Source organism: Oncorhynchus kisutch, linkage group LG19 (assembly GCF_002021735.2).
Source record: "Oncorhynchus kisutch isolate 150728-3 linkage group LG19, Okis_V2, whole genome shotgun sequence".
Taxonomy (NCBI): Eukaryota; Metazoa; Chordata; class Actinopteri; order Salmoniformes; family Salmonidae; genus Oncorhynchus; species Oncorhynchus kisutch.
This window is the reverse complement of record NC_034192.2, coordinates 21,661,998-21,734,086: the sequence shown is the minus strand read 5'-3', so window position 1 is coordinate 21,734,086 and position 72,089 is coordinate 21,661,998. Positions and strand designations below refer to the sequence as shown.

The window sequence follows — 72,089 nt, the reverse complement described above, 5'->3', positions numbered from 1 at the left end:
ATCTACGAGACCCTGCTAGGTAAAGTCCCCCCTTATCTCAGCACGCTGGTCACCATAGCATCTTCCACCTGTAGCACATGCTCCAGCAGGTATATCTCTCTAGTCACCCCCAAAACCAATTCTTTCTTTGGCCACCTCTCCTTCCAGTTCTCTGCTGCCAATGACTGGAACGAACTACAAAAATCTCTGAAACTGGAAACACATCTCCCTCACTAGCTTTAAGCACCAACTGTCAGAGCAGCTCACAGATTACTGCACCTGTACATAGCCCACCTATAATTTAGCCCAAACAACTACCTCTTTCCCAACTGTATTTCATTTATTTATTTATTTTGCTCCTTTGCACCCCATTATTTTTATTTCTACTTTGCACATTCTTCCATTGCAAATCTACCATTCCAGTGTTTTACTTGCTATATTGTATTTACTTTGCCACCATGGCCTTTTTTTGCCTTTTAACTCCCTTATCTCACCTCATTTGCTCACATCGTATTTAGACTTGTTTATACTGTATTATTGACTGTATGTTTTACTCCATGTGTAACTCTGTGTCGTTGTATGTGTCGGAACTGCTTTGCTTTATCTTGGCCAGGTCGCAATTGTAAATGAGAACTTGTTCTCAACTTGCCTACCTGGTTAAATAAAGGTGAAATAAAAAATAAAAACATGTCTTGCAATTTGATACGTTTTGCCACCTCATATGTAATCATGTGATATTTGAGTGACAACCATTACAATCAAATCTATGGGCTAAAAAACATCTGACATGGGCTAGTTGATCTGGACATTTCTGACAAGTTATAAATAGAGCTCTAAGGTATGCAATAACTGACATGACGAGGAAAACTGATGCACTTCCCAATTTGTGCATTCCACTATTACAACCTTCAAGAGTTTGTTGAAAGCTGGACTGAGTTCCTTGAATTAGTTTCTTGTTTTTCTTGGTTTAGAACAATCATGGTACATCCAGATCCTCAGCACCACCATAGCTGACTGGAACTGATATTCTGCCACACTGTTGTACATTGTACTGCTTTTGTTTCTTTCACTCACTTTTTCCTAACATTTTCTCTCTTTCCTTTCACTTTTTCTTTGTTTGCACCTTCCTGTATCTATGTTTATCGTCCTCTGCTTGAACATGTCATTCTGCCCCCCCACCTTCTATCTTTAACTTTTATCTCTCTCTCTCTCTACTTTTCTCATCTGTTTTCCCTGATTTTCAATTTGGTTTTTGTCCCTTTTGACACTCTTCCTGCTATCAGGAAAAAAGACATACTGGTTAGTCGAGAACCCTCAAATTCAAATCTGGACCGGGAAGCCAGTTCCACTGTTCGTTTTTAATTCTTCCCCTCTAATCAGGACTGATTTAGACCTGGGACACCAGGTGTGTTAAGTAAATGATCAGCTAGAACAGAAAACCAGCAATACGCCAGATCAAATCGGGCAAGATTTGAATACCCCTGGTCTAGAAGGTTGAGGGGATATGGTTAGGTTAGACGTTGAAGGTATAATGTTGGTATTAGGTGAAGTATATAGGTGGGTATGTTGTTGCTAATATCTTTGTCACCTTCTGCAGGAAGAGACGGTATCACACGCGCAGAATCGTGAGCAAGAGCAAGAAACCCCTGATAGGGGACAGCATGGGGGACACATCACCCTACACACATAGACACTCTGGTAAGAACACACACACCATCCCTGGTAAGAACGCACGTCCTGCCCTACACACACCATCCCTGGTAAGAACGCACGCCCTGCCCTACACACACCGTCCCTGGTAAGAACACACACCATCCCTGGTAAGAACGCACACCCTGCCCTGCACACACCATCCCTGGTAAGAACGCACACCCTGCCCTGCACACACCATCCCTGGTAAGAACACACGCCCTGCCCTACACACACTATCCCTGGTAAGAACGCACGTCCTGCCCTACACACACCATCCCTGGTAAGAACGCACGCCCTGCCCTACACACACCGTCCCTGGTAAGAACACACACCATCCCTGGTAAGAACGCACACCCTGCCCTGCACACACCATCCCTGGTAAGAACGCACACCCTGCCCTGCACACACCATCCCTGGTAAGAACACATGCCCTGCCCTACACACACTATCCCTGGTAAGAACACACGCCCTGCCCCCCACACACTATCCCTGGTAAGAACACACGCCCTGCCCTACGCACTCCGGTACGAACACACACTCATACTATCCTACAGACACTTAGGTGGGAAGACTCACACAAACGTTTACAGACCAGGCCTAATTGTTATGCTCTAACATTTATATATTTATCTACAGTGGTAATCTGTGACTTCCTCTTGCTCTCCTCTCTCCCCCTCCTTCTCATCCCTCCATCCTCTCCTCTCTCCCCCTCCTTCTCATCCCTCCATCCTCTCCTCTCTCCCCCTCCTTTCCTTCTCATCCCTCCGTTTCTCTCCTCTCCCTTCCTTTCCGTCTCATCCCTCCGTCTCTCCTTCCCGTCTCTCCTCTCTCCCCCTCCTTTCTGTCTCATCCCTCCGTCTTTCTCCCCCTCCTTTCCGTCTCATCCCTCCGTCTCTCCTCTCTCCCTTCCTTTCCGTCTCATCCCTCCGTCTCTCCTCTCTCCCTTCCTTTCCATCTCATCTCTCCTTTCTCCCCCTCCTTTCCGTATCTCTTTCTTCCTTTCCTTCTCATCCCTCTATCCCTCTCTCTCATTCCTTTCTGTCTCTCCTCTTTCCCGTCTCTCCTCTCTCGGGCCTCCTTTCCGTCTCTCCTCTTTCCCGTCTCCTCTCTTGCCCTCCTTTCCGTCTCTTCTCTTGCCCTCCTTTCCATCTCTTCTCTCGCCCTCCTTTCCGTCTCTCCTCTCTCGCCCTCCTTTCCGTCTCTCCAGCTGACCTGGTCAACCTACCAGAAGAACCAATAGAGGAAGAGGAGGAGGATGAGGAAGAGGAGGACATGGACTCAGACGACAGGGTGGTGGAGTACAAGGAGAAGGAGAAGAGGGAGAGGGGGGGAGGTCCAGGGGTGGCCCTGCGGAGTCGTTTGGGCAGGCCCTCCTCTTCCCCCTCTGTCTCGTCAGACTCAGACGAAATGGACTATGACTTGGAGCTCAAGATGATCTCAACCCCCTCTCCCAAGAAGAGCATGAAGATGACCATGTATGCAGACGAGGTGGAGACCAACCTCAAGACTATACGGTCAGTGTGTGTGGTGGACAAAAGTTTGTGTGGAGGTGGGTGACATGACCATGTATGCTTATGTGTGCAGAATGCGGACTTTTAACGTAGGTAACATAGTAAATTAATAGTTGATGTTCTCCCTGTCTGTTCTTCAGACACTCTTCTGTTCGCAGTGACAGCGGCTTGGGGGGTAGTGGCGTCCGGAACAGGATTGGTGGAGGAGGAGGAAGTGGAGGATCAGTAGGCGGGACCAAAAGCAGTGCAGTGGAGAAAGTGATGGATGTGAGGCAGCTATTGGAGGAAAAAAGACACAGCCTCACCCAGCATAGACAGCGCACCCCTGTGGCCAGTAGTGGAAAGACAGGTCAGTTATCTGCTACTCTACACAGTCAATAACAATGTAATCTAGTTCCAAGACATTTCAAACTCTATTTGACCAACACATCAAACTTGGTCTTTGTTAGCCAATACAGAAAGATTGGGAAAAGTCCATGCATTGGCTTAATCTACCAACCAATCATCTCCCACAACTAATGTCTTGTTTCAAGGTGTTTTGACTCTTGTCACATCTATGCTAATATGGCAAAATTTCACTAGCTAGCTCACCATCAACAATAAGGATTTGGTATGTAACGATTCACCTGTACATATCAATCCCCGATTCAAATGTTTAAGATATTTGGGTACTTGTCTGCGGGACCCCAAATGTAGCATGCATCGGTCAGAAAATCCATTCAAACCTTGCTAATTGCCAGTTCACTAAACATTTTCTCAAATTACTTTCTAAATACCTCATCTTTTGACAACTTTGTCCTCTCCTTCAGTGTCGAACTGTATGTAATTATGTTGACAGTTGACATTAATCTACAAGTCATTTTGAATGCCGAACAAACCTTACTGAGAGGTAGGCCTAGTCCTGATCTAGCACATCTGCGTATCACTTTAAGCATTTTGTAAAATGGCTTGCGCAAGATTATGCTTTATTAGTTGAATGACAACCAATGTAATTTGCTAGATTATTTTTAATAAAATGCGCTGAAAATTGTGTAGCAGAAGCTCACTGTCTGTCAAAACAGTCCAAACCATGTGATTTATGAGACGGGTGAACTCCAAAGTTGTGCTATATATTAATTTACTATGTCATAGCAAAAATATAAATATTGATACATTACCAGCTATTAACACTTTTAATCTGCAAAATTACAAATGAGTTAGTGTCCCCCCCCCTAACTGATAGTGGGGTGGTAGATGTCCAGTTTCCCTTATGGCGTAGCTCAGGTGCCTACATACAACATATACTGTACTTACATTACACACACACAAAAGTTGGCTCAGACTGATCCAGCTCAGAGAGAGACAGCTCTTGAGCTCCATCAGCAACAGATTTTAATTTGGAATGGAAATTTAATGTGTTTATGCAACAAATGTTAGTGCACCGAATCGCATCGATTCATTCCTCAAATCAAACCAAAACGTATCATATCGGAGCCCATGTGTCTAAATAGATATGCATCGAATCGTCTTGAAAGGGAAAGATGCACATACCTAGTAACAATGTATTTGTTTTCAATAATGATTTGGAGAAGAAATATAGTTTCCATGTTGCCAACAATCCTTTGATTCTAAGCCAACTCACCTGTTTTGCTCCACGTTTGCTAAACAACCCACCCGTCTAAAGATATCTATGGTCACTCCCATTTAGGCCAACTTTGAATCGTTGATGTCCCAGACTTATGTGTGCAATATCCTGGGGACCAGGTTAATATCAGTGATGTGGTATAAGTTTTTTTTCTTTCTGGTTTGTGTGTGTATAGTGTATTTAACCTTGTGTTGTGTGTAGATGTGAGGCAGAGGTTAGGGAAGAGACCCTACTCTCCTGAGAGACGACACTCCGCCTCCCCTGTCGCCTCCCGAGACTCACCCCCTCCCCGAGAGCCAATCACAGATGTGCACAGCCGACTGGGCATGGCCAAACTAGACTCCCGCGGCCTCTACTCTGATTCGTCCAAAGACAGAAAATCAAGTAAGGAAGAAAAACACATTTACTGCTATTAGTCAATAATGCAGTACATTAGTTGAAAAGACACCGAAAGTGTTTTAAAATTTAACCCTTGCTCCCTCCCCCAGGTCGTCTGTGGAGCAGGCTCGGCCCCTCCTCCCATAAGGGTGGTGTTCCCGAGCGGAAGCCTTCCAGTCGCCGTGCGGGGTCGGGATCAGCCAGCTCCAGGTTGGGGGGGCGGGAAGGAGAAGAGGAAAATGAGGAGGAGGACGACTCTGCACTGCAGAAGGTGTGGGGGGCCTTGATCAAACAGAAGGAACAGCAGACCCACAAGATGAAGAAGAGTCGGCTTGACAACCTGCCCTCGCTACAGATTGAGATCAGCCGGGAGAGCAGTAACGGATCTGACTCAGACTCCTGAGACCAAGGGGGAGAAAGAAAGAGCGGGAGATGTGTGGATTTGGTCATGCCTTCATCTAGAGCTGAAAGGTGATCATCCACCCTCGCCCTCCTCTTGAGTTACCTTTCTTTCTCAGTGTCTGGAGGACTCTTGATCCTTGGGCCCCTGTCGCTGTGGCCTGATCCATCGTACAAACATAAAAGAAAAGACTCTTTATAAAGAGAAATGAGAAAATAAACTGGACAGAATTTTTTGAAAGACTGTGAGACGTTCTGTTTCAGGACAGGAGGCCATTTTGTTTTTGTATTACATTATCTCTGCAGCACATGGGACTGTTGTTCTGATCAAACCTGTTCCCATGACATTTCACCCTCTGATAGCCTACCTACATGTCAAGTCATATCCAATCATTAATGAGCAATATAAATGTCTCTATAACCTCCTGTGAAGTCGACTACAGAAGAACTGTGACAGAGTAAGAGGCAGATACTGAACTTGCTCCCTCTGTTTCTCTGTGTGTGGAACCAGACACTGTATCATATGTGGTATCTGTGTGAGTGACTATGAACAACAAATATATGGTTTGTGGCATTTTTTTTCCTTCCAAAGGCTGACGCCATAGAGAAGACCACCAGATGAATTGATTCTCAACTGAAAGGTTTTGTACTTTCTGACTGTTGGTATTATGTGCAAATGACCAATGTTGACCATATTATGTTATTCAAGGCGGAAGAGTGTGCGTGCCAAATGGAACCATATTCCATATGTAGTACACAACTTTTGACCAGGGCCTTAAAAGTAGTGCCATAGGGAATAGGGTGCCATTTGATATGTACACCTACATTCCCAGATGGAAAACAAATTGATTTAAGGTGTCAGCAGAAATAAAGAGATTTGTCTTGTTACTGCTTGTCTTGTTACCATTACTATCACTACTGGCTGTAAGCGAACGAGTGATGCGTGTTTGGAGCCATTCTGGCTGTATCCAAGGCTCAGCCCAACAGAATGAAGCACCTGAAGACACTAGTTACAGCATCAGTGCGTCCTCTGGAAAGGCAGCTTGACAGTTACAGCAGCGCGTACCCTGAACGATAACGAACAGGTAACGTTAGGTGAGAAGCCTGACCATGGAGACAGGGGTGAGAAGGTTACAGCAGCGCATACCCTGAACGATAAACGAAGAGGTAACGCTAGGTGAGAAGCTTGACCATGGGGATGAAAAGGTGATGAAGCGTACTTCATGTGCTGTAACCGAAAAACTACTGGCATTCGGAACGTTTGAGGTGAGGGAGAAAGTGTGGTGGAACAACTATTAGATTAAGTAACTTGCTAACGTAAACTCGTACATCGCCTTGGTCCGTACAATTGCCCTTATTTTAGTGCCCCAAAAACGTAATACTTCCAGACAAGCTGTAATGTCAATACATTGTAAAGCACAATTTCTCCCCTTTCCAACAAAATCAAATACATGACCTAAACGCTGCCCATTTCTGCATAATTCAAGCAGGCAAAGAGCCCCGTCGGGTCTGGGTGGGGAAGGGAAACTAATGCGTGATCGTGAGAAGGAGAGATGTCGTGTGGGAAAATAGTTTTTTTTCACTCGATCTGTCCAACTTATCGCCTCTAAAATGTAAATAAAACACTATAAAGAGTTTATATAATGTGTCATTACATACCTATTTGAAGGTTTGTGTCGAATTTGAATCGGTTTTTAGGGCGGTGCTAATGTAACATAACTTTAGACCGTTCCCTCGCCCATACCCGGGCGCGAACCAGGGACCCTCTGCACACATCAACAACAGTCACCCACGAAGCATCGTTACCCATCGTTGAAACGCTATTTAGCGCGCACCACCGCTAACTAAGCTAGCTGTTTCACATCCGTTACACTAAAGTGATCTTAAAAGTAAACGGCGGCTTTGAGAATGATGATCGCATGCAATGATGACGAAAAAAATGACTAGGTATCCCCCTTACCTCGTCACTGTCCATTTCTTGTTTTTAAAGGATGATAGAAGTGCTACACCTGGTGGAGAGATTGTAAGACAGAAGTAGTGGCTTTATGTTTTTTCAACTTTTCTCCAATACTATAGAGCCATTACCATGTCGATCAACGCCTCAATAGAAACCTAGTACACACCCCCGATTTTGACGTCAACACAGTCGCTACATTAGTTTTCTTTGTAGCCTCGTTTGAATGTTGCGGTTGCGCACATTTGTACAGAATGGGGTGAGTTTACATTACAGGGTAGACAGTGTAGCCAACTTCGCCAAACGGGGGATGATTTAACAAAAGCACATTTGCGAATAATGCACAATACTTGCACGAATGTACCTAACGATAAACATCAATGCCTTTCTTAAAATCAATGCACAGGAGTATATATTTTTTAAAGAAATTCATGTTAGCAGGCAATATTAACTAGGCAAATTGTGTCACTTGTGTCACTGCAAATGTTGTCACTGCGTTCATTGCACACAGAGTCAGGGTATATGCAAAAGTTTGGGCCACCTGGTTCGTTACGAACTAATTTGCCAGAATTTTACATAAGTATGACATAACATTGAAGGTTGTGCAATGTAACATCAATATTTAGATTTATGGATGCCATCCGTATTTCAATTAAATAATAAACGTTTTGTTTTCGAAATGATAGTTTCCAGATTTAACCATATTAATGACCTAAGGTTCGTATTTCTGTGTGTTATTATATTATAATTAAGTCTATGATTTGATAGCGCAGTCTGACTGAGCGGTGGTAGGCAGCAGCAGGCTCATAAGCATTCATTCAAACAGCACTTTCCTGCGTTAGCCAGCAGCTCTTCTCAATGCTTCAAGCATTGCGCTGTTTATGACTTCAAGCCTATCAACTACCAAGATTAGGCTGGCAATACTAAAGTACCTATTAGAACATCCAATAGTCAAAGGTATATGAAATACAAATGGTATAGAGAGAAATAGTCCTATAATAACTACAACCGAAAACTTCTTACCTGGGAATATTGAAGACTCATGTTAAAAGTAACCACCAGCTTTCATATGTTCTCATGTTCTGAGCAAGGAACTTAAACGTTAGCTTTTTTACATGGCACATATTGCACTTTTACTTTCTTCTCCAACACTTTGTTTTTGCATTATTTAAACCAAATTGAACATGTTTCATTATTTAGTTGAGACTAAATTGATTTTATTGATGTATTATATTAACTTAAAATAAAAGTGTTCATTGTTCATTCAGTATTGTTGTAATTGTCATTATTACATATATATATATATACAAATCGGCCGATTAATCGCTATCGGCTTTTTTTGGTCCTCCAATAATCGGTGTCGGTCATAATCGGTCGACCTCTAGTTCTGACTGAATATGTGGACAACTACAAATACTTAGGTGTCTGGTTAAACTGTAAATTCTCCTTCCAGACTCACATTAAGCATCTCCAATCCAAAATTAAATCTAGAATCGGCTTCCTATTTCGCAACAAAGCATCCTTCACTCATGCTGCCAAACATACCCTCGTAAAACTAACTATCCTACCGATCCTTGACTTCGGCGATGTCATTTACAAAATAGCCTCTAACACTCTACTCAGCAAATTGGATGTAGTCTATCACAGTGCCATCCGTTTTGTCACCAAAGCCCCATATACTACCCACCACTGTGACCTGTATGCTCTCGTTGGCTGGTCCTCGCTACATATTCATCGCCAAACCCACTGGCTCCAGGTCATCTACAAGTCTGTGCTAGGTAAAGCCCCGCCTTATCTCAGCTCACTGGTCACCATAGCAACACCCACCCGCAGCACGTGCTCCAGCAGGTATATTTGACTGGTCATCCCCAAAGCCAACAACTCTTTTGGCCACCTTTCCCTCCAGTTCTCTGCTGCCAATGACTGGAACGAATTGCAAAAATCACTGAAACTGGAGTCTTATATCTCCCTCACTAACTTTAAGCATCAGCTGTCAGAGCAGCTTACTGATCACTGCACCTGTACACAGTCCATCTGTAAATAGCCCACCCATCTACCTCATCCCTATATTGTAATTTTTTTGCTCTTTTGCACCCCAGTATCTCTACTTGGACATCATCATCTGCACATCTATCACTCCAGTGTTAATGCTAAATTATAATTATTTCACCACTATGGCCTATTTATTGCCTTTACCTCCCTATTTCTTACTACATTTGCACACACTGTATATAGATTATTCTATTGTGTTATTGACTGTACGTTTGTTTATGTGTAACTCTGTTGTTGTTTTTGTCACACTGCTTTGCTTTATCTTGGCCAGGTCGCAGTTGTAAATGAGAACTTGTTCTCAACTGGCCTATCTGGTTAAATGAAGGTGAAATAAATATAAATAAAAAAATAGACAAGAAAAATACAATCATTTGTGTGTTATTAGTTTATTAAGCAAACTATGTTTGTCTATTGTTGGCGCCCCCCCTGGGTTGGCGCCCCCCCTTGGGTTGTGCTGTGGGCTATACTCGGCCTTGTCTCAGGATGGTAAGTTGGTGGTTGAAGATATCCCTCTAGTGGTGTGGGGGCTGTACTTTGGCAAAGTGGGTGAGGTTATATCCTTCCTGTTTGGCCCTGTCCGGGGGTGTCATCGGATGGGGCCACAGTGTCTCCTGACCCCTCCTGTCTCAGCCGCCAGTATTTATGCTGCAGTAGTTTATGTGTCGGGGGGCTAGGGTCAGTTTGTTATATCTGGAGTACATCTCCTGTCCTATCCGGTGTCCTGTGTGAATTTAAGTATGCTCTCTCTAATTCTCTCTTTCTTTCTCTCTCTCTCTCTCTGAGGACCTGATCCCTAGGACCATGCCTCAGGACTACCTGACATGATGACTCCTTGCTGTCCCCAGTCCACCTGGCCGTGCTGCTGCTCCAGTTTCAAATGTTCTGCCTGTGATTATTATTATTTGACCATGCTGGTCATTTATGAACATTTGAACATCTTGGCCATGTTCTGTTATAATCTCTACCCGGCACAGCCAGAAGAGGACTGGCTACCCCTCATAGCCTGGTTCCTCTCTAGGTTTCTTCCTAGGTTTTGGCCTTTCTAGGGAGTTTTTCCTAGCCACCGTGCTTCTACACCTGCATTGCTTGCTGTTTGGGGTTTTAGGCTGGGTTTCTGTATAGCACTTTGAGATATCAGCTGATGTACGAAGGGCTATATAAAATAAATTTGATTTGATTTGATATTGTGACTTAGATGATCAGATTAAATTTGATGACCAATTTATGCAGAAATCCAGGTAATTCCGAAGGGTGCATATATTTTTCTTGCCACTGTATATGGTGGGGTCAATTAAGGGTGTATATGAGCCATGGGCTTGGAGAGTTACTAAGTAAGAGAAAAGGCAATTGCATGGTTGCGGTCACTGATAAGGGTGGATAGCCATGGATTAGTGAGGAATGTGGGCCGAGGTCAGGTCAGATCACATGAAGGGAGAAGGAACAGTTTATGACCCACATCATTTGACTCCTTGCCTAGCAACAAAGATGTAGTGTATTTTCAGCTGTTTGACCCATTGGGGGAATAAACTTGGTTTGAGCTTTTCCGTAAATTTTACTCTGTTTATTTAAGAACCTAACAGTTGTCAATGTCGACAGGATCCACCACGATTTTTTGTTGAACCGGAGAGTCCGAATCAGTGGAGCAGGAGCCGGCACAAAAAACAACATCTTGGGGAGATGAGAATCGTAGGCTGAACAGTAATAGAATATGGACCTAGAAAGGCTGATCTTATTCAGAAGTCCCATTGTGTTACAACCGGTCGTAAATAGATGGTGTACTGTAGGTTCCATAAGGATATGTCCCAGTTGGGGGTGTTCTTCTACTAGATCTGTAAGAGGGACAAAAGTCTCAGCCACAGTGGCCGTGAAGCCAAAGGGTGTGTATGTGTGTATGAATGTTTGAACAAGATTTGTCTTGTAACAATAAGAACTTGGGGTAATGCCCTATTGGGGTGAGGAAACCTGACAGATTAGGTAAATTGACAGACCGGCACAACAGTATCGTCCAGCACCAAAAGGTATATGGAGTCGTGACCAAATTATCGATAGCCTAAACTGTTACTACTTAACGCCGTTGGGGGTGACGCAGAGTCAGTGATAACTGAGATGACTTCTAGAGGCCAGGATATCCCCGGAGAGGAAGGTGTAGAAAGGGAAAATGTTATTAAAGCCTTAAAGGCACTAAAAAAGGCATATGACCAGCACCAAGAACCAAATAAATGGTGGGGTAAATTAGCCAAATTGGACAAAACTGGTACACATTATACCGCGGATGGAAAGTTTAAAACCAGCCAAGAGTGTTTGGATGCAATCGTAGTTTGGAATACTGAAATCAGAGAACGGTGCAGACCACAATACGCAGGCATCCTAACCAAGGCATTTTATCGGCAGTGGATAAATATGGAAAAATAGAGACCTGCGTGGTAAAATGGAGCAGGCAGTAGACAAGAATGAGGCGATGAATAAAAAACTAGGCATATCCAAAGGGCATGCGCATAGATTAGATAAACAGAAGCAGGAATTGGCTATTGCGCTAAAAAATAGTAAAAACCTAAACCAGGAATTAGAGAGAGCCCTTGAGGATAGACAAAAACATATGAAACAACTCAGGATTGCACTTCAACAGTATCAAAACATGTGGAAGAGTATGCAATTGCCACTCCTCCGCAATTTGCCCCATGCTATAAGGTGAAACAGGTAACATCTGGTGGGCCACTATTATACCCCTTTTTAAAGAGGAAAATGGTTTGTGAGAGGCAGAGGACTGGCACATTATGAGTCTGGATAGTGGATCAGCATGATCCAGGTAATCATAGAAATGTGCACCCAGTACGAACACACGCGACCCCAGTTACATATTATCCTGGTAATGACGAGCATCCCCAAGTACGGATCCAAACTCAGCATCACCATCATCAGCCACTGAGCATGAGTGAAATGCGCAATATTATGAAAGAGGTGCCAGATCCAGTAAGAGGGACGGGAATTTATCTTATTTCCTGAGGAAACAGGGTAGATATTTTGGGTTCCGTGCTGGTGATTCCGATCATATTGTACGGTTGCTTTTGCCAAGGGCCATGTTGCCAACACTCGCACAGGGATATCAAACATCTGCTTGGTCATCGGGAGGCAAAGAGTCTGGTCAAGCGACAGAAAATTACCAAAATTGAGGGATTCTTAACTACAGTTGGGAATGTATTAGTTCAATCAGATGTGAGGAAATTTGTAACTGTACTCAGGGTCCGAAAGAAGGAATGTGCGATTATGTGGATCGGATGGATGATGCGTTATGTACTAATCTGACAATGGGGGATAGGTACGATCAAAATGTAGGAATTTGTACGTCTGCTTTGATGGTAGGATTGAAACCTGTTATCAAAACGGCTATTGCAGGGGTAGTGGACCAACATTCTCACTGGGTTGAAATAGTACAGGCGGCATTGAGAGTGGAATCTAATTCCGCTCACTCCGCAGCCGTACGAGTGGTTAATGCGAGTGGTTAATGCCGCTACAGTGAGTCACTAACAGTGGTTTCAATGGCCCGAGTAAGACAAAGAAACAGTGAGGAAAGGGCAACTGCGTCCTGGACTTTCTGACGGGCCGACCCCAGGTGGTGAAGGTAGGAAACAACATCTCCACCCCGCTGATCCTCAACACAGAGGCCCCACAAGGGTGCGTTCTCAGCCCTCTCCTGTACTCTCTGTTCACCCATGACTGTGTGGCCATGCAAGCACCGAAGGGAAAGACTGGGTTACGAATTTACCCGTGGTACTGATGTCAATGAAGGCGTCAACTAACACCCCTACTGGACTCACGCCGCATTAAGTGGTAACAGGGAAACCGATGAGAGTACCAGGAGCTGTTATTCACGTCACAAATTAGTGATCTGTCAATAATGGGAGAGTCTATGTTGTCCTATTATCAGAAAATTACCCATGCATTGCAGTGTGTATATTCCCAGGTGAAAGCAGCACATGAGGAGCAGTTGCCAGGAGATAACCGAGAGCACGGGCTGAATCCTGGAGACCAAGTGTACATCAAGATCACCAGGCCGGGGTGTTGGGACGGCGTTGGTCTGGACAACACACAATACTCCTTACAGCACCTGCAGCAGTAAAGACCACAGCCTCTCCTCGGTGGGTTCACACTTCTCATGTGAAACGAGATCCAGCTGCAAATGGGTGAGCTGGAAGCCGCCATGACAGAGGAAGAGGAGCTAAAGAGAGCGAGGAAGACTAGATTCCACTGTAAACAAGCAGTTGGGTGGGTTCTGGGAGCTACTTTAACAGCCATAGTCTTTGTGTGAGTTGCTTTAATGTTTACTGAACCATGAAAAAGGATAGATTGACTATTAGCATAGAATGGGTTGCCAAATATGAAGACAGAAGAATGCATTAGGGTAGAGCCAGTACTAATGCTACAGATACCAGACAGATCACTAATCATAAAGGTATGGTGATCTGGGTGGAGCTACTTGATAACAAGACTAGCACATTGGACGTAGGTTGTTCAGAAAAAGGTGTAGTTTTATTACAGACAGGAGTGTGGAAGGAACATAATGACACAGAGTCTAAAGAACCAAACTAGATTTTCACTTTTTCAATCAGCTAAAGGTCAGTCAATAACTTTCAGATTAATGCTACCAGAACTAAAAACATTTCAGGAGGCTGATAGCATTGACACAATCATTGCTGATGATGGAGCAGCAAAGGATAGTGTGGGGGAAGTGCTATGATTTATTCACCAGTGATGTTAGTACAGCAACTAGAGGAGTGAAGTGGTCAAGGAAAGTTTTAGACACCAGCAGACCACGAACCTGGGGAAAGATAGCTTGTTGGGTAATTATAATCTTGACAACATCCTAAGGGGGGAATATGGGAACCAAACTATTCTTATGGTCAAGCGTCAGGGGGAAGAAGATGCATATGAGCAGATGAAGACAGATTCATTTAGGGCCTGAACTAGTGAAGGTGGTATGATGGGGGGGTCAATGGTCAGTCCTACGGAGTGTTAGTTGCAGATTCTGGCAGGACTGATATCAGTGCATTCTATGGAGTCCCAAAAACCAAGGCATTAACATTACAGGGAATTGGGAAATCAGAATTGAATATGACTGGGGCAGAGATTTATGTAGCTAATAAATGAAGGAAGTGGGTAATAGAGTCCCTGGGGATGATACCACTCTTCTATGTATATTATTACAGGAGATAGCTCGTAGGAGAGGAAGGACAGCTAACTGTGCACAATATAGAGTCTACTATGAAGTTAAATTGAATGTAGCAGAGATAGTGTTCTCATTTCAGACACTATTGTCAACTTTCAGCGAGGATTTTGTTAAAGAAGGTGCAATGCTTGAAAGAATAGTCACAGATCCCTGTATACAGGAGGCCACATCACCAGAAACATGTGAGTTTTGAAAGGTTAGATACTCTTCCAACGCCACTAATCTCTCCCAATTCCTAACAGCCAACTAACACTTGACACATCTCCCAGAAGATTGGGACCGAGTGATGGTAAACGGAAAGTGTCTGAAGGTGGCTGCTTATCAACCATCAGACCCAAAGGTTACACTGTAACGAGGCTGTTCACAAAGGAGTGGGGGTGTAGATCGGCCTTGGGATGAGAGATGTTTACATAACATGAGAACAGGAAAGTATTATCCACAGGTACCGACTGCAGCAGAGCACAGGAGGTCATTTTGGATGTTGGTAGCTAGGGGACCGGGTATTTTCTTAATTATTTTTTTTCACCTTTATTTGGCCCTGTCCGGGGGAAAGATATCATCGGATGGGGCCACAGTGTCTCCTGACCCCTCCTCTGTTACGGTTTTCTTCCGTCGAAAGAGAGTCGGACCAAAATGCAGCGTGGTTAATACGATACATGTTTAATGACGAATAAACACGACAATACAAAAACAACAAACGGACCGTGAAAACCTATACAGCCTATCTGGTGACAACTAACACAAAGACAGGAACAATCACCCACGAAACACTCAAAGAATATGGCTGCCTAAATATGGTTCTCAATCAGAGACAACGAGAATCACCTGCCTCTGATTGAGAACCGCCTCAGGCAACCATAGACTTCCGGCCGCACACTAAAACCCATAGGGGAGGGTCCGGGTGGGCGTCTGTCCACGGTGGCGGCTCCGGCTCGGGACGTGGACCCCACTCCAACGAAGTCTTAGTCCCCCTGTAACGCGTCCTTTGATTGGCGACCCTCGCCGCCGACCTTGGCCTAATAACCCTCACCAAGGACCCCACTGGACTGAGGGGCAGCTCGGGACTGAGGGGAAGCTCGGGACTGAGGGGTAGCTCGGGACTGAGGGGTAGCTCGGGACTGAGGGGTAGCTCGGGACTGAGGGGTAGCTCAGCACTGAGGGGAAGCTCAGCACTGAGAGGATGCCTAGTACCGAGAGGAAGCCCAGTACTGAGAGGAAACTCAGGCAGGTAGTAGGCTCTGGCAGATCCTGGCTAGCTGGTGGTTCTTGCAGATCCTGGCTGACTGGCGGATCCTGGCTAGCTGGTGGTTCTGGCAGATCCTGGCTGACTGGCGGATCCTGGCTGATTGGCGGATCTGGAAGATCATGGCTGACTGGCGGATCCTGGCTGACTGGCGGATCTGGAAGATTATGGCTGACTGGCGGATCCTGGCTGACTGGCGGATCTGGAAGATCCTGGCTGACTGGTGGATCCTGGCTGACTGGCGGATCTGGAAGATCATGGCTGACTGGCAGATCCTGGCTGACTGGCGGATCCTGGCTGAATGGTGGATCCTGGCTGAATGGCGGATCTGGAAGATCCTGGCTGACTGGCGGATCTGGAAGATCCTGGCTGACTGGCGGCTCTAGCTGCTCTGGCTGCTCCATGCAGACTGGCAGCTCTGGCTGCTCCATGCAGACTGGCAGCTCTGGCTGCTCCATGCAGACTGGCAGCTCTGGCTGCTCCATGCAGACTGGCAGCTCTGGCTGCTCCATGCAGACTGGCAGCTCTGGCTGCTCCATGCAGACTGGAAGCTCTGGCTGCGTTGAACAGGCAGGAGACTCCGGCAGCGCTGGAGAGAAGGAAGGCTCTGGCAGCGCTGAACAGGCGGGAGACTCCGGCAGCGCTGGAGAGGAGGAAGGCTCTGGCTGCGCTAAACAGGCGGGAGACTCCGACAGCGCTAAACAGGCGGGAGACTCCGACAGCGCTGGAGAGGAGAAAGGCTCTGGCAGCGCTGAACAGGCGAGGCGCACTGAAGGCCTGGTGCGTGGTGCTGGCACTGGTGGTACTGGGCCGAGGACACGCACAGGAAGCCTGGTGCGAGGAGCTGCCACCGGAGGACTGGTGTGTGAAGGTGGCACAGGATGGACCGGACCGTGAAGGTGTACTGGAGAGCCTGAGAGCAGGACTGGCACAGGACGTGCAAGGCTAGGTAGGTACACAGGAGGCCTAGTGCATGAGGCTGGCACACTCTTCACCAGCCGACTAACACGCACCTCAGGACGAGTATGGAGCGCTGACCCAGGTGCCATCAAATCCCCGACACTCGGGACTGAGGGGTAGCTCGGGACTGAGGGGTAGCTCAGCACTGAGGGGAAGCTCAGCACTGAGAGGATGCCTAGTACCGAGAGGAAGCCCAGTACTGAGAGGAAACTCAGGCAGGTAGTAGGCTCTGGCAGATCCTGGCTAGCTGGTGGTTCTTGCAGATCCTGGCTGACTGGCGGATCCTGGCTAGCTGGTGGTTCTGGCAGATCCTGGCTGACTGGCGGATCCTGGCTGATTGGCGGATCTGGAAGATCATGGCTGACTGGCGGATCCTGGCTGACTGGCGGATCTGGAAGATTATGGCTGACTGGCGGATCCTGGCTGACTGGCGGATCTGGAAGATCCTGGCTGACTGGTGGATCCTGGCTGACTGGCGGATCTGGAAGATCATGGCTGACTGGCAGATCCTGGCTGACTGGCGGATCCTGGCTGAATGGTGGATCCTGGCTGAATGGCGGATCTGGAAGATCCTGGCTGACTGGCGGATCTGGAAGATCCTGGCTGACTGGCGGCTCTAGCTGCTCTGGCTGCTCCATGCAGACTGGCTGCTCTGGCTGCTCCATGCAGACTGGCAGCTCTGGCTGCTCCATGCAGACTGGCAGCTCTGGCTGCTCCATGCAGACTGGCAGCTCTGGCTGCTCCATGCAGACTGGAAGCTCTGGCTGCTCCATGCAGACTGGCAGCTCTGGCTGCTCCATGCAGACTGGCAGCTCTGGCTGCTCCATGCAGACTGGCAGCTCTGGCTGCTCCATGCAGACTGGCAGCTCTGGCTGCTCCATGCAGACTGGAAGCTCTGGCTGCGTTGAACAGGCAGGAGACTCCGGCAGCGCTGGAGAGAAGGAAGGCTCTGGCAGCGCTGAACAGGCGGGAGACTCCGGCAGCGCTGGAGAGGAGGAAGGCTCTGGCTGCGCTAAACAGGCGGGAGACTCCGACAGCGCTAAACAGGCGGGAGACTCCGACAGCGCTGGAGAGGAGAAAGGCTCTGGCAGCGCTGAACAGGCGAGGCGCACTGAAGGCCTGGTGCGTGGTGCTGGCACTGGTGGTACTGGGCCGAGGACACGCACAGGAAGCCTGGTGCGAGGAGCTGCCACCGGAGGACTGGTGTGTGAAGGTGGCACAGGATGGACCGGACCGTGAAGGTGTACTGGAGAGCCTGAGAGCAGGACTGGCACAGGACGTGCAAGGCTAGGTAGGTACACAGGAGGCCTAGTGCATGAGGCTGGCACACTCTTCACCAGCCGACTAACACGCACCTCAGGACGAGTATGGAGCGCTGACCCAGGTGCCATCAAATCCCCGACACGCTCCGTCGGGCGAATATCGTATCTAAAGCACCAACCTAGCAACTCCCTCATAACTCTCTCCTCCACTTTCCACATTAACTCCTTCACAGTCTCTGCTTCACTCACCTCCAACACTGGCTCTGGTTCTGGTCTCCTCCTTGGCTCCTCACGATAAACAGGGGGAGTTGGCTCAGGTCTGAACCCTGACTCTGCCACACTCTCCCTGAGCCCCCCCCCAATACATTTTTGGGGCTGACTCTCGAGCTTCCATCCGCGTCGCCGTGCTGCCTCTTCATACCAGCGCCTTTCCGCTTTCGTCGCCTCCAGTTCTTCTTTGGGGCGGCGATATTCTCCAGGCTGTGTCCAGGGTCCTTTTCCGTCCAATATCTCCTCCCACATCCAGAAGTCCTGTGATCGCTGCTCCTCAAGATAAACAGGGGGAGTTGGCTCAGGTTTGAACCCTGACTCTGCCAAACTCTCCCTGAGCCCCCCCCCCCCTCAATAAATGTTTGGGGCTGACTCTTGGGCTTCCTTCTGCGCCGCCGTGCTTGTCTCTTCGACTCCATTCTCCTATAGCCCTCTTCGCACTGCTCCAGCGAATCCCAGGCGGGCTCCGGCACTCTCTCTGGGTCGACCGCCCACCTGTCTATTTCCTCCCAAGTCGTATATTCCAACCTAGGTTGCTCCTGCTGCCGCTGCCTGTCACCACGCTGCTTGGTCCTGGTGTGGTGGGTGATTCTGTTACGGTTTTCTTCCGTCGAAAGAGAGTCGGACCAAAATGCAGCGTGGTTAATACGATACATGTTTAATGACGAATAAACACGACAATACAAAAACAACAAACGGAACGTGAAAGGCTGTATAGGTTATCTGTCACGTTTCTTCAAAATCGAACCCAGAAGCAGACCAGGACAAGGAGAGTAGGAAGAAGGTGAGTATTTATTTACAAGTGAATGTGAGTGGGTAGATACATCCAGGTGGCGTAGCGGGCAGCGGTGGTGAGTTGATGGGAGTAAATAGGTGGATCCAATGGGGAAGCGGAATCCTCCGATGACCAGGCGGGAATGGGGTAAATGATCCGGGTGAGTAACTGAAGACAGAACAAACGGAGGTAAGTTGAAGGCAAGCAAAACGTACAAAACAACAAAACAAATTCTATCCAACTTGAGGCTGATACTATGGCACAACATACTGTTCATGGCTAACGATCCGGCAGGGAACGGATGTCAGGTCAGAGCTTTTGAAGGGGAGAGGTGATGATCAGGACAGGTGTGCAGATTACTGATGGGATACAGGTGCGGGTGAACATCGATCTCCCAACAAGCTAATCTGCCCGGCAACCAGACAGGGTGCGTTCCAGGACACCGGAAACACACTCCAGGACAGAAACACAGGCAAACACAGACTCAGGAAGCGGGGTTCGTGACAGTACCCCCCCTCCGACGAACGCCACCGGGCGGACTACCTAGAGCACCAGGGTGGAGGCGGTAGAAGTCACGAAGCAGGTCGTCATCAAGGATCTGACGCCGAGGGATCCAACTCCTCTCCTCTGGACCATATCCTTCCCAATCCACGAGATATTGGAAACCTCGACCCCGCCGTCTGGAATCCATTATGCGGCACACCGTGTAGGCAGGACCACCTCCGATCATCCGAGGAGGAGGAGGACGAGGAGGAGGGGGCAACAGAGGACTGATGAGAACCGGCTTGAGGCAGGAGACATGAAAAGTGGGGTGTACTCGAAGCGTTGCCGGCAATTTGAGTCGGACCACAACAGGGTTAATGATTCTCTCCACCACAAACGGACCAATGAACTTCGGTGACAGTTTCCTCGACTCAGTCCGTAGAGGAAGATCCCGTGTAGCCAACCAAACCTTATCTCCGATGGTGTAAGCGGGAGCAGGAATACGGCGACGATTCGCCTGGATCTGATACCGGTCAGAAACTCTAAGGAGAACCTTCCTGGCCCGATGCCAGGTCCGGTGGCAACGACGAATGTGGGCCTGGACAGAAGGAACCGAAAGATCCCTCTCCTGAGAAGGAAACAAGGGAGGTTGGTATCCGTACAGGCATTGGAAGGGGGACATCCCAGTGGCAGATGAAGGAAGGGTATTATGGGCATACTCGACCCAGGGTAATTGAGATGACCAAGAGGTGGGATCAGAGGAGACAAGACAACGCAGCGTGGACTCCATCTTCTGGTTGGCTCTCTCCGCCTGACCATTAGATTGTGGGTGAAATCCAGAAGTGAGACTGACTGTAGCTCCAATGGCCAAACAGAAGGATTTCCAGACAGCAGAGGTAAATTGAGGACCACGGTCAGAAACAATGTCACTGGGCAATCCGTGGACCCTGAAAACCTCCCTAACAAGGATCTCGGACGTCTCCGTGGCAGATGGAAGCTTGGAGAGAGGGACAAAATGAGCAAACTTGCTGAATCTGTCCACAATGGTCAGAATGACCGTGTTCCCAACAGAAGGGGGCAATCCCGTGACAAAATCCAGGGCCAAATGCGACCAAGGTCGCCGACGAATAGCTGGGCCGATTGGTACTTTTGTTCTGAGCACAAACAGGACATGCGGCAACAAACCTCCGGGTATCTTCTCCCATGGCAGGCCACCAAAATCGTCTGCGCAGTAGCGCCATAGTCCGAGCAACGCCAGGGTGACAAGCTATCTTGCTGGCGTGGGACCACTGAAGAACAGCAGAACGGACCGACTCAGGCACGAACAACCGACCGGGTGGACCGTTACCGGGGCCGGGCTGCGTCCGAAGGGCCGCCATCACATCCTCCTCAATCTTCCATGTAACGGCTCCCACGACAAGGTTCTGGGGAAGAATCGTCTCAGTCTTGGCCCCACTCTCATCCGTCTTGGAGAACATCCGGGACAAGGCGTCCGCTTTGCCGTTCTTCGACCCAGGTCGGAACGTCAGGGAAAAATTGAAGCGTCCAAAAAACAAAGCCCACCTGGCCTGACGGGAGTTGAGACGTTTAGCCGATTGCACGTAAGCCAGATTCTTGTGGTCAGTCCAGACCACAAACGGTTGCTCCACTCCCTCCAACCAGTGACACCACTCCTCCAAGGCAAGCTTCACAGCGAGAAGCTCCCGGTTACCCACATCGTAGTTTCTCTCAGCTGGTGAAAGACGACAAGAGTAGAAGGCGCAGGGATGGAGTTTACCGTCAGTGGAGCTAGGCTGGGACAGGATGGCGCCCACCCCCACATCAGACGCGTCCACCTCAACAACAAACTGACGGGAAGTGTCAGGTTGAGATAGAATCGGCGCGTTGGTGAATCGGCTCTTCAAGTTCAGAAATGCTCGGTCTGCCTCAGGAGTCCAACAGAATATTCTGGTGCAAGACGTCAGAGCAGTTAAAGGGGCGGCCACCCGGCTGTAATCACGGATAAACCTCCGATAGAAGTTCGCAAATCCCAGGAATCTCTGGAGCTGCAATCTCGTACCGGGCCGGGCCCAATCCCGAACCGCCCGAACCTTCTCTTGGTCCATCTTGATCTCACCCCTGGAGATGATGTACCCGAGGAATGATGTAGTGTGGGCGTGAAAATCACACTTCTCTGCCTTCACAAACAGACGGTTCTCCAATAACCGCTGCAGAACCTGTTTAACATGCTGGATGTGGCTGGAAAGCTCCTTGGAGAAAATCACGATGTCATCCACGGAAACGAACACAAACAGACCGATCATATCCCTCAGCACGTCATTCACCAAACCTTGGAACACTGCTGGAGCGTTGGAAAGTCCAAATGGCATCACCTGGTACTCGAAATGTCCCATAGGTGTATTGAATCCAGTCAACCACTCGTCCCCCTCTTTGATCCGAACCAGATGATACGCATTGCGTAGATCAAGCTTCGTAAACACAGTAGCACCCTGTAAAGAATCGAAAGCGGAGCTCATCAAGGGCAAGGGGTACTTGTTTTTGACCGTAATATCATTCAACCCCCGATAATCAATACACGGTCGAAGAGAGCCATCCTTCTTACTCACAAAAAAAAATCCAGCTCCCAGGGGTGATGATGAGGGACGAATGAGACCTGCAGCAAGAGACTCCTTTATGTAGGTCTCCAGGGCTTCCCGCTCAGGTCGAGAAATACTGTATAACCGTCCCTTGGGAAAGGCAGCTCCAGGGAACAGCTTAATTGTACAATCATAAGGTCGGTGGGGAGGAAGTGACTGAGCTTTCTGCTTACTGAACACCTCACCCAACTCATGATATGTTTCAGGAACCAGGGACAAATCAGGAGGAGCAGACTCACTGACCCGACTGGGGACAGCATGAGAACAGGCAGTCCTGAGGCAGTTAGCATGGCACTCAATGCTCCAACTAGTCACCTTACCAGTCACCCAATCGAACGAAGGATTGTGTTCTCTTAGCCAGGGGTATCCAAGAACCAGAGGAACATGGGGGGAAGGCAAAATGAAAAAAGAAATAACCTCTGAATGATTCCCCGACAACAACATCTTAACCGGTTCGGTCCTCATAGTGATCCGTGCCAGACTACTGCCGTTCAGAGTGGTTGCTTCAATGGCTTCCGGTAGTTGCTCCTTGGAAAGCCCCAGCTGTTCCACTAAGTCGGCATCAATGAAGCTGTCATCGGCACCTGAATCGATGAAAGCGTTAATCGCTAAACTCTGATTCTTATTTATGAGGGTAGCAGGAAAACGAGGTCTGACAGGGCTCTTGAGAGGTTGAAACTGGCTCGCTAACAAACCTCCCAAACTTAACGAGCCGAGCAGTTTAACGGGCGCTGAGGACAAACGGAGATGTAATGTCCCGAGCTACCACTTCCTGACCCGAATGGTAACCGAGTCTCAGATTGATTAGATGGACCCCACTGCTTCTCCCTCCTTCTCTCTCGGACTCTATTATCTACCCGAATAGCTAAGGTAACCAAACTATCTAGGTCACTAGGCTCTGGATAGGAGATCAGCTCGTCCTTGAGTTGCTCCGACAACCCCTGGTAAAAAACCGCTTGTAGTGATTCCTCATTCCAACCACTCTCCACAGCCATGTCCTGAATTCTATCACAAAGTCTGCCACACTGCAAGCTCCTTGGCGAAGAGTGAACAAACGTTTAGCTGCGTCCTTACCTCGGACTGGATGGTCAAAAAGCCTTCTCATCTCTCCCGTGAATTCCTGGTATGAAGCCATGCAGGTCTCCTGTCGTTCCCAAACGGCTGAAGCCCATTCCAGAGCTCTTCCACGCAGCAGTTCAATAACAAAGGCTATCCTAGCCTTGTCAGTGGCGTAAGAATGGGGCTGCAGATCAAACACTAACCCACACTGCATAAGAAACGAACGCCATCTTCCCAAATCCCCTTCATATTTATCAGGCGTCGGTACCTTGGGTTCACGGAAGGAAACCGCATCAGACACGGCAGGTGAGATGGGTGAAACAGGTGGTGAATGAATCGCCGGCAAACTGAGCTGATCCTGGATTTGTGTCAAGCTAGCAGATAAATACTGGATTGCACCCGCTATCTCCTGTAGCGCCGTCTTGTGTTGTCCCAGTGTCTTCCCCTGCTGGGTAATGGCATGGCAAACGGAATCCAGGTCCGCTGGGTTCATCCTTGGCCGGATCGTTCTGTCACGTTTCTTCAAAATCGAACCCAGAAGCAGACCAGGACAAGGAGAGTAGGAAGAAGGTGAGTATTTATTTACAAGTGAATGTGAGTGGGTAGATACATCCAGGTGGCGTAGCGGGCAGCGGTGGTGAGTTGATGGGAGTAAATAGGTGGATCCAATGGGGAAGCGGAATCCTCCGATGACCAGGCGGGAATGGGGTAAATGATCCGGGTGAGTAACTGAAGACAGAACAAACGGAGGTAAGTTGAAGGCAAGCAAAACGTACAAAACAACAAAACAAATTCTACCCAACTTGAGGCTGATACTATGGCACAACATACTGTTCATGGCTAACGATCCGGCAGGGAATGGATGTCAGGTCAGAGCTTTTGAAGGGGAGAGGTGATGATCAGGACAGGTGTGCAGATTACTGATGGGATACAGGTGCGGGTGAACATCGATCTCCCAACAAGCTAATCTGCCCGGCAACCAGACAGGGTGCGTTCCAGGACACCGGAAACACACTCCAGGACAGAAACACAGGCAAACACAGACTCAGGAAGCGGGGTTCGTGACACTATCTGGTGACAACTAACACAAAGACAGGAACAATCACCCACGAAACACTCAAAGAATATGGCTGCCTAAATATGGTTTCCAATCAGAGACAACGAGAATCACCTGCCTCTCTAATTCTCTCTTTCTTTCTCTCTCTCGGAGGACCTGAGCCCTACGACCATGCCTCAGGACTACCTGGCATTATGACTCCTTGCTGTCCCCAGTCCACCTGGCCGTGCTGCTGCTCCAGTTTCAACTGTTCTGCCTGCGGCTATGGAACCCTGACCTGTTCACCGGACGTGCTACCTGTCCCAGACCTGCTGTTTTCAACTCTCTAGAGACAGCAGGAGCGGTAGAGAAACTCTTAATGATCGGCTATGAAAAGCCAACTGATATTTACTCCTGAGGTGCTGACTTGTTGCACCCTCCCACAACTACTGTGATTATTATTATTTGACCATGCTGGTCATTTATGAACATTTGAACATCTTGGCCATGTTCTGGCACAGCCAGAAGAGGACTGGCCACCCCTCATAGCCTGGTTCCTCTCTAGGTTTCTTTCCAGGTTTTGGCCTTTCTAGGGAGTTTTTCCTAGCCACCATGCTTCTACACCTGCATTGCTTGCTGTTTGGGGTTTTAGGCGGGGTTTCTGTACAGCACTTTGATATATCAGCTGATGTAAGAAGGGCTATATAAATCAATTTGATTTGATTTAACCAGGCAGGCCAGTTGAGAACAAGTTCTCATTTACAACTGCGACCTGGCCAAGATAAAGCAAAGCAGTGCGACACAAACAACAACACAGAGTTACACATGGAATAAACAAACGTACAGTCAATAAGACAATAGAAAAAGTCTATATACAGTGTGTGCAAATGGCGAAAGGAGGTAAGGTAATAAATAGGCCATAGTAGCGGAGTAATTACAATTTAAAAAATTAACACTGTAGTGATAGTTGTGCAGATGATGATGTGCAAGTAAAAATACTGGTGTGCAAAAGAGCAAAAAAAGTTAATAAAAACAATATGGGGATGAGGTAGGTAGTTGGATGGGCTATTTACAGATGGGCTGTGTACAGTTGCAGCGATCAGTAATCTGCTCAGATAGCTGATGTTTACAGTTAGTGAGGGAAATATAAGTCTCTAACTTCAGACATTTTTGCAATTTGTTCCAGCCATTGGCAGCAGAGAACTGGAAAGAAAGGCGGCCAAAGTAGGTGTTGGCTTTGGGGATGACCAGGGAGATATATCTGCTGGAGCGCGTGCTACGGGTGGGTGTTGTTATAGTTTCAACTGTTCTGCCTTATTATTATTCGACCATGCTGGTCATTTATGAACATTGAACATCTTGACCATGTTCTGTTATAATCTCCACCCGGCACAGCCAGAAGAGGACTGGCCACCCCACATAGCCTGGTTCCTCTCTAGGTTTCTTCCTAGGTATTGGCCTTTCTAGGGAGTTTTTCCTAGCCACCGTGCTTCTCCACCTGCATTGCTTGCTGTTTGGGGTTTTAGGCTGGGTTTCTGTACAGCACTTTGAGATATCAGCTGATGTACGAAGGGCTATATAAATAAATTTGATTTGATTTGATTTGTTATGGCGACCAGTGAGCTGAGAAAAGGAAGAGCTTTACCTATCAAAGACTTATAGATGACCTGGAGCCAGTGGGTCTGGCGACGAATATGTAGCAAGGGCCAGCCAACGAGAGCATACAGGTCGCAGTGGTGGGTGATATATGGGGCTTTGGTGACAAAACGGATGGCACTGTGATAGACTGCATCCAGTTTGCTGAGTGGAGTGTTGGTGGCTATTTTGTAAATGACATCGCCGAAGTTGAGGATCAGTAGGATAGTCAGTTTTACGAGGGTGTGTTTGGCAGCTTGAGTAAAGAAGGCTTTGTTGCGAAATAGGAAGCCTATTCTAGATTTAATTTTGGATTGGAGATGTTTAATATGAGTCTGGAAGGAGAGTTTACAGTCTAGCCAGACACCTAGGTATTTGTAGTTGTCCACATATTCTAAGTCAGAACTGTCCAGAGTAGTGATGCTAGTCGGGCGGGCGGGTATGAGTTGGGAGACAGGTAGGGAGTATCTGAAAGGTTCAGTCCTAGATCTATCAGTGAACCACGAAGACAATAGGAGACCAGGAGACAGATTCCATGCAATAGCTATTCTCACTGAAGTCGCTGTAGGGAAAGGGGGATACCTAGTCAGTTGTACAACTGAATGATTTCAACTGAAATGTATCTTCCGCATTTAACCCAACCCCTCTGAATCAGAGAGTTGTGGGGGGCTGCCATAATCGACATCCATGTCTGACAGTAACTGAAGGTAGTAGTGGTGAAGGATGCTATAGTAACAGCATGGAACTGGACTACGTTGCAAATGAGGGGTATTGTGAAGTATGCATCATGGGCAGTGTTAGTAGTAGCAGGGGTTATCTTGGTAGTGTCATGCCCTGACCTTAGAGAGCTGTTTTATTCTCCATTTGGTTAGGTCAGGGTGTGATTTGGGGTGGGCATTCTATGTTGTCTATTTCTTTGTTTTGACCGAGTATGGTTCTCAATCAGAGGCAGCTGTCTATCGTTGTCTCTGATTGGGAATCATACTTAGGCAGCCGTTTTCCCACCTGTGTTTGTGGGTAGTTATTTTCTGTTTAGTCTCTGTTACCTGACAGAACTGTTCACTTTCGTTTTGTTACTTTTTTTCAAGTGTTTTTTTGATAATAAAAAAATCATGAACACTTGTCACGCTGCGCTTTGGTCTACTCCTTCTGACGACAGGCGTTACAGGTAGCACTGTTGGGATATCATCTTCTGAGGGCAGTGTTAGTAGTAGCAGGGGTTACCTTGGTAGCACTGTTGGGATATCATCTTCTGAGGGCAGTGTTAGTAGTAGCAGGGGTTACCTTGGTAACACTGTTAGGATATCATCTTCTGAGGGCAGTGTTAGTAGTAGCAGGGGTTACCTTGGTAGCACTGTTGGGATATAATCTTCTGAGGGCAGTGTTAGTAGTAGCAGGGGTTACCTTGGTAGCACTGTTGAGATATCATCTTCTGAGGGCGTTGATGTGAAACGTATATACAGTGTTGAGTTACCTCAAGATGATGTAAAGTTGATTAAAGCCACCGCACGTGTATATTGAGTGGCTATAGAGGAAGAAGGAGATGGGGGAACAAAGTGAAAATGACATGGCTTGGAAACACCTCTTGGAACCTGTGGCCTGACAGGGGGAATACTGGGTGAAAGAATGAGGAGGTTTTTTAGGGCCTTCATGTTTGTGGAACCCAGCAGAAAGGTATCCCGAAGGCATAGTCAGGCGACGAGAGAGTGAGAATCGTCATGTTATCAAACTGTTTTTGTTGCATATATAATTGTGCATAACTTAACACATTATTAATACTCGTTATGTTTTGTATTTCTTTTTGGTTTTTAAGTTTTGTCCTTTCAATCTCTTAGGAACCATATGGAGGAAGTCAAAAGCTCCAGCTGAAAGGTCATTATCAGTTGTCCGACGAGAGATGGAAATAAGAGTGTGCATAGTGTGATGGTGTAAACCTAATTATCAACTGTGAATTGTTTTATTCTTTGTTCATTTATAAGTAATTTCAAAGTTAATGTTATGTTGAACAATATGGAATTACTATTCAAATAGGAGGGAGTGTTGGATTGTAATTTGAAAGACTTGCTACACCAGAAGTTCATGGTTATCTGTAGGAGGAATGTATATGGTGGGATCAATTAAGGGTGTATATGAGCCATGGGTGTGGAGAGTTACTAAGTAAGGGAAAAGGCAATCACATGGTTGCAGTCACTGATAAGGGTGGATAAGGGTGGATAGCCGTGGATTAGTGAGGAATGGGGGCTGACATATTTGGATTTCCTATATCATTTTCTGGAACAATGGACGTCTTCTTATTGTTTAGCCACAAATCCAAAGCCAACATCTAGATTAGAATGAAAATTAAATATAATAATGGTTAGAGAGGCAGACAAAGCAAAGAATGGGGACACGTTCTCAATGCTGGAGACAACGTTCAATAAACAACTCTGTACACGTCACTTAGCTAACTGTTGTGATGACAGAGTGGGTGGGGTCGTTAATATATATGTAATTCAATATATACAGTGGGGCAAAAAAGTATTTAGTCAGTCACCAATTGTGCAAGTTCTCCCACTTAAAAAGATGAGAGAGGCCTGTAATTTTCATCTTGTTTGTAGGTGACCAAATACTTATTTTCCACCATAATTTGCAAATAAATTCATAAAAAATCCTACAATGTGATTTTCTGGATTTGTTTTTCTCATTTTGTCTGTCATAGTTGAAGTGTACCTATGATGAAAATTACTGGCCTCTCTCACTGGCCTCTCTCATCTCTGGCCTCTCTCAGCTTTGCACAAGTGTGTGCAAAGCTGTCATCAAGTCAAAGGGTGGCTACTTTGAAGAATCTCAAATATAAAATATATTTTGGAAATATATTTGTTTAACACTTTTTTGGTTACTACATGATTCCGTATGTTTTATTTCATAGTTTTGATGTCTTCACTATTATTCTACAATGTAAAAATCAAAACCCTGGAATGAGTGCATTCGGAAAGTATTCAGACCCCTTGACTTTTTCCACATTTTGTTACATTACAGCCTTTTTCTAAAATTGATTCAATAGTTTTTTCCCCTCAATCAACACACAATACCCCATAATGAAAAGCAAAAACAGGTTAAGACAAATCTTTGTAAATTTATATAAATTAAAATAAGTACAAAAGTATTTATTCAGTACTTTGTTGAAGCACCTTTGGCAGTGGTTACAGCCTCAAGTCTTCTTGGGTATGACGCTACAAGCTTGACACACCTGTATTTGGGAAATTTCTCCCATTCTTCTCTGCAAGTTCTGTCAGGTTGAATGGGGAGAGTTGCTGCACAGCTATTCTCAGGTCTCTCCAGAGATGTTCAATTGGGTTCAAGTCCGGGCTCTGGCTGGGCCACTCAAGGACATTCAGATACTTGTCCCGAAGCCCTTCCTGCGTTGTCTTGACTGTGTATTTAGGGTCATTGTCCTGTTGGAAGGTGAACCTTTGCCCCAGTCTGAGGTCCTGAGCACTCTGGAGCAGCTTTTCTCTGTTCATCTTTGCCTCAATCCTGACTAGTCTCCCAGTCCCTGCAACTGAAAACCATCCCCACAGCATGATGCTGCCACCACCATGCTTCACCATAGAGATGGTGCCATGTTTCCTCCAGACGTGACACTTGGCATTCAGTTCAAAGATTTCAATCTTGGTTTCATCAGACCAGAGAATCTTGTTTCTCATGGTCTGAGAGTCTTTAGGTGCCTTTTGGCAAACTCCAATCGGGCTGTTATGTGCCTTTTACTGAGGAGTGGCTTCCGTCTGGCCACTCTACCATAAAAGCCTGATTGGTGGAGTGCTGCAGAGATGGTTGTCCTTCTGGAAGGTTCTCCCATCTCCACAGAGGAAATCTAGAGCTCTGTCAGAGTGAAAATCGTGTTCTTGGTCACCTCTGATTGCTCAGTTTGGCGGCTAGCTCTAGGAAGATTCTTGGTGGTTCCAAAGTTATTTAATTTAAGAATGATGGAGGTCACTGTGTTCTTGGGGACCTTCAATTCTGCAGAAATGTTTTGGTACCCTTCCCCAGATCTGTGCCTCAACACAATCCTGTCTCGGATTTCTACGGACAATTCCTTCGACCTCGTTGCTTGGTTTTTGCTCTGACATCCACTGTCAACTGTGAGACCTTCTATAGACAGGTGTGTGCCTTTCCAAACCATGCCCAATAAATTGAATTTAGCACAGGTGGACTCCAATCAAGTTGTAGGAACATTTAAAGGATGATGAATGGAAACAGGATGCACCTAAGCTAAATGTTGAGTCTCATAGCAAAGGGTCTGAATACTTACTTAAATAAAGTATTTCAGTTTTTTACTTATGATACATTTTCAAACATTTCTAAAAACCTGTTTTCTTTTTGTCATTATGGGGTATTGTCTGTAGATTGAATAGGGGGAAATTATTTGATCAATTTTAGAATAAAGCTGTAACGTAACAAAGTGTGGAAAAAGTCAAGGGGTTTGAATACTTTCTGAATGTGGCAACTTACTGGTTTGGTCAGGGCCAGCATGAGGGATGAAGGCACAACATTTATTTATTTGGAGTGGTACATGCATTCACACAGTCTTGATTTAAACAATTCTTCCCACTATATGATTGATGTCAAGTGACACACGTTTAATTGATAATTGAAAAACTGCACTTCCTTCACTGCATTTTCACTTCCTCATGTAAATGACAGTCTGTTAAATATTCTACAGCTGTAATGTCATCAATCAATTCAAAACGTTATTTATATAGCGCATTACAACAAATGTATTTCAAGGTGTTTAAAGTCATGCGTTGACCAGGTGCAGTCAGTGGAGGACCTGTACCCGGCCAAAGACTACAGGTTCAGTGGAATGGCATGTCTCCTTGAAACTGAGCCAGAGTAACTGCTACCCTCCCTGACATCTCTGTCTGTACCGGACATTGTTAAAAACAAGAGCACCTGGGGCATTCAGGGATCCTGGCTGGCATGGCGCTGTCGGTGGAGCAGCAGGAGGCTATACGCCAGTCAACAATTGGAAAGCGCACTGATATCAGGAATCAAAGTAAGACCCAGATGCAGACTGTCGAAGTAACAATATTTAATGTTGTCCCAAAATGTTGAATAGAATTGAATGTGGGTGGGCTATGGAGAGAAACAAAACGATGCAAGTTTCAGGCCATGTGTTGGAAAGTGATGAGGGTGCTGGAGATGGGGGGTGTCTGCTAGTGGGCCTGGGCAGGTCTGATGAAGTTGATGTTGGTATGATGTTTATAAAAGTACAAATAAAGTCATACAAATAAAAATATTATATGGGAAAGCCTTCCATTGCTGATGCCTTTTCTCTGTGCAAATGTTTTAACAGTATCTAAAATGTATTTTTGCGAGATCTCAGTTTTTAAATGATTCCTTTTTGTCTGATGATAATTGCTTCAGTTATTGAGTCTAAGAAGGCTATTTATTTATTTTATTTAATCTTTATTTAACCAAGAAGGGCTCATTGAGATTGAAATATATTTTTCAAGAGCCAAGATAGGCAGCACCAAGTCATTACAAAAAAATTACAGACAGACAACATGAAAAACTACAAGTAATCTAGTAAAAACCATTGAATTCACAAGAGTATAAAACAGCAAATTAAAAACATTGACAGGTCAGGGAATCAGCCTCAAAATCTTTCATCAGTGATTTAAAAACACCAATCGGGATAAGTTCTTCCAGTTTAAAAGTATTTTGTAAGGTGTTCCAAGACGAGTACATAAAATCCCTTTTACCAAATTCAGTTCGGACGTTTGGAACAGTTAGCAGGATAAAGTCCAGCGAACGAAGAGAGTACCCACCACATTTCTGAACAATAAAAATGCACAAATAAAAAGGTAGTAACCCCAAAATGGCTTTGTAAATAAAAGTATACCAGTGACTGAGCCTACAAGTGACTAGAGAAGGCCAGCCAACCCTGGGATACAAAGTGCAGGGTTTTGCAGTTTAAAATAAATCTCAAAGTGCCATGGTAAAGGGTGTCAATTGATCTCAAACACTGAGTGGAAGCATTCATATATAAAATATCCCCATAGTCTAGTAAAGGCATAAATGTAGCTGATACTAGCCTCCTTCTGCCTTCAAAAGAAAAACAGGCCTTATTCCTAAAATAAAATCCCAATTTCAGCTTCAATTTTTTGTAAGTTGTTGAATATGCTATTTTAAATACCAAGATCTGTCCGACTGTTTAATTCAGATGTACAGTATATACAGTTGAATTCGGAAGTTTACATACACCTAAGCCAAATACATTTAAACTCAGTTTTTCACAATTCTTGACATTTATTCCAAATCAGAATTCCCTGTCTTAGGTCAGTTACGATCACCACTTTATTTTAAGAATGTGAAATATCTGAATAATAATAGAGATAACTATTTCTTTCAGATTTGATTTCTTTCATCACATTCCCAGTGGGTCAGAAGTTTACATACACTCAATTAGTATTTGGTAGCATTGCCTTTAAATTGTTTAACTTGGGTCAAACGTTTCAGGTAACCTTCCAGAAGCGTCCCATAATAAGTTGGGTGAATTTTGGCCCATTCCTCCTGACAGAGCTTTTTCAGTTCTGCCCACAAATTTTCTATAGGATTGAGATCAGGGCTTTGTGATGGCCACTCCAATACCTTTACTTTTTTGTCATTAAGCCATTTTGCCACAACTTTGATAGTATGCTTGGGGTCATTATCCATTTGGAAGACCCATTTGGGACCAAGCTTTAACTTCCTGACTGATGTCTTGAGATGTTGCTTCAATATATCCACATCATTTTCCTACCTCATGATGTCATCTATTTTGTGAAGTGCACCAGTCCCTCCTGCAGCAAAGCACCCCCACAACATGATGCTGCCACCCCTGGGCTTCACAGATGGGATGGTGTTCTTCGGCTTGCAAGCCTCCCCCTTTTTCCTCCAAACATAACGATGGTCATTATGGCCAAATAGTTATATTTTTGTTTCATCAGACCAGAGGCCAATATCTCCAAAACGTACAATCTTTGTCCCCATGTGCAGTTGCAAACCGTAGTCTGGCTTTTTTATGGCAGTTTTTGAGCAGTTGCTTCTTCTTCTTTTGAGCTGCCTTTCAGGTTATGTCGATATAGGACTCGTTTTACTGTGGATATAGATAATTTTGTACCCATTTCCCTCCAGCATCTTCACAAGGTCCTTTGCTGTTGTTCTGGGATTGATTTGCACTTTTCGCACCAAAGTGCGTTCATCTCTAGGAGACAGATCACGTTTCCTTCCTGAGTGGTATGACGGTTAACTGGTCCCATGGTGTTTATACTTGCGTACTATTGTTTGTACAGATGAACGTGGTACCTTCAGGCATTTGGAAATTGCTCCCAAGGATGAAGCAGACTTGTGGAGGTCTACAATGTTTTTTCTGAGGTCTTGGCCACAACTGTCAGTAAGAGTGTCCATGAGTGAGTCTTTAATTAAATGAGGAGATTGAGATAAAACTGTCCAGTTTGTGTATTTGTTGCAGCTCGTTCCAGTCGCTAGCTGCAGAGAAATGAAAAGACGAGCGACCCAGGGATGTGTGTGCTTTGGGGACCTTTAACAGAATGTGACTGGCAGAAAGGGTGTTGTATGTGGAGGATGAGGGCTGCATTAGATATTTCAGATAATGGGAAGTGAGGCCTAAGAGGGTTTTATAAATCAGCATCAACCAGTGGGTCTTGTGACGGGTATACAGAGATGACCAGTTTACAGAAGAATATAGAGTACAGTGATGTGTCCTATAATGAGCATTGGTGGCAAATCTGATGGCCGAAAGGTAAAGAACATCTAGCCGCTCGAGAGCACCCTTACCTGCCGATCTATAAATTAAGTCTCCGTAATCTAGCATGGGTAGGATGGTAATCTGAATCAGGGTTAGTTTGGCAGCTGGGGTGAAAGAGGATCGATTACGATTAACCAAGTCTAGATTTAACTTTAGCCTGCAGCTTTGATATGTGCTGAGAGAAGGACAGTGTACCGTCTAGCCATACTCCGAAGTACTTGTATGAGGTGACTAGGTCAAGCTCTAAACCCTCAGAGGTAGTAATCACACCTGTGGGGAGAGGGGCCTTCTTCTTACCAAACCACATGACCTTTGTTTTGGAGGTGTTCAGAACAAGGTTAAGGGCAGAGAAAGCTTGTTGGACACGAAGAAAGCTTTATTGTAGAACGTTTAACACAAAATCCGGGGAGGGGCCAGATGAGTATAAGACTGTATTATCTGCATATAAATGGATGAGCGCTTCCTACTGCCTAAGCTATGTTGTTGATTTCAATTTAGAAGAGCGCAGGGGCCTAGGATCGAACCTTGGGGTGTATCCTTCGTGACAGGCAGTGGCTGAGACAGCAGCTGTTCTGACTTCATACACTGAGAGGTAGTTAGCAAACCAGACCAAAGACCCCTCAGAGACACCAATACTCCTTAGCCGGCCCACAAGAATAGAATGGTCTACCGTATCAAAGCTTTTACCAGGTCAATAAAAATAGCAGCACAACATTGTTTAGAATCAAGGGCAATGACAAATGACATCATTGAGGACCTTTAATGTTGCAGTGACACATCCATAACATGCCTAGAAAGATTGCATACATGAGAGAATACTATAGACCTCAAGAAAGCCAGTCAGTTGATTATTGACAAGTTTTTCCAACACTTTTGATATAAAGGGCAACATAGAAATAGGCCTATAACAGTTAGGATCAGCTTGATCTCCCCTTTAAATAAAGGATGAACCGTGGCTGCCTTCCAAGTAATGGGAACCTCCCCAGAGAGGAGAGAAAAGTTAAAAAGGTCAGAGATAGGCTTGGTGATTAAAGGGGCAGCAACCTTAAAGAAGAAAGGGTCTTAACCATCTGACCCAGATGTTTTTTTGGGGTCAAGTGTAAGGAGCTCCTTTAGCACCTCGGACTCAGTGACCGCCTGCAGGGAGAAACTTTGTAGTGGGGCAGGAGAAAAAGAGGGGGGGGATCATCGGTGCTAGTTGCATTAGAAGGGGTGGGAGGTAAGGAAATGTTGGACGGGCAAGGAGGCATGGCTGAGTCAAATAGGAATCCTGTCTTAATGAAGTGGTGATTAAGAAGCTCATCCATGTGCTTTTGTCAGTAACAACCACATCATCAACATTAAGGGACATGGGCAGCTGTGAGGAGGAGGGTTTATTCTCCAGATCTTTAACCGTTTTCCAGAACTTCTTGGGGTTAGACCCATAGAGAGAGAACTGCTCCTTAAAGTAACTAACTTTGGCATTCCGGATAGCCTGAGTGCACTTATTTCTCATTTGCCTGAACGAGAGCCAGTCAGCCTGAGTGTGCGTGTGCCGAGCCTTTCGACAAATACAATTCTTAAGGTGGAGTAACTCTGCAAGATCATGGTCGAACCAGGGGCTGAACCTGTTTTTAATTCTCATTTTCTTTATGGGGGCGTGTTTGTTAACAATATCACTGACATTTTTGAAAAAAGACAGAGGGGATCAAGCTGATTCTGTACCAATTTACAGAGGCCAGGTCATGAAGGAAGTTTTTTAGCAAATTAGGACAGGTCGTTTCACTGAGCAGCCATTACAAAAACAGGCTGTAAAACAGTGATCCCTAAGGTCATTACAGAAAACACCAGACTGATACCTATCATGATTATTTGTGAGGATAACATCGAGGAGAGTAGCCTTTTCTGGGTGTTTGGAGTCATACCTTGTGTGATTGGTAATAATCTGAGAAAGATTTAGGGAGTCCCATTGCTTTAGGACTTGGTCAGGTGGTTTAAGCATGTCCCAGTTTAGGTCACCTAGCAGGACAAATTCACTTAGTGTAAGGGGCCAGGTGAGAGCTTAGAGCAGGTAGGGTACAGGCTGGTGCTGATGGAGGACGATAACACCCAGCAACAGTCAATGAAGAGCTATTTGGAAGTTTAATGCATAAAACCAGAAAATCTAATTGTTTGGGGACATACTTGGTGGAGTCAATCGACCACGGAAGGTGATCCTTGGTAAAGATTGCTACTCCCCCACCTTTGGAAGATCTGATTGCCGAAAAAGGTTATAACCAGAAAGGTTAACATCAGTATTCAAAACACTCTTCCTTAACCACATCTCGGTAATGACCAACATCTGGATTGGAGTTGTGAACCCACACTTTCAGTTGATCCATTTTAGGTAATAAGTTTCTAGTGTTAATGTGCAGAAAACCCAGGCTTTTAGGAGAGCTGAAACAGACATCAGAGCACAAGTCAGAATTTGGGCTAGGAACAGTAGATGGGCCAGGGTGTACATGCACATTTCCAGATATCATCAACAGTAATACAATCAAGGCACGGCAGAGGACAGGGAGAGCTTTGCAGTGTTGATTTATGACATTTGAATGTGCGTTAGATGGCAACAAGATCATATTATACAGCAATTTCATCAGGTAACATGAATACGAAGCCGGCGAGAGGTGGTCAGAATAGGATGGGAGGCCAAAAGTCTGTGTAACCAATAGAGAGTCAGAGTCCCGAGTGTGGGAACAAACATAGTCTGTCCCACAGTTGGGTAAATAGTCAACAAAGCATGCAGTAGTCATAGCAAAATAGCAAAATGCACAAGAACAAAATAAAACGACTTGGGGCTTATAATTTTAAGTTCAGAGTCACTCGCCCAACAGTGCCTGTGTGCTGGAGGTGAGCAAAAAAACAGATTGCCAGGTGGAATCCAAGCAGCAGTGCAGCAGGCAATGAGAGTAGGTGTCACATCCACTTGGGAGAAGCTTTGATTTCTGGAGGCAGATTTCAGATGTCTCAGTTCCAGGTTGGATGGTGTCCTTGATAGTATTAATCCTTCCATGTAATTTTGTCCAAAATTAGGTTGTAGGGTTTGGAGTTTTGATCTGCAGTGAATGTTATGCTGTGGAGGGTAGCAGCATGTGTATGTCCCTGCCAAAAAAATCCAAGTTTATCTAACACCGAATCTATTCTTTTGTAAAAAACATGTTGAAAAATGTGAACGCTCACATGCAGCTGTCTCTCTCTCTCTCTCTCTCTCTCTCTCTCTCACCCTATCCTCATTAATCACGTTGTTGTTTCTAATTACTGCTTTTGTATCTTTACCTTTTTAAATTATAACTGGTTTAGCGTGTATTCCTTTTGTGAGAACTTCGAGATATTTACCAGGTTTATTTGCCATTGGCTCTCTTCAAAAGTAAAAGATTGTATTCCTGCTTAAGTTCAGACGTTTTCTTTTCTTCTTTATCTTGTTTTTCATTCATTTGAATTTCTAAATCCGATTTTACTTTTGCAGAGTATGAGATTATCATTCCTCTAATGTACGCCATAAAGGCATTCCAAATTATATCGGGGGTCGGATTTGCCCCTGCTGGGATATACTGTACAATGAAATCAATGTGTATTTTTCACCATGTAAGGTACAATTCAACATTAGAAAACTGCCTTCTTGATCCATGGTGTCTTCTTATTTATCAGGATACCTACACCTCTGCATAGGCCTCTCCAACCCAGCTCCTCTTTAAAGGTTAAATTTCTCATAAAAAAATGTTTTAAACTCTTGCAAGGATACCACATCCGCTGACAATATCTTTAAGTGTTCGAGAACCGATTGCCTTTTTTTCCCACATCATGGAGCCTGTGCACATTCCATGTGATAAATTGGATTTTGTATTGAATCAAAGTTAACCTCATCTGTTCCATCTATCATTGAAGAACCAAATAAAACACTTGAGCAGACATTTAATAAAAAAAACAAAAAAACGGAGCAAAGTATGTCTTTGTATTTGAGGCGCTATGCCTTTTTACATTTTTTTATTTTATCTCCGACTCCTCTCTTAATGTACCAACACAACCTGTGGATACATACATTGTACATACATTTGAAGAAAGACTGCCACTTAAGTACTGTGGTTAGCTTGTATTACCTTAGAAATTAAAGTATAGTGGCTGGTGAGGGTCTACTTGGGGTGAGTGGGTCCTCCGAGAGACTGAAGTGGGATGAGTGGAGGCCCCACTCACACCACAGAGTAGTGTCTGATGACCTCCCAGTCACCCCATCCCAATCCCCCAGATATAGCCCCTCCATTCTCACCAATAACCACCATTAAATCTTAGTTGTAATGACAAACAAGGAATAATAATTTGACATCTATCCTTATCTGTCCAGAACTCTTATTAATTTTACAACAGGTTTACATCATAAAATAAGGAATACAATTACATTGTAGTATAATTGTCTTTCCTTCCTTCCCTCTCCCTCAAACCAAATCCATCCCTCTCCACCACCCCTTCCCAGTTCTCCAACCTTTTTTTTTAAAACCACACCCAAACCAAGCTTGTCCCACCCTCCCATCCTTACCCAACATGCACCCGCAAGCCAAGCTTATCACCACCTTCCATCCTTGCCTCTTCTTACCCACCCACCCCTCCCTTCTTCTCAGACATTTACACCCCTCTATATATCCACTTACTCATCCATTCAAACACAACATATACCCTATGCCTCCACACATCCAGTCTCTCCCGCCCTCCTACACATTCATCCTCCTTCACTCTGCCATTCATGTGAACAGACACATACCCACAGCACGCACACACACACACCCATAGTACAAGTATTGACTTAAATGCTATATTCCCTCTTTTATATTGTATTTTCAGTGTCCATCTATCTCATTGGCATCAGTTAATTATATCATTACTTCCAATACAAGACACTATTGTGTCTTGACAAATTGTAATATTTTAACAAAAAACTTTATGGATATGCAATGTTTGGATCCAGAATGGGTTATTGGCATTTTCCTTATGAATTGTTTTAATACAACCTTTGTAACACAGTTCCTGAAACACTTAATGTGGCTCAAACAGATTTTGGGGAGTTTTCCCCATACATAATTGAACTGCTTTTCCCTACAATTTATTTTCTTATCTATAATACCAAGGACAATGGACTGATAACTGGACAGGGATGGAAACATAAAAATGTTCAATTCTATTACGGAGAAAGGAAAAATACATTAATCTACACATTTTAAAATACCAAAAAAATCCCACTCCTTCAAAAAGGTGGGACAGCACAACTTTATGTAGCTCCTTGTATGTGCAATCTTTAACTCCTCAAAATCGTTCAGCTTCAGAAACAATCTCAATTTCCCTTTACTTTTTTTCTTCTCTACTTGAGCAGTGCCATTTATCACCATTGCTCTAAAAGTAACAAAGTCCATCTTCTTCACAATAAGAATTTCTGGGTCCTGCTGGTGATAGGAACTCTCTGCAGGTTGTAGTGCAGGTCTATCCACCATCACCCTCTAAGGGCGTTCAACAGACTTCGCTTCATGATCTGCACCATTTCTCGTTTTCCATTCTTCCACTCGCTCATTCATAATGCTCTTTCCTACATATCCCACATCTCAGCTCCTCCCATTTGCATATAACTACTACTGTACACACTTTCTATTCATGTACTGTCCATACATATATACATATTTATATTCCAGACTAATATTTATTTTGTTGAGCGTATTGTTAGGTATTAATGCACTTTTGGAGCTAGGTACATAAGCAGCTGCAAAATGTGTAAGCGACCAATAAAACTAGATTTGAAATACAATGATCTATAATCACATGAAATAAGAGAAAAGACAAACTACTTTAATTCTAGAGAACTTTATTTAGAATTCAAGCCAAAGTGACAAATTAAAAAGCTAACTTTCTATAAGGGGTAGGGGAAACCAGGGAGAAGCAATACAGAAAAGCCACACCAATCACTGTTCACACAAACACATGTTCAGATTTGTTTTTATTGGATATTCCGCATTACCAAGCAAAATTGCATTTCCCCCCCTCAAACCTCTGCAAAAAAAGAAACCCTGCAAAAAAAGTAAAAAAAAGATATCCAACTGAAAGCAATTAGAAAGCAGGATCACAGAATTGTGTAGAAATGTTAGTTGCTAGCCATGTCGTGCCGTATGTACACAGCAGTGTAGAGAGATGGTCGGAAAATTATTCCTCCTTACCTTTTGTAAACTAACTGCTAACTGCTACTTTTGAAATTAATTTACTATTAAGGCTAATTCAGAAGCCAAATTAGTAATTCATTAATTCTCTCCATCAATTCCTTGCCTCAATGGCAACCAAAATCTATTTATATATACACAAATTATTTTTACTTGGGAGGAAAGAACAAACTCATTAAAGCAATCTTCTGGGATTCTTAAGTCACACCCCCTTTTTATCAATATTACAACAAAAGAATACCAAAAATAGCTTTATTTATAAATTAAATCTTTTACATACATCTTTTCCCCAAAAGTACATATTTTTGCAAAGGTAAAATGTTTAAGTTCAGGCATTCATCATTCATTCATTTACACAGCAAAAAAACACCTGACATTCACAGGCAGATTCCAAATACAAAAATGTATTCAAAGTTATGGCTGAGGGCCCTGCCTCAGAGGTGGTCAAATATAAAAAATACCTCTTCCTTACAAAACAAAGGGAGGAATGGAGGGAGAGCAGCCCGTAAAAGAGGAAAAGAAAAAGCAGCATGGTTTTTCTTAGTTTTTTTTTTAGGAAATTGCACTCGTTTCTCCCTCCATTTTCACCTGAACTTCATCCTTCACATTTTGAGCCTCACCGCCCGTTTCAGACAACGAAGACTCCACTTCCTGTTTCACTGCAGCACAGCAGGAAGTGACCTCATCACTCTCACGTTTAATGAACGCACCCAGCGGGTTCTCCATCAGCTTAATGGGGGACGGGGTGACGTCCAGGAACGAAGATGTCTGGCAGGAGAAGCAAGGCGATTGACAAGGAGGAAGAGAAATGACCAGTTAAAGCAGCATAGAAAGATTTGGAACATTTCACAGACCAAACTAAACTAACAGATCAAGTGACCAAGTGGTTACTTACATTGTTGTAATCTTCAAAACATGAAGGATGATATGTCTGTGGAAAAAGATAAGACAAAAACATATTTGATTAGTATTTCCTTCACAGAGGACCATTTTGCTACGAGTGATTCCTCTAAGGTAATACATGCTAACCACAGTACTTAAGTGGCAGTCTTTCTTCAAATGTATGTATCCACAGGTTGTGTTGGTACATTAAGAGGAGTCGGAGATCATGCTACGAGTGATCTTTTTAGTGAACACCCACCTTCTCGTCGACTCTGATGGCATCTCTCAGGTGCCACTCCTCTTCCTCCTCCTCCCAGTACATCTCAAACTGCTCCTGGCAGATCTCACACGTCTACACACAGACAGTGGGGGAAAGAATGGAATCTTACAACATTCTGACAACGTGCAGTGTCTACCATTAAAATAATATGGCAATATACAGGCTACAGCAGCATGATACGAGAACGCCCCAGTGCCTGAGGATAGAACCAGAAGACAGTGAACACTGCCACCGAAGCCATGGCACTAGACTTGTTCTACCTCCATAACACATACACACGAGTACAAAGGAACAGCATGCATGCCAAGAATGAAGGATCAATCAACTTTAACTATAAGTTCATCTTCACGGTTAAAACTTTAGTTGTTTTAACTTCTAGAATGGCAAAAACAGCAACAAAACAAAGATCCAATGAAATTTGAGCGGAGTATGGGTCAAGACTAGTACAAGCCAATGAAAACACAGTCAGTTGTAGCCCTAAGAGGCCCTGTGTGATATCTGGGATGTAACCATTAGTCCAAACAGTTGCGTTATGCGAAGAAAACAAGAGTTTATATTGGAAAAATTCAGGTATGTCCCTCCTGGTTTCGTTTGCTTCCATTTAATAAATGTTGTGCAACAGAATCAGTTGTAAAGAATATACCCCTGGTTGTAGCCCTGAGTGTGAGCCATATTTACATGAACTCTACATACACAAAAGTATGTGGACATGCCTTCAAATGAGTGGATTTGGCTATTTCAGCCACACCTGTTGCTGAAAGTAGGGATGCACAATATACCGGCGCAAATTGGAAATCGGCCGATATTTGCTAAAAACACCAACATCGGTATCAGCCCGATGGTCTAGTTTAACGGCAATGCGCAAAACCAATGTCAAAGCGGACGTGCATACCTATATAACATAGGTACATACAATTTTGCGCTACACGTCCAACACAGCATTCCTAACCTAGCCCACAATGTCCGCTGTGTGGATCGAGCAGTGAACAAATCGAGCAGTCATCTGAAAGAGTAAGAAAATTCTAGCAAGACAATCCATTAACGCCAAGATAATGGAATTCATTGCCCTTGACAAATCAACCGTTCTCTGTCGTGGGTGATGTTTGCTTTCGCGACTGGTCGAGCACCGGTACACACTACCAAGTGAGCCATTTTTCAGATGTTGCCCTACCGGAGTTAAACAGTAATAGCGTCACTGCTATTAGCGTCACAACATACTATGGAACGCCGCTTGGGTCTTTGCGTGTCAAAAAAAGATACATAATAAAATTATTTGACACATTAAATAACAGTTCTATTACTGAAAGTTGTGTGTTCTGAATTTGCGCATGCAAGCCAAGCGCCACCACAACTTTCAGTAGCACTGTCAAAGCTGTACAAAAATGTCTGCAAACAAGCAAACAACGGCCAAGAACGATGTGTTGACAATACCGCGTTGGTAATAAAGCATTATTCGTTCGACTGCAACTTATGAGGTAGCTAGCTAGCTTTAGCTTGGTACCTAGCTAGCAACAATACAACAAGCCTGAAAACAAATTCCCAGTAGAAACAGCAGTCAATTTCAATCCTTGTAAGTATTAGCTAGGTAGCTACTTGTTGTTCGCCTATTGAAATTGAACTTCAGTTCATGAAAATAAATAGCTAGCCAGCTACTTAAACCTGTTGCCCAAAGATAACATTATAAGCAGCCAGCTAACTTCATCTGGCTAGTGAGGCTCGACCGAACTGGGTTACGTGTTGTGAAGCTAGCCACAAGAAGGATTAGGCACAAGTGGAATATGCGGTTTGCCTTCAAAATAAAAGTACCTCAGAAAGTGACACAGAAGGTTACAATTGGTGGAATTATGCCATGTTTAGACTAGATAATGTGAAACATGGTTGGAATGTGAAGCAATGAAATGGGGTATCAGTCTACTCGGTGACACCCACGGAACACAACTGAGAGTTTACCCAAATATTAGTGTTGTAGCTCTTATCGCGGGACTGTGACTGTGAAATCACCTCCCCAGTCAGCCTATTGTATGTATTGACATTCATATCGCACTGTATAGCTTTACCCAAGGATTGGGGATCAATGAAAGGGGGTATCAGTCTACTCAATACCCAATATATTTTTTCCCAATATCCTCCTCAGAGTTATCAGACTCCAAAACATCCACGCAGTATTGGTTTTCCTCTGGAATCGTGTTCAATACACAGGAGTTGACAATAAATGTGGCTCAATTCACAGTTGTTTCAGAGTCCCGCAATAAGAGCTATGACGCTAATGTTTCTCTGGGTGTCACGGAATAGACTGAAACCCCATGTCATTGATCCACAATCCATAGATAAGGCTGTGCAGTGAAGTAAGTATACCCCCAATGCAATTCTAAAGTCTAATACATCCAGTGTGATTTCAACAGCTTTTTGTCAAATTAACCTTTTGTGGCTAGGGGGCAGTATTTTCATTTTTGGAAAAATAACATTCCCGTAGTAAATGGGATATTCAAAGATGTTTGAATATGCATATAATCGACAGCTTAGGATAGAAAACACTAAAGTTTCCAAAACTGTAAAAATATTGTCTGTGAGCATAACAGAACTGATGTTGCAGGCGAAAGCCTGAGAAAAATCCAATCCGGAAGTGCCTCATATTTTGAAAGCGCTGCGTTCCAATGCGTCCCTATTGAGCAGTGAATGGGCTATCAACCAGATTACTTTTTCTCCGTATTCCCCAAGGTGTCTACAGCAATGACGTAGTTTTACGGATTTATGTTGAAGAATACCCGTAAGCGGCTACATTGCGCAAGTGGTCACCTGATGCTCCCAGAGTGATTCTCGCATTAAAAAAAATAATAATAATAATTGTCCCGGTGGATATATTATCGAATAGATATTTGAAAAACACCCTGAGGATTGATTATAAACAACGTTTGCCATGTTTCTGTCGATATTATGGAGCTAATTTGGAATATTTTTCTGCGTTTTCGTGACTGCAATTTCCAGGCGATTTCTCAGCCAAACGTGAAGAACTAACGGAGCTATTTCGCCTAGAACAATAATATTTTAGGAAAAAAGGAACATTTGCTATCCAACTGGGACTCTCGTGACTGAAAACATCCGAAGCTCATCAAAGGGTAAATGATTTAATTTGATCGCTTTTCTGATTTCCGTGACCAAGTTACCTGCTGCTGGCTGGACAAAATGCTATGCTATGCTAGGCTATCGATAAACTTACACAAATGCTTGTCTAGCTTTGGCTGTAAAGCATATTTTGAATATCTGAGATGACAGGGTGATTAACAAAAGGCTAAGCTGTGTCTCAATATATTTCACTTGTGATTTTCATGAATAGGAATATTTTCTAGGAATATTTATGTCCGTTGGGTTATGCTAATTAGTGTCAGTTGATGATTACGCTCCCGGACCCGGGATGGTGAGTTAGAGGTTAACAAATTATCTTTAGTTGATTTTATATAAGAATCCAAACTAGATAAGCATGATCTATTCAATTAATGCATAATTGTATTTGTATTCATTTGCATCACTCTCAATTACATACTTTTATTTTGAAGGCTAACCGCAAAGTCCACTATAGTGGCTAATCCTTATTGTGGCTAGCTTAGATTGGTAGATAGATGATAGATGGGTCCGACCACCATTAATCAAATACTATAAAGTAGGGTTATTTTAGATGACACCTAGCTATATAGTTAGCAAGGTAACTATAACTACTGAAACAGATTGTTGTTTTGCTATGTTTTTGGGGAAGAACATTGTTTGCGTCAATGAGCTAGCTAGCTTTCTTTTATGACCAGCACTGTAGGTGCCGAGACAACTTTACCAGCATCATAGCATGCGCATCGATTAATCGTTGTGACATGAAATACGAGTGATAGTGTAATCAATGTGTAATAACTACGTAAAAAATTCACGAAGGTGTTAAATTATTATGTGACGTGCAGTCATATTCGAGTGTTATGACACATCAAATAGTGTTATTTGTATATTTTTTTACACCAAAGACCCAAATGGCGTTCCATAGAATTCCTGGTTGAGAATGAAACAACAAACAGCACAGCAAGTAAGTGAAAGAAATAGGTTTTGATGTTTTACTGGTAATGGGAACATACGTAAATGCCAACAAAATAACTTTTTGGTCAGTGTGGTGTGTAACCTTTATTTAACTAGGCAAGTCAGTTAAGAACAAATTCTTATTTACAATGACCGCCTACCCCAGACGACGCTGGGCCAATTGGGCGCCGCCCTATGGGACTCCAAATCACGGCCGGATGTGATACAGCCTGGATTCCAACCAGGGACTGTAGTAGTGCCTCTTGCACCGAGATGTGCCTGAGACCCGTGTCCATGTGTGTGTTAACTATTTAATGTACTAGAATGCTTAAAAGGTCCCTAAAATGTTTAATATCGGTATCGTTTTTTTTTTTGTCAAGGAAAATATTGGATATCGTATTGGCCAAAAATGCATCACTAGCTGAAAAGTGTTTTAAAATCGACCATACAGCCATGCAATCTCCATAGACAAAAATTGGCAGTAGAATGGCCTTACTGAAGAGCTCAGTGACTTAACATGGGATCCTATGACGGTGCAACCTTTGCAACAAGTTAGTTCATCAGATTTCTGCCCTGCTAGAGCCGCCCTGGTCAACTGTAAGTGCTGTTATTGTGAAGTGGAAACGTCTAGGAGCAACAACGGCTCAGCCGCGAAGTGGTAGGCACACAAGCTCACAGAATGGGACCGCCGAGTGCTGAAGCACGTAGGGAGGAGGAATAATGGTCTGGGGCTGTTTTTCATGGTTCGGTCTGGGGCTGTTTTTCATGGTTCGGGCTAGGCCCATTAGTTCCAGTGAAGGGAAATCTTAACGGTACAGCATACAATGACATTCTAGGTGATTCTGTGCTTCCAACTTCATGGCAACAGTTTGGTGAAGGCCCTTTCCTGTTTTAGCATGACAATGCCCCCGTGCACAAAGCGAGTTCCATACAGAAATGGTTTGTCGAGATCGGTGTGGAAGAACTTGACTGGCTTGCACAGAGCCCTGACCTCAACCCCATCGAACATCTTTGGGATGAATTGGAACGCTGACTGCGAGCCAGGCCTAAATCACTTCCATCACTGAATGGAAGCAAGTACCTGCAGCAATGTTCCAACATCTAGTGGAAAGCCTTCCCAGAAGAGTGGAGGCTGTTATAGCAGCAAAGAGGGGACCAACTCCATATTACCGCCCGTGATTTTGGAATGAGATGTTCGACAAGCAGGGGTCCACATACACTACATGACCAGAAGTATGTTGCTACCCACCTCATCCACCACATCTGCAGCTGCTTTAACACTCTGGAACTCCTTCTCCTTGGCGGCCTCCTGGGTCTTCTGCACTACCTCCTCATTCACCTTCTCAAAGAACAGGCTCTTGGCCCGCTCCTCCAGGTCCGCTATCTCCTCAAACTCTATCCAGTCCTGAGGACAGGGAAGAGACAGATGGGCAAGGGTTAGAAAGAATTTGATAAAACATGATCAGCTTTTTATTACAAGGCAATCACTAATCATTTTCATTGTAAAAAAGTGAGTGTGAGTGGGTATTGTTCATATTGGGGTAGAAGGTAATGGTTTTACAATGAGGTAGTTCTAGCTGTGGTGGCTCAGACACAAGGTGAGAGTGTGTGCGTGTCCATCTCTCTTACCGTGAGGCTGTAGTACCAGCGGCGGTGGGTGACCTTCTTGCTGATGTCTTTCTCGGAACGGTTCAACCGGTAGTGCCAGTCCAGGTGGTCAGCGTAGACGTCTGTCTGAGAGGCGGTGAAACGCATGCCGCAGGAGTAACACTGGATCCCTGTGTACAGCTTAGTCACCACGCTGTCATAGCGCCTGGGGAAAGGGACAAACAGAACCAGTGGTTAATAGACATACATTTTACAAGAAATACATTACCATTTTATGAACACGTGGACCATACATTTTATTTATCTTACTCAGAGGATCACTGGACAAAGCATAACTAGAGAATTCTCATGTATAAATAACTAGAGTGAAGCATTCATTGATGTCAATGGTAGATTGACATCTTCATAATCAGACCAGCATGGTGCATTTCAGCAAACGTACTGTTTCATGTCTTCGATGACGAAGCCGGTGAGGTCTGGGACATTCTCATCCTCCTCCTGCTCTTCCTCTTCCTCCTCTTCTACCATGGGAGGGGTCGGTTGGGTGGCAGCTGACTCTGTACCGCTGTGTGCTGCAGCAGTGTCTGTACTCTGAGCTGGTTTGATGCCTCCGGTAGAGATGATGCCGGTGGAAATGAGCTTGGACAGCAGGTCGTTTACATCTACCTGCCCAAAGTGACTCTCTGGAGGAGGGAACTGGGGAGCTGGAGAAGAATGACAAACCAGAAATCAACTGACATAAAGCAATTACCAAACACTTGTATTGTGTTTTTTCCCCCTCTTTACTTTATTTTCATAGAATATTTTAGATATGTTGCACTGTTTGAGAGGAGTGTTTTCAAGTAAGCAGTTAATTGTACTGCGTACACTACGTGTACATGACAAACTTGATTTGATCCTTACCCAGTGACGGATTTACAGCAATAGGTACTCATACTGGACATGCGATTCATCTGATCTCAGAAGGCCAGTTTCACAGACCCAGATTAAGCACTCCTGGACTAAAATGTTTTTACATTGAGAATGTCCATGTTTTTGTTTTTAAGTCATCCAGATCTCTCACAGATTTCTAATCAACTAAGCAAGATGAATCCCTTCAAAATACAGAGGATGAAAGACTATCATGATACCAAATCTTGTAACATGAAATAAAGAACCCTTTATCAAACAACAACATTGAGAACCGAAAGTAGATCTCGGTGAAATAAAAAAGTGAACATGATCTTACCAGGCTGGTTGAAAGGCACTGTGCTGGGAGGGATGAAGGGCTGGCCAAGGTTAGAAAGCATATTCATCTGGAACAAGGACAAAACAGACATTTAGCCTTCAACTGACCTAAATAGCTTGTATCCAGTCCTCTCCCTCCCGAGCACATCTGGCGTTTGAGTTAAATATAAGATGTTCATTTGGCATTAGGATATCAGGGCCTGCTTAGACAAAATAATTGTAAGCAAAGCCTCAGTAGAGTAAGGACTTTGGTCACGCTCCATATTATGAAGTTTGAGATTCAAGATTGCAGAGGTGAAAACTATAGTTGAAGCTTTAGCTGGGAGGAACACTCTCCATCCAATGAATTGTTCTGTTCAATATATGAATGATGTGACTCTTTAATTGTTATGAAGTGCTTCACCAAGCTACATTTCACCGTAATGAGAACCCACTGTGGGTGGTAACTAATACAGAATGAGCCAAAATATTTTGTTCTATATCAGTGGAGGACTTTGGTGAAGCCCCATCCAATACATTTTTCTGCTCATTTATGAACTGAATGGGAGCGAATTACCTTTAGTGCATCAGATGGAGTTTCACCATTTTGTTTATATCTATAAACTATTTGTTTATTTCCATAAAGTAGGGCACCAGTGAGGATTTCTTTCACTGGACAACTTGTTACAGCTGTTGATAAACCATTGATAAAAACGCATAGATTCCCCCCCCCCCCCATGCCATTACATTAAGATACAAGGGGGATCGTAGCTATGTATAATTAACCCTTTATCATGGTTGGCGTCTTGACGGATTTATCCATCATAAAACAATAATAATAATACATTACTTGTGTCTGTGGATTAATGGCAGTTGCTATACCATATATTAAGCATTAAGTTAAATTAGACCTCGAACTTGAACCCTGTCTACCTTGATACTTAAAACTTAAATAGATGTGATCATTGTTGGATGCGCATTTGGCGTCCAGCTCATTTTTTATTTAACTAGGCAAGTCAGTTAAGAACAAATTCTTATTTACAATGGTGGCCTACGAGAACCCAGGTGACGCTGTGCCAATTGTGCGCCGCCTTATGGGACTACCGATCACGGACGGTTGTGACACAGCCTGGGAACGAACCAGGGTCTGTAATAATAAAGTGCCTTAAACTGATGCGCCACTCGGGAGATTAATTAAATCGTGATAATCTGATCCAGGAAGGAATGTTCTGAATGATAGTCAAGTGACAAACATCTGTTGTGATAATGCATGCAATGCAACAGCTGAAGTGCTGAAAAAAAAAAAGAGGAGGAATGTCCAGAATATTTCAGTCTCATTTGTTACGCCGGTGAAGATAATTGTGACTGGATCCACATTGGATAAAACATCCCTAGCAAATCGATGTTGATCACCTGTTGTAGTCTGCTTGACCAACAGATTTAACAGAAAAAGCAATGAGTTCATGTTTTCATGCCTCAGATTGGACACAGTCTACTGTGCTCAATTGTGTAGAATAGACAACTGAACAACACCCAATGCTATTCCAACAAATTATTCTGGATATAAAAAAAAAACATAGCCTAGTGGGCTTATTCAAAATATGATCAGGTAATGAAATAACATACCAAATATATTTAGCTTCCCATGTTAGACCTGCAATTTAAAGAAATATAAGGGGCTTGCAAAGCTACAGGACTTTTTTGCTAGCTCAGACTGGAATATGTTACGGGATTCTTCCGATGGCATTGAGGAGTACACCACATCAGTCACTGGCTTCATCAATAAATGCATCGATGACGTTGTCCCCACAGTGACTGTACGTACTAGAGGTTGACCGATTAATTGTAATGGCCGATTAATTAGGGCCGATTTCAAGTTTTCATAACAATCGGAAATCTGTATTTTTGGACGCCGATGTGACTATTTATTTTTATACCTTTATTTAACTAGGCAAGTCAATTAAGAACACATTCTTATTTTCATTGAAGGCCTAGGAACGGTGGGTTAACTGCCTTGTTCAGGGGCAGAACGACAGATTTTCATCTTGTCAACTCGGGGGATCCAATCTTGCAACCTTACAGTTAACTAGTCCAACGCAATAACGACCTGCCTCTCTCTCGTTGCACTCCACAAGGAGACTGTTACACAAATGCAGTAAGACAAGGTAAGTTGCTAGCTAGCATTAAACGTATCTTATAAAAAACAATCATAATCACTAGTTAACTTCTTAAAGTATTGGGGGCAGCAGCATTTTCACTTTTGGATAAATACTATGCCCAATTTCAACTTCCTGCTACTCATGCCAAGAATATAAGATATGCATATTATTAGTAGATTTAGATAGAAACTTCAGTGTTTTCTAAAACGGTTTGAATTATGTCTGAGTATAACAGAACTTATGTAGCAGGCAAAACCCAGAGGACTAACCGTTCAGATGTTTTTTTTCTTTTGAGGTCTCTGTCTGTTCACTGAGTTCTCATTGGGAAACGATATTTCTTAGGCACTTGTTTTCAGTTCCTACCGCTTCCACTGGATGTCACCAGTCTTTGGAATTTGGTTGAGGTTATTCCTTTGTGCAATGAAGTACGGCCATCTTGAAAAGTAGCGTTAGTTTCCTCTCGTCCTCTATTGAAAACGGATAGACCCGTATTCAATTTGATCGATTATTAACATTTAAAAACACCTAAAATTGTATTACAAAAGTAGTTTGAAATGTTTTGGCAAAGGTTACAGGCAACTTTTGAGATATTTTGTAGTGACGTTGCGCAATTTGGAAGCTGTTTTTTTTCCTGGATCAAACGCACCAAATAAATGGACATTTTGGATATATAGGGACGGAATTAATCGAACAAAAGTACCAATTGTGATTTTTATGGGACATATTGGAGTGCCAACAAAAGGTAAGGCATGATTTATTTATTTTTCTGCATTTTGTGTAGCGCCTGCAGGGTTGAAATATGCTACTCTTTGTTTACGGTTGTGCTATCATCAGATAATAGCTTCTTATGCTTTCGCCGAAAAGCATTTTAAAAATCTGACATGTTGGCTGGATTCACAACAAGTGTAGCTTTAATTTAGTATCTTACATGTGTGATTTCATTAAAGTTTGATTTTTATATCATTTTATTTGAATTTGCCGCACTGCATTTACCCTGGCTTTTGGCCAAGTGGGACGCAAGCGTCCCTTATACCATAAGAAGTTAACTGCACATGGTTGATGATATTACTAGATATTATCTAGCGTGTCCTGCGTTGCATATAATCTGACTGAGCATACAAGCACCTTAAGTATCTGACTGAGTGGTGGTAGGCAGAAGCAGAAGCGTAAACATTCATTCAAACTGCACTTTCGTGCGTTTTGCCAGCAGCTCTTCATTGTGCGTCAAGCATTGCGCTGTTTAGGACTTCAAGCCTATCAACTCCCGAGATGAGGCTGGTGTAACTGAAGTGAAATGGCTAGCTAGTTAGCGTGCGCTAATAGCGTTTCAAACATCACTCGCTCTGAGCCTTCTAGTAGTTGTTCCCCTTGCTCTGCATGGGTAACACTGCTTCGATGGTGGCTGTTGTAGTTGTGTTGCTGGTTCGAGCCCAGGGAGGAGCGAGGAGAGGGACGGAAGCTATACACTGGCAATACTAAAGTGCCTATAAGAACATCCAATAGTGAAAGGTTAATGAAATACAAATGAGAGGGAAATAGTCCTATAATTCCTATAATAACTACAACCTAAAACTTCTTACTTGGGAATATTGAAGACTCATGTTAAAAGGAACCACCAGCTTTCATATGTTCTCATGTTCTGAGCAAGGAACTGAAACGTTAGCTTTCTTACATAGCACATATTGCACTTTTACTTTCTTCTCCAACACTTTGTTTTTGCATTTAGACCAAATTGAACATGTTTCATTATTTACTTTCTAAAATCAGACATTTCCTCAGTTTGGTGGTTTAAAAGTTAAAGTAATTATTGTAGTCAATTTATGTACTCCTACTCCCTTATAATTATCTGTGATTTCATTTATCAGTTTTTGTGACAGATGTGTCCACATCAGTTTGTTTCCCGCTAAAGGGTGCTGTGCTATTCTGTTGCAGTAAATCCATGTGCGCTTATTATGAGGATGACATTCAATGTTGCGTCCAATCTACTTAACCAGGCAATATGCACATTCTCACATATTTTACAATGTAATAATTATAATATCAGTGCATTGGCAAGCCCTAAACATTTATTCTTAAAATGGTAATGGTCTACTGACACTTTTTGCATGCTTTTGAGGGGGGGGATTCTATATTAGGCCTAATTTATTTCCATAAATTATACAATTGTATAACATTGAGGTCCTTGAAAATTACAATTGTGCTTCAAGCAGGGTGCATACAGACACTGGCAAGTCAAATTCAAGGATGCATAATCCTATCTTGTTGTATAAGTGAAGTAAAGGGCTAATTTGCATATGATTTTTGTTGTTGATTTATTTTAGTTTCAAACTGAAATTTGTATCCCAATGTCACCCATTGGCCCCATTATTTATAGAACGACCCATAAGCAGGATAGTTAAAGTGTATGAATGTGATGGCGTAAAAGTGAATGTATGATTGAATGCGGTTTAGGTTAGAGCAGTGCTGTGCGTTGCGATAGCTGTGTGTTGACTATAGTGACAGAGTAGCATTAGTGCATAAAAGTGTGAGCCTAATAAACCACTAACCACACAAAGACACCAAACGATACACATACGTGCACGTACAAACACAAATATGAAACCTTCTCAATTGATGAAATCATTCAAGTCTATTGTACTTTTCAACCTTCTCGACCTTTCTGATAATCACTATGTGGTGTACGTCCCAAATAGCACCCAGGTCAAAAGTGGTGCAATAAATAGGGAATAGAGTGACATTTGGGACTCATCCCCTATGTCCTAAATCAAGAAGAGGTTCTCACCGGCTGCTGCATGTTCCCTGCCGGTGGCAGAGGCACACCAGGGGTGTAGAACGGAGGTCTGACGTAGGAGTTGTTGAACCCAGCCTGGGACACAGGGACGGGAGACACCGTGAAGTTAGACCCCTGTTGGCCCACCACGTTCTGTTGCACTGGGAACGTCTGGAACTGCTGGGGGCCTCCGGGGTTGACTGGGTCGTACATGGGTGTCCCTAGTGGCCGCAGCGGGGGCTGCAGGTTGGGAGTGGTGTGGTACCTGGGAGACACCTGCTGGCCGGAGGGGCAGTCAAAGCGTGGGGGCAGAGAGGGCAGGGGGTCGTAGCGCATGGGGCCGGGCTGGCCCATTGGGGTGGAGGGGTTCCCTGGGCCATCGAAACGCATCGGGCCTGGCTGGTTGGGAGCGCCGTCGAATCTCATGGGGCCTTGCTGGAACCTCATTAGTCCTTCGAACCTTCCAGGGCCGGGCTGCATGTGGGAGCTGTTGAAGTTCATTGGACCATCGAAGCGGTTGGACTGCATGGGGCCATCAAAACGCATTGGCCCAGGCCCCTGTCCGTCAAATCTACCGTCATATCGCCCCGATAGCCTACCTTGCTGCGGAGGCGGCGGGCCGCCGTCAAACCTTCCCCCAATGCCTTGTGGGTCCCCTCTCATTGGAACGTGAGGCATGGAGGGGCCGTCGTATCTTCCTGGTCCGTCAAACTTCTCTGGTCCTTTATGTAGAGCGGGGCCGTCGAACCTGCCGGGGCCCTGAGGGTAGGGCCCATCATACCTTGATGGGCCGTGTGAGGAGCACCCTGGTCCATCGTACCTACCGGGCCCCTGGACGCCCTCGTAACGGCCCCCAGGGTGAGGCCTGCCAGGCTGACCTATGTGACCAGGCCCGTCGTACCCAGACTGAGTGCCCTTGTGGGGTCCATCATAGCGTGGCGAAGGTGGTCCTCCTTTGGGACCACCGTCGTATCTCTGGGGGCCATCTGCGGTGTGAGGAGGGGTGTGTCCTGGAGACTCAACATGTTTGCTGCGTACTGAGGAGAGCACGGGCCCACGGGGGGGTCCTCCTGGGTGGTGGGGTCTGGGTAGAGGGGGGGTGTCCAGGGGCCCTTCGTCACACGAGTGCTCGCTGTTGGGGCTCTCAAAGCGCGGGACAGGGCTCATCTCTGCCGCGTCCATCTGCTGTAACGGGGACAGGCGCTCCCGCTCGTATGCTGGTACCGGTAAAGGAACCGGGGACTTCCTAATGGGGCCGTCCAGTGCTAGGCTGACTGAGTTCTGGAGCACCGGGCCGCTGGGGGGTTTGGGGGGGATGCGGTCGTGTTTGCGAGGGTCATCGTAACGGGGGTACGGAGGTTTGACAGCATGGTCTTCAGACAGCGGACCTCCTCCGTACCGCCTGGGAGGGGCATTGTAGCCGCTCTTAGGCTCCTCCCTATCATCGTACGGTGGTCTGTGATTGGGCAGCCGCTCACTGAGGGGGGAGTTTCGCTCTCTTTCACCAGCTAAGAAATAAAAACAATTACTAAATGAGAACAGGAACCATTTATCATCGGATAGTAATCAAACTAAGTCATAAAGCACTGCATTTACAGACATACTTCTGATTCATAATATATTCCCTTGGCTTGGGTGTCCAACCATGTGTGCGCATAACAAAATGTATTTATAAATTAGTCCCATCATTAGACATGAAACTCCACTTGCCTTTGAGTCTGTCAGTGGCGGTGGACTCCCTGGGGTCTTGTATCCTCCTGAAGCGTAGCCCTGGCAGAGACTTGAGCCTGGGGAACTCGTTCCCGTGGCTGTACTCCTGGATGATGGCTGCTGGGGTGGGCTGCTCCTCCTCTACCTCCTTCAGCCTGTCCTTAGGAAGCCTGGTGAACTTCATCCCTGAAGGAAGGGCGTTAGTCTCCCTGTTAACCTCAGTCTTGGCACCCCCAGGGCCCTCCCCGGGCCTCCCCAGCACCCCCTCTACCTCCTCCTGGCTGTCCTCTCCGTCCCAACCCTCCCCTCCTTGCTCCTGCTGCCACAGCATCACCTGGGTCCTCCTCAGCTTGGACTTGTGTTCATAGTAGGTGAGCTCTGCATCGGACAAGTCCGCCCCAGAGGACACTCCCCCTGTGGGTGTGGCCAGCAGGGGCTTCTTCCTGGTTGGTGGGAGGTGGTGTGGGTGGGCGTGTCCGTGGCCATCCTCACTGGAGCCCTCCCAGGAGTCTCCTCGCTGCTTCTCTTCCTGGTACTGGAACAGCTGCTTGATCTGGTGAGCCACATTCAGGAAGTCATCATGGCTGATCTCTCCATTCTCCAGATGCTTACTGGCCTACAGGGAGAAAGGGAAGAAGAAGATCAAGTTATCTAGTAGATTAAGTTCACTTTCTCCCAATTTAATACAAATGTTGAAGTGTGCACGTACCACACCCCTGCTAAGATTCCTCTCCAGAAATGAGCGCATGTTGGCTCTTTCAAAGGCCTGTATGGCTCATTATTGGGCAGGTGTACCATTTTAGCAATGAGCATTCTCCTGTAGCAGCATAGTGGCTTGGCTATAGATGGCTGAAGCATGGGGTCGGGTTGCCCATCTGCATTTGTTTAGGCTAACCCGATGAGCTAATCAATAACTAGACCACAAATGAAGTATCAGAATTGTGGCTTCATACCAATGCCAGCTTAGTATAATAATACTCAATATCATAACAATACTACAGCGAAAAACCTTAACCTCTTGGGTAGGGACAGTATTTTGGATGAATGAAGTGCCCAATGTAAACTCCCTGTTACTCAGGCCCAGAAGATAGGATATGCATATGCATGGTAGTATTGGATAGAAAACACTAAATTTTCCAAAACGGTTAAAATAACGTCTGCGAGTATAACAGAACTGATATGGCAGGCGAAAACCAGAGGAAAATCCATCTAGGAAGTGGGATATTTTTGATGTGGGTTTTTTCTATTGAATGCCTATACAGTATCTAAATGGTTATGACCCAGTTGCAGTTCCTATAGCTTTCACTAGATGTCAACAGTATTTAGACATTGTTTCAGGCTTGTATTCTGAAAAATTAGGAAGAATGAGACCATTCTTTCAGTGGACTCTAGAATGAACCAGAGCTAGTTTGCGCGCATGACCGATTGCGCGCCATTCGTTGTTTTTCCTTTCTATTGAAGACGCTATTGTCCGGTTGAAATATTATCAATTATTTAGACAATAGACAACCTGAGGATTAATTGTAAACATTGTTTGACATGTTTCGACGAACTTCACCGGTACTATTAGGATGTATTCGTCTGCATGTATTGACCGCCTTTAGGCCAGTGGATTACTGAACAAAACGAGCCCCCAAAAAGTGTTTTTGGGACATAAAGAGGGACTTTATCGAACAAAACAAACATTTGTGTAACAGGGACTCGTGACTGCAACCATATGAATATCAAAGGTAAGTGATTAATTTTTATCGCTATTTCTGAGTTTTGTAATTCCTAAACTTGGTTGTAAAATGTTTGTATACTTTTGTAAACTGGGCGCTGTCCTCAGATAATCGCATGGTACACTTTTGCCATAAAGCCTTTTTGAAATCTGACACAGCGGCTGGATTAACAAGAAGTTCATCTTTAAGCCGATGTATAACACTCGTATTTTTATGAATGTTCAATTTGACTATTTCTGTATTTTTAATTTGGCGCTCTGCAATTTCACAGGATGTTCGGACGCTTCCGTCCCACCTGCCCATCAGAAGTTAGTCAAATATACAGCACGGTTACTGTATAAAACACGTGGTCAACTCTCCATCTGGAGAGCTAGGTCATTGGGTGTGCAGGCTTTTGATCAGCACTGCTTAAAACACACCCGAGTCAGGATAACAAGGTCCTGTTGAGCAGTTGATTTGTAGAATCTGACGTGAGAGTAGAGCTGGAACAAAAGTCTACACCAGCGTTTCCTTTAGGAAATGTTGCCCTGGACAACGTGACCGGAAAGATTTCAATATAGCGGCCATGAGAGAAATGTACCAGACACATCTGCATTGGGTGTGTTACTCATTAGAGCATCCACCCACGCTGCTCAGAATGACACAAATCACACTTCTGGCAATTCATCTTAACAAAAAAAAATGGCAAACTGCAATTCGCAGGAAAAAGGGAAAACATTAACAGCGCACCTGATGCAAGCAGTATGACAGTGGTAAACACCCTATTTCTAAATTTGAGGTTACTCTACAGATGCAACAACTAGGATGAAGGGTTGCTAATATGACTAGGATTATGCATTTGGCATCTGGACAACCAATTAAACACGAAAGAAACGTCATGAGGAAGTGTCATTAGACAGCACAGCACGCATGGCAAAATGCCTAGCTGATTTGAGTTGCGGCTGTCAGTGAAAAGCAGCTAAAATGTGTGAAGATAAAATTTTGAAAAGGGAAGGGGTTTGTGGCAAAGATAGCCTATCGGTGTCTCTCCAGAATGCATCCACTCAGCTGTCTCGACAATTCTTGTGGGTTCATTGTTTCATGTGAATTGTTTGCGCTTTGATAGTTTTTATTTTCATAAAAAAAAATCCTTATTACATTTGTCACCAGTAGTAAATGTACCGGAACTGTTAATCCCGGTCATTTGGCTACATACATTTTTTCACTTAATAAATTAGGCCTACAGTCATTTACCGTTCTCATTCTCAGAGTGGAAACGTTGTTTGCCGAGTACACAACCTTCTACACTTGAGAAACAAGTTTTGATTTATTTCATAATAATTTATGAGTTGTAAATGTTTTAATTGTCTTGTTTGGAGTGCTCCATGTGAGCAATGAGCATGGGTTAGGTTTCTCTGTCATGTTAATGTTGAGGGAGCACACACACCTGAGCAAGCATAGAAGTAGCCTAGCTGGCCTGCTGTGCGCAATTCTAGGTTAGTGCCCATTTGGGATGTTTGATTTCTGATCATCATGTTCACCACTAATACGCTTTTCAGTAATATTTTCTTCACCTCACACAGTAAGTCAACAAAATCCTATTATTATTTTATACAGCCATTGCGAATGGCCTAATAGTTTCTCACAGTAGGTCTATTTGAAAAATCTTCCCAAAAATCTCCCTGATAACCACCAAATCCCTGTGTGAAAGAGTAAAATATAATCTAATGATCACATATATCCAATGGAACTGTCATAAAATACATCTTTCCCTTGCGCAAAAACAGATGTCGGTCCAGTGCTCAATGGCATGGGAAACTCTGGGACCAGAATAAGGCTGGTTAATAAAATGTTGCAAGCTCGCAAGAGATAGCTACAGGACAGATCCAGTTGACACAATGTTGCACTTCACTAGCGATAACTCAAGTCAAGACAGATAGAAAGGGAATCAAACAGGCTGAGTAGAGATAAATGTGATTGAAAGTTAAATTTCTCTCAGTATATTTTGTATTATTTATTTGACGGCTTTATGTAGGCTACTTTTACTTAGTTGATAATGGCCATTGGCTGCATTAGCCATCTGAGTTCCATGCGCTCATTTAGGCCATTCAATGATCATGGTAATCATGGTATATTAGTGTGTCCATATTGCAAAGAAAGGTGCTCTCGCATTAGTGGAATTTTAACAAAGATTTATGATTAACCATTGACAATGATTTTGAGAAACAAAAATGTTATTGAAATGAAACGTTTCAATGAAAACCATAACTGACATGCAGATCGGTAGAAATCCAAACAGGAAGTGGGAAATCTGAGGTTGGTCGATTTTCAACCCAGCCCTTATTGAATTCACAGTGGGATATTGGTTGTTGCACTTCCTAAGGCTTCCACTAGATGTCAACTGTCTTTAGAAACTTGTTTGAGGATTCTACTGTGCAGTGGGACCGAATGAGAGAGGAATGAGTCAGAGGTCTGCCAGCAGTCACGCGCATTTCACATGAGGTAGCAGCGTTCCTTTGCTTTTCTGAAGACAAAGGAATTCTCTGGTTGGAATATTATTGAAGTTTTATGTTAAAAACATCCTAAAGATTGATTATATACATCGTTTGACATGTTTCTACAGACAGTAACGGAACTTTCTGACATTTAGTCTGCAAATAGGGAACGCGCTTCATGACTTTGGATTTGTTTAACAAAAGTGCTAACAAAAGTAGCTCTTTGGACAAAATTGATGGACATTATCGAACAAATCAAACATTTATTGTGGAACTGGTATTCCTGGGAGTGCATTCTGATGAAGATCATCAAAGGTGAGTGAATATTTATAATGCTATTTATGACTAATGTTGACTACCCAATATGGCAGATATCTTTTTGGCTGCTTTGTTGTCTGAAAGCTGTACTCATATTATTGCATGGTTTGCTTTTTCCGTAAAGCTTTTTTGAAATCTGACACAGCGGTTGCATTAATTGTTTTTAACACCTTCTCTACCGCCTACCTACCTCTTTTATCGTATTAAATCCTATAAAGTATTTATTTACCAAAAACCTTAGCTATGTATCAACAAAATTTGGAATCCTCAATTTAAATAATAAAAATGAGCAGTTATCTGTCTCCTGGGGTAAGTTTAAATAGGAATATACTTTTGAGATTTCAAATTGGGCGCAACTAATTTTTCTATTATCCTTATTAATATACTTGTCACTCTGAAACAGTAATTATTCAATTGGACACGGGAGAATAAGGTAATAACGGCCTCATCCGGTGGGGAATGTTCAGATTGTATCGCGTTCCCCATTTTTTATTATGGACCTTACTCAATACTCAATCAAGTTAGAAAGTCCATTTCCCACAATACCCCATGTTAAATTCAACATTGTGGTTAAATATACAGATTTAGTAATTTTATCAAATGTTCTAACAGATTAGTAGTTCAAATCAGGATATGCATTTACATAGGGATATACATTCACACTTACTCTTTAATTAAATTCCTCAGCTATAGTACTTATTACTAAATGGAAAGCAGATCCCTAATATAAGAAATTCTATCAACTATGTATTAATCACAGTCGCACATAATAGGGAGTGTATAAATTGTATACATTCAGGGCCAATCTTAAGGAGAAGTGTATCTATATTTCCATGTCTAACAATTGTATTTTCATCAACATTTATAATGAGTATTTCTGTAAAATGATGTGGCTCTCTGCAATATCACCGGATGTTTTTGGAACTAGTGAACATTACGCGCCAATGTATACTGAGATTTTTTTATATAAATATGCACTTTATCGAACAAAGCATACACGTATTGTGTAACATGATGTCCTATGAGTGTCATCTGATGAAGATCAAAGGTAAGTGATTAATTTTATATCTATTTGTGCTTTTTGTGACTCTTTGGGAATTTTAATTACAAGATTTCTGTTGTTTGAATTTGGCGCTCTGCACTTTCACTGGCTGTTGTCATATCAATCCCGTTAAGGTAATAGGGTGCCATTTAAGAAGAACCTGTGTTGAGGCATACCCTTTGAGCAATTCTCCTTTGTATACTTTACAAATAAATGCGGCATCTACTACCTACTCAAATTGTGGGGAGGAAAAGCTGAGGAGATAGGCAGATGTTTTTTTTGTGGGCGTACCTTTTTGAGCAGGTCTCTCTTGCTGGCAGAGTGAAGCACCTCTGGGATCTGCAGGTTTGCATCGACACTAAGGCGATGCTGTTTGGGGGTGGTAGGTCTCTTGCTGCTGGAGTATGACGGCCGTCTCTGTGGAGGACCTGCCCCCTTCCCATGAGCCTCCTCTGAAGACAACTTCAGACTGATGAAGGAATTAGTTAATTTATTTGACAACTTTCAAATACATGCGGGCAGTTTCCCGACCACAGATATTATCTTTAGTCCAGGACTAGGCCCAATCTGTCTGAGGAACCACCCCTCAGTTGCCTCAGTCTTGCGAGTACAAAAATACACAGATATGCAGAGGTTAGGAGTGAGAACACACTGTGTCCCAGATTATACAGGTACACACCCTAACTAACACCACCAGATAACAAGCTGACTATATGTGTCTGAGGTTCAGAGGCAGATACAGTGCCATGAAAAAGTATTCGCCCCCTTTATAATTCTCTATTTTTGCATATTTTTGATACCGAATGTTAGACCTTTAACCAAAACCTAATTAGGTTAGGTCTACATGAAAATGGTTAATAAGCAACAAATTACAAGTTTTGGAATGGCCTAGTCAAAGTCCAGATCTATTCCCAATTGAGATGTGGCAGGACTTGAAACGAGCAGTTCATACTTAAACTCACAAATGCCGCTGAGTTAAAGCAGTTCTGCATGCAAGAGTGGGCCAAAATTCCTCCACAGCGATGTGAGAGACTGATGAACAACTACAAGATGCATTTGGTTGCAGTCATTGCAGCTAAAGGTGGCACAACCAGTTAGAGTGCAAGGGGGCAATTACTTTTTCACACTTGGGAATTGGATGTTGCATAACTTTATTGATTAAATAAATACGCAATTGTTGTGTTATTTGTTCACCTGGGTCCCCTTTAGCTAAAATCAAATTTTGGTTGAAGATCTGATATGACATAGCTTCGGCGTGTAAATCAGCTAGAAAGATGTGTCGGTATCGAGTAATTGTCTCTGGCCCCCTCCCAGTTAGGGGGAGTGATGAGCTCTACAGCAGTCTCACAGCTCAATCGCTGGTTGAAAACTGTTTTCTGCCCCTCCCAAAAGATAGAATTTGTAGATAATTGGCCCTCTTTCTGGGACTCACCCACAAACAGGACCAAGCCTAGCCTGCTGAGGAGTGACGGACTCCATCCTAGCTGGAGGGGTGCTCTCATCTTAACTACCAACATAGACAGGGCTCTAACTCCTCTAGCTCCACAATGAAATAGGGTGCAGGCCAGGCAGCAGGCTGTTAGCCAGCCTGCCAGCATAGTAGAGTCTGCCACTAGCACAGTCAGTGTAGTCAGCTCAGCTATCCCCATTGAGACCGTGTCTGTGCCTCGACCTAGGTTGGGCAAAACTAAACATGGCGGTGTTCGCCTTAGCAATCTCACTAGGATAAAGACCTCCTCCATTCCTGTCATTATTGAACGAGATCATGATACCTCACATCTCAAAATGGGGCTACTTAATGTTAGATCCCTTACTTCAAAGGCAATTATAGTCAATGAACTAATCACTGATCATAATCTTGATGTGATTGGCCTGACTGAAACATGGCTTAAGCCTGATGAATTTACTGTGTTAAATGAGGCCTCACCTCCTGGCTACACTAGTGACCATATTCCCCCCCGTGCATCCCGCAAAGGCGGAGGTGTTGCTAACATTTACGATAGCAAATTTCAATTTACAAAAAAAAGACGTTTTCGTCATTTGAGCTTCTAGTCATGAAATCTATGTAGCCTACTCAATCACTTTTTATAGCTACTGTTTACAGGCCTCCTGGGCCATATACAGCGTTCCTCATTGAGTTCCCTGAATTCCTATCGGACCTTGTAGTCATAGCAGATAATATTCTAATCTTTGATGACTTTAATATTCACATGGAAAAGTCCACAGACCCACTCCAAAAGGCTTTCGGAGCCATCATCGACTCAGTGGGTTATGTCCAACATGTCTCTGGACTTACTCACTGTCACAGTCATACTCTGGACCTAGTTTTGTCCCATGGAATAAATGTTGTGGATCTTAATGTTTTTCCTCATAATCCTGGACTATCGGACCACCATTTTATTAGGTTTGCAATTGCAACAAATAATCTGCTCAGACCCCAACCAAGGAACATCAAAAGTCGTGCTATAAATTCACAGACAACACAAAGATTCCTTGATGTCCTTCCAGATTCCCTCTGTGTACCCAAGGACGCCAGAGGACAAAAATCAGTTAACCACCTAACTGAGGAACTCAATTTAACATTGCGCAATACCCTAGATGCAGTTGCACCCCTAAAAACGAAAAACATTTCTCATAAGAAACTAGCTCCCTGGTACACAGAAAGTACCCGAGCTCAAGCTGCATACTGGACCCTATTCCAACTAAACTACTGAAAGAGCTGCTTCCTGTGCTTGGCCCTCCTATGTTGGAACATAATAAAACGGCTCTCTATCCATCAGATGTGTACAAAACTCACTAAAAGGGGCAGTAATAAAGCCTCTCTTGAAAAAGCCAAACATTGACCCAGAAAATATAAAAAACTAATCGGCCTATATCGAATCTTCCATTCCTCTCAATTTTAGAAAAGGCTGTTGCGCAGCAACTCACTGCCTTCCTGAAGACAAACAATGTATACGAAATGCTTCAGTCGGGTTTTAGACCCCATCATAGCACTGAGACTGCACCTGTGAAGGTGGTAAATGAACTTTTAATGGCATCAGACCGAGGCTCTGCATCTGTCCTCGTGCTCCTAGACCTTAGTGCTGCTTTTGATACCGTCGATCACCACATTCTGTTGGAGAGATTGGAAACCCAAATTGGTCTACACGGACAAGTTCTGGCCTGGTTTAGAGCTTATCTGTCGGAAAGATATCAGTTTGTCTCTGTGAATGGTTTGTCCTCTGACAAATCAACTGTAAATGTCGGTGTTCCTCAAGGTTCCGTTTTAGGACCACTATTGTTTTCACTATATATTTGACCTCTTGGGGATGTCATTCGAAAACATAATGTTAACTTTCACTGCTATGCGGATGACACACAGCTGTACATTTCAATGAAACATGGTGAAGCCCCAAAATTGCCCTCGCTAGAAGCATGAGTTTCAGACATAAGGAAGTGGATGGCTGCAAACGTTCTACTTTTAAACTCGGACAAAACAGAGATGCTTGTTCTAGGTCCCAAGAAAAAAAAGAGATCTTCTGTTGAATCTGACAATTAGTCTTAATGGTTGTACAGTCGTCTCAAATAAAACTGAAGGACCTTGGCGTTACTCTGGAACCTGATCTCTCTTTTGAAGAACATATCAAGTAACATTGCAAAAATCAGAAACTTTCTGTCCCAAAATGCAGAAAAATTCATCCATGCTTTTGTCACTTCTAGGTTAGACTACTTCAATGCTCTACTTTCTGGCTACCCGGATAAAGCACTAAATAAACTTCAGTTAGTGCTAAATACGGCTGCTAGAATCCTGACTAGAACCAAAAAATGTGATCATATTACTCCAGCGCTAGCCTCCCTACACTGGCTTCCTGTCAAGGCAAGGGCTGATTTCAAGGTTTTACTGCTAACCTACAAAGCATTACATGGGCTTGCTCCTACCTATCTCTCTGATTTGGTCCTGCGGTACATACCTACACGTACGCTACGGTCACAAGACGCAGGCCTCCTAATTGTCCCTAGAATTTCTAAGCAAACAGCTGGAGGCAGGGCTTTCTCCTTTAGAGCTCCATTTTTATGGAACGGTCTGCCTACCATGTAAGAGACGCAAACTCGGTCTCAACCTTTAAGTCTTTACTGAAGACTCATCTCTTCAGTGGGTCATATGATTGAGTGTAGTCTGGCCCAGGAGTGGGAAGGTGAACGGAAAGGCCCTGGAGCAACGAACCGCCCTTGCTGTCTCTGCCTGGCCGGTTCCCCTCTTTCCACTGGGATTCTCTGCCTCTAACCCTATTACAGGGGCTGAGTCACTGGCTTACTGGGGCTCTTTCATACCGTCCCTAGGAGGGGTGTGTCACTGATGTGATCTTCCTGTCTGGGTTGGCGCCCCCCCTTGGGTTGTGCCGTGGCGGAGATCTTTGTGGGCTATACTCGGCCTTGTCTCAGGATGGTAAGTTGGTGGTTGAAGACATTCCTCTAGTGGTGTGGGGGCTGTGCTTTGGCAAAGTGGGTGGGGTTATATCCTTCCAGTTTGGCCCTGTCCGAGGGTGTCCTCGGATGGGGCCACAGTGTCTCCTGACCACTCCTGTCTCAGCCTCCAGTATTTATGCTGCAGTAGTTTGTGTCGGGGTCTAGGGTCAGTTTGTTATATCTGGAGTACTTCTCCTGTCCTATTCGGTGTTCTGTGTGAACTTAAGTGTGCTCTCTCTAATTCTTTCTTTCTCTCTCTCGGAGGACCTGAGCCCTAGGACCATGCCTCAGGAATACCTGACATGATGACTCCTTGCTGTCCCCAGTCCACCTGGCCCTGCTGCTGCTCCAGTTTCAACTGTTCTGCCTTATTATTATTTGACCATGCTGGTCATTTATGAACATTTGAACAGCTTGGCCATGTTCTGTTATAATCTCCACCCGGCACAGCCAGAAGAGGACTGGCCACCCCACATAGCCTGGTTCCTCTCTAGGTTTCTTCCTAGGTTTTGGCCTTTCTAGGGAGTTTTTCCTAGCCACCGTGCTTCTACACCTGCATTGCTTGCTGTTTGGGGTTTTAGGCTGGGTTTCTGTACAGCACTTTGAGATCAGCTGTTGTACGAAGGGCTATATAAATACATTTTATTTTATTTTGATTTGATAACATTCAGAATTTTTTTAGAGAATGTAAAGTAGAAACAAATTAGAAATACTTTTTCAAGGCACTAAATACCATTAGGTGAGGATAAGAATACACTGACGTGATGCAACATATACTAGTACACAGCAGACTGAGAACATACCAATAAAGACTTTGGTACATTCCTAATAACACCCTATTCCCTACATAGTGCACTACTTTTGACCAGAGCCCCATGGCCCATTTGCGAGACAGACAGTTCACAGGATATATCAGCCTACTCACTGTTTGTTCTCTTCCCAGCCACTCCTCCAGCGCTTGGCATTCTCCTTGGTCTCCTTGCCCTCTGAGGTAGTGCGGGGGGAGGAATGCGTGTCCCTGGCCTCCACCGGCCTCTCCTCAGCCGGCCTCTTGGTTCTTCTGGGCTCAGACGAGCTCTTCTTGGGGGTTACCCTCTCCTCTCTGGTGGTCCCGTGCTGGGGGTCCTCATGGTGAGAGGAGTGCTTGCCTCCTGACTGCCTCCCTCCTTTCCCAGGTTTGTGTAAAGGAGGAGAGGGGGAGATGCTCCTGGCTCTCCTCTTGGGGGACCTCCTCTCAGTCTTTCTCTTAGGTGAGTGCAGGTGCAGCGAAGGGGAACGGGAGCGTTTCCTGGCATTGGTCCTGGCATTCCCTCTGATCTGGTTCTCCGGTTTCTCTACAGGCTCCGGTTTCTCACGCTCCGGTTTGCTGACTGAGCCGTTGGCGATCTTCCCCCTGCCTGATGCCTTCATCACTGCCTCATCCATCTCTTTCTCCTTATCAGTGCATTTCTTCTTCTCTTTCACCTCTTCTTTCGGGTCAGCCTTGTCATGGAGATGTTTCCTCAGCCTGGGGTCTTTCTTGCCCGTGGCATCGGCTGTCGTCTTCATGTTCTCAGCCTCATAGTGCTTGCTCTTCCCAAGCACCCCTTTAGCCATGGGAGAGAGGGACTTGGACTTGGTTTTCACTTCTAGAAGTTCTTTCTTGGGGGGCCGTGTCCTCTCAGGCCTGCCGGGTCGCTCTGGCAGTTGTTTCTCTGGTGTGTGTGCTGGTCCTCCCATACCATGGCCTTCTTTCTTATGGCTGGTTGATTCTTTGGCCTGGAGGGCCCCTGGGCCGGCCCGGTTGAGGCGGGGGTCCCTGGTGGGGGGTTTGGGGTCGGAGACAGGGGGGATACTGGATTTGATGACAGAGGGAGGCAGGGTGGACTTTGGCACTATTGCTGGAGTTGACAGTACCACGTTAGCAGCCTGAAATGTAAAAGAGGGGCAGGACTGAGAACATCTTGTGTTTAGTAAACGAGACAGTGCACCAGAAGACATGAAGAAAATAACAGAAACCTACCTGTTTAAAATGTTATTATTGATAGATTTTAAATGTTTAAGTTACAAAACACCAACACTTCTGAAAGTGTCTACTCTCACCCTGCTCCCTGCGGACCAAACATATAGACACACACACACACACACACACACATACATATATACTTTAAAACATTTCAATTAGATTTTCAAAAGGGGGAAAATGGGTACAATAGTGAGTCTCACCAGTTGTGCCTTGGTCTGCTCCAGCTCAAGCTCAATCTTCTTCTGCTGTAGCTCCAGTAGCTGTTTCTGCTTGGCCAGCAGCTGCTGCCTTATCACCTGCTCCTGGGTGATGCTCTTCTCACTGACGCTGGGGACCACTGCAGGCTGGGGAGCAGGGGCTGGGGCACGGACTAGGGGTGCAGGGGACAGGGCCCTAGGGGAGGTCACCTCCTCAGGCTGGAGCGGGGAGAAAACATTCAGGGATGGGAAGGACTCAGGTCGACAGGTAGCGGAGTGTGTGTAGAAATGTCCAGTGTTGCAAAGGGTCAAGATGTCTTTTACTTTATGGATCATAATGTCACGAAGGTTGTGCAATAAACAGCAAAACTTGAATAACTTTGGCGCAGTTTCTACTTTCCTCTATCCACAGACGCTTTCAGAACAGCAGATCCTCCTCTCGGACACATAGAGATATACAGACAGTTTACTCACATGTTTTAAAAACTTAGGGTTGACATGAATGCTGGCGTTCACAGTAGGGGGCAGTGCTTTGATGGGCCAGGCAGGGTCGTGAGAGTTGACTCGCACGTCCAGAGCATAGAGTTTCTTCAGTGGGAAGATCTCATCCCAGGTGGAGCGTAATTTGAACAAACTTTTCCTAGTGTTCTCATCCACCTACAAAACAGAGGACACAGCTTGGACCACAGCTCAACTCAAAGACCTGCAGCATAGTACTTCACAAACAAACACATTCTAACTTCAAAGGCCTATAGTTTAGAAGTACATTGAATTCAGGCAAGATCAAGAAGGCACTTAGAAAAGGTGTCTAATTACACTAAGGAAGGTGCTTTGTATTAACCGTTAAACTGTGTGAAATATTACACATTCTGTATACCACACTGCATTTTAATGCAAAGACAATTAATGACTTGGATATTTTCCAATCAAGCACTTCCCCAAATCAAAGGGGAACCACACAAACACCATTTTATTAGTAAAAATGCATTATAGAAGGCAAGAGATAGACTAGAGAAAAGCAAGCAGTACAGTGGTCAGCTAATTTTATAAAAGGTGCTTATTAATCTTCAAGAATGCACAAAAATAAAGTAGTATATACCTTTTCAAAAACACATATAAATGAAGTGACTAGGTTTTTAGCAAACACTGCAAGGTATTCGCCTCCAACATTCTTCACTATGGAATCCACTAAGTACAAAACTGGAAGCTTCTCGGCAGCTGGAGCCTAGGGTAATAGAAAACTCAACAAGTTTAGAAAACAACAGGGGTTAATACCAACATTTCAGATAAAAAAAAAGGCATCACATTGATTATGTATTAGTTAAGCAAAAAGTTAACATAAGAAATGTTTGGGCTAGAAAAAAAAAAATCCTTGTCAGTCTTGGGTAATAACTTTAAAACGTTTTTTTTTTTTTTTAAATGTAAAAATCAATTGATTGTCCGTGGCATGATAGATCAGAAAAAAAATGGATTGCAGGAAAAAACAGTTGCAAAACAATTGTCATGTAGGGGGGAAAACTGTTATAAAAATCAGTCTATTTTCACCGGTTACAGGAACAAGGTGTTTTTTTAATCCATAAGGAAAATAGCAGTCCAAAAAAAATGACGGGTCTTCATTCTGGATCAAAACATTGAATGTCCATAAAAAGTACTTTGTTCATCTATTACTTGTGTCTTGTATCGAGCACAGGAAAAAATTAAAATATTGTCCATCCAGAAGAAATGGTTCAAGTCCCCCCCCCCCCTTTTAATTACCTCAAAAGAGTGTCTCTGGCAGAGAGATCACTCCATGTACATTCCCGTTTTATTGAATGAAGTCCCTGTTATAACATCCCACTGAGGGGCAGTCCATTTGAAGAAGTATTATCTCCCTTTTAGAACAAAAATAGGATGTAACATACTAAGAGGAAGTCGACAAGAATAGAGAAGGATTTGGGGGGGGGGGTCATTTAAAATGTGCAATTGCAAGATAAGTCTTGAACAATGTGCCATGAAAAGCAAATCACTAGGACTTTACTTGATAAATGGTCATGAGCAAACATGACAATTTCAGTTGTAAACCCAATTCACATGTCAATAAAACACAAAATAAGTCAAAATATACAAATATACTGCATTTAAGCCAATAGACATTCCCATATAAATGGTGAACGCCTTGGTTCTGATAAGTGACAATGATCATCACATTGATCAAAAACGGAGTTTAACACCAATCAGGCAATAACCAGAGATCTGATTCTGTACCAATAAATTACACTGGGAAATAAAAAAGACAAAAAGCATATTTCATATTTTTTATTATCACATTTTACCATTCATTGACATTTCAAAATTCAAATAGATATCAAAAGCAGCTGATAAGTCAAATTGAAAGAGACCAGTTTACTTTCACAAGAAAAATATTGACACTATTCTAAATTTCAAAAGCTACATATTCGATCTGCATCTTTGTGTACCTATGATTTGTTTCGTTATTATTACTTCAGCTAGCTAGATACTTTTGTCTAACAATAACTAACCAGCAGTAACGTTAGGCCTGTAGGCCACCTGAAGTTACAAACAAATTACCTTTCCTGCTACTGGATCAGCCGGATCGACCCGTGCATGGCAGTAATTAGTGATGTTATTGGAGGTGCAGAAGAGGTGGATTTGGCTCATGTGCACTTGGTCAAAAACAATAGTTTCTTTCCACACGATACATTTTTTCGGTTACAAATTTTGTGGAAGTACATACCAGCCGTAATAGTTGCTCAGCGAAACTCCATTCCTTGGTAAGTAGCGGACTCTTATTATTTTTACATTATTAAGCCTGAAAATCTGCTTCATGGCCTTAAGGAGACCCCATATTCAACGTATCCTGTAAACCCAGAATCTGGTTCAAGTAATTTATGTAGAAAGTGAAACGAGGCCTAAATGTATGCAATAACTATTTTGCATTGTTAGGTAGGCCAGTGTGTACTGGCTTAAATTTGGAAATTGATGTGGCCAAACCACGTGTGTAAACCTGTCAAACTTGTGGAATGCTTTGCACTGGCATGCTAGCGTTAGCTAACTGAAATAGCCATTAAGTTTCCTCCGTCATGTCGCCATATTTGATTCGGTTTCGGTACCGTTAACGTGTTTCCAAATAGTGTTATGTTCTGAAATTTGAAAAATACCCCACAGCATAACGTCTTTATATAAGATCTGACAAATAATGGTGGCTTCCTAACGTTACTCTGATCTGGCAACTGAATTTCTGAATTATTTCCTAGCAAATGACAATCGGCTTCGGGAAATGGCATGTTAACGTTAGCTAACTAGCTCAGGGGATAACATTAGCTAGCCTAGATAATATTACATTACCTTTCTAAATGTAATCAGCATGAAATTAATTGCTATAACGTTATTTTGTTGAAACTGGTACTGTTGACAAACGTTAGCCAACGTTATGACGCTACAACAAGAACAGCGATTCAACAGTGTTGCCGCCATGATGTTGCCATGGGCAGCTGTTTCAAGGCTACTGTTAGCTTTCTTCATCGAAGTTAATAGCTGAAATTGAAAATTCTATATTCATAAAAACCTTGGTGATTTGTGCTTCAATTATTGCGACGATATCCTTGGCGAAGTGCAGATTCTCCTCTGCCAGAATGGTCAGCATGTTGATGTGAGGTTTACTGTTGAATGTCAAATCTTCGAGGGAGGACTGATACTCTCGGCAGGCATCTTCCCTCGCCGCGTCGTCCATCTTTGCGATGTGTGATCGATCAAATACTAAACCAATCTTATCAGAAACATAACCATTTATTACGAGGCAGTCCATAAACACATTTGACTTTATATTTATTTTCCAACTCGTTACGAATTATTTTGTATTCCCTTTGCATCTGTAATCGACGTTTCCACTCTTCTTTTTTATGTCAGAAGATGGCGGCTGCAACTCGATCAACTAAACGCGTCATACAAAATAATTTTTATACAGCCTCAGTTGGTGTCCTCCTATTGGATAGTTTGAGTTGCGTGCGCGTGAACTTTTTGCGAACGACTCATTCATTCAACCTAATTGGTCAAAATGTTACCATCTCCGGTTAGCCAATCAAATTCGAATGCATTGCATAATAGACGGATTACATGCTGACTAAACCGGCTCCTCGCGTGCGCATGTTGTTTTGTCTGTCCCCCAGAAGCGTCCACGACTAGCAGGTTAAAGTACCAAAACCAACTATATGAATTTGGGGAGGGGTCGAAATATTTATGGGTTTTAAAGCTAGCTCGCTGTTGCTAGCGAATTTGTCCTAGGAGATAGTGTCCGGAAGTGGGAGAAGATGGCGCGAGATGGATTTGAGCCGAGATTCTGCACATTTTCTCATTGATCAAACATTTGATCTCCATACAGTTTTCTGTTTCCAAAACTAGAATCTGTGACATAGTGGGCTGCATTTAGTAGACTTTACCCTATGCCAAATTTGGTAAAAATGGCATTGTTTAGAAGGAGTGCAAGGGTAAATTAAGTTATTGCACATGCGCACTTCGAGTAGGGGTTCCCTAACGGAAATAAGCAAGTAAATGCTAGAATGAGCCAATATGATCTCACTAGATCGTGCTTGGCTCTGCCCACCTCCTTGCTTATTCTGCCCACTATGATTAATTTGCTCCGATTGGAAATGACAGGTTCTGGTCTATCTTGGGTTAGTTATAAAAAATATTTGGGAGAGGCAGGATTTGCGAGCTATGTAATAGCGTGAGCAGTTTGGATTGAATAACATGTACATTTGTTTTACAATGCTCTCGTAAGCAACGCAGGTGGTTTGGACAGCATGTTAGCTGACAACGTCACGAAAGCGCCGCTGCAGCCAGGTCGATGGTGGAAGCAGAATTGGAGCTTGAATCTGATGGCGGTGGAAATAAGGATAAATGGACATTCGTTCAAAAATTGTGAAAAATACATATACTTCTGCAGACTCCCGATTTTATATATAAGAAATACGTTTTGGGGTAAACAAGATATGCCGAACTACGTGGGTCCGTTTGAAATATCAAAACTGGTGTAGAAAGTTAAATCT

General features: G+C 44.0%; 2 protein-coding genes and 1 non-coding gene across 5 annotated transcripts in view; 1 reads left to right on the top strand and 2 right to left on the bottom strand.

Moving 5' to 3' along the window:
* The window catches only part of ncbp3 (nuclear cap binding subunit 3), a 22,482-nt gene extending 16,011 nt beyond the window's left edge, over positions 1-6,471 (top strand). For both annotated transcript variants that reach the window (XM_031797769.1, XM_020452235.2), the window contains 5 exons: positions 1,577-1,677; positions 2,879-3,185; positions 3,323-3,531; positions 5,008-5,190; positions 5,295-6,471. In XM_031797769.1, coding sequence (XP_031653629.1) covers positions 1,577-1,677; positions 2,879-3,185; positions 3,323-3,531; positions 5,008-5,190; positions 5,295-5,587 — 1,093 coding nt within the window. In that variant the 3' untranslated portion in view covers positions 5,588-6,471. The remainder of the gene's footprint in view (positions 1-1,576; positions 1,678-2,878; positions 3,186-3,322; positions 3,532-5,007; positions 5,191-5,294) is intronic.
* Positions 6,472-39,807: 33,336 nt separating this feature from the next.
* pcf11 (PCF11 cleavage and polyadenylation factor subunit) lies at positions 39,808-70,989 on the bottom strand. 2 transcript variants are annotated; one of them, XM_020452233.2, is made up of 15 exons: positions 70,610-70,989; positions 68,144-68,269; positions 67,519-67,701; positions 67,048-67,263; positions 65,768-66,774; positions 60,688-60,865; positions 54,842-55,457; positions 53,144-54,639; positions 48,225-48,291; positions 47,439-47,700; positions 47,018-47,201; positions 46,638-46,793; positions 41,315-41,407; positions 41,069-41,104; positions 39,808-40,941 (listed from the first exon to the last, which is right to left on the bottom strand). In XM_020452233.2, the coding sequence occupies exons 1-15, from the start codon at positions 70,847-70,849 to the stop codon at positions 40,726-40,728; spliced, it is 5,076 nt and encodes a 1,691-aa protein (XP_020307822.1). In that variant the 5' UTR covers positions 70,850-70,989; the 3' UTR covers positions 39,808-40,725. The 2 variants fall into 2 exon arrangements, with proteins under 2 accessions (XP_020307822.1, XP_020307823.1); XM_020452234.2 differs by having other exon boundaries at positions 65,768-66,750; positions 70,610-70,988.
* On the bottom strand, positions 41,518-41,651 carry LOC116355119 (small nucleolar RNA SNORA57). Its single transcript, XR_004204364.1, has one exon. It is a non-coding gene; the product is annotated as a small nucleolar RNA SNORA57 (small nucleolar RNA).
* Positions 70,990-72,089: the final 1,100 nt, after the last annotated feature.

Bases quoted from the DNA above. Each gene is read 5' to 3' on its own strand.
- pcf11 (XM_020452233.2), bottom strand. From the start codon at position 70,849: ATGGACTGCCTCGTAATAAATGGTTATGTTTCTGATAAGATTGGTTTA. The intron at 67,264-67,518 runs GTGAGTAAACTG...TCCCCGCTCCAG, and splicing joins ACCCTAAGTTTTTAAAACAT to CCTGAGGAGGTGACCTCCCC. The intron at 47,202-47,438 runs GTACGTTTGCTG...CCCTTTCCCCAG, and splicing joins GTCATCGAAGACATGAAACA to GCGCTATGACAGCGTGGTGA.